The sequence below is a fragment of the Apodemus sylvaticus genome, chromosome 15, assembly GCF_947179515.1.
Source record: "Apodemus sylvaticus chromosome 15, mApoSyl1.1, whole genome shotgun sequence".
In the NCBI taxonomy this organism is placed as follows: Eukaryota; Metazoa; Chordata; class Mammalia; order Rodentia; family Muridae; genus Apodemus; species Apodemus sylvaticus.
In genome coordinates, this window is record NC_067486.1 from 55,428,442 (window position 1) to 55,500,210 (window position 71,769).

Consider the following 71,769-nt stretch of genomic DNA (forward strand, 5'->3'; position numbering starts at 1 on the left):
GATCACGAATTGAAAAAATGCATTACAGCTGAATCTCATGGAAGCATTTCCTCAACTGAGGCTCCTTTTTCTGTTATGACTCTAGCATGTGTCAAGTTGAAACACAAAACCTGCCAGTGCAACTGAACCCTTGTCTTGACACACACACAAAAAAGCCCCACACACACACACACACAAAACAAAGTCACAACCCTTACTTTCTTATTCATCCCTAAGATTTAAATAGCTTTTAAAGTCCCACAGTCTTTACAAACTCAAACACACTAAAATTTCAGGCCCTTTAACTATCCAAACTCTTTTAAAATCCTAAAGTCTTTTACAATTCAAAGTTTCTTAACTGTGGGTTCAAGGAAAATACTTCCTTACTTCCAGAGGGGAAAATCAGGACAGTCACAATTAAATCAAAGTAAAATTAAACTCCAACCACCCAATTTTTGGAATCCATTCAGGATCTTCTGAACTCCTCCAAAGGGCTTGGGTCACTTCTCCAGCTCTGCCCTCTGTAGCACACAGCTTGTCTTCTAGATTCCAGGCACCTCTACTTCACTGTTCTTGCTGTTCTTGGTGGTCATCCAATGGTACTGGCATCTCCAAAATGCAGAGACCTTCTGTTGCCCCTGTGCTGCACTTTCACCAATAGCTTCTCATAGTATCTCTTCATGGTGACAAGCCTCCACTTCTCTACATGACCTTTGGAGTCCTAGGCCTTCAACTGCCACTGAGGCTGCACCTCCATCAATGCCTCTCATGGCCTCTCAGAATGTCAAGCCTCAACTGCTCTTCATGACCCCTTCATGTCCTCAAAACCAGTGCCATCTGGGTGACTCTTACACAGTACCAAGTCCGGCTGCTAACATGAGGTACAACCTTGACTGTCTCCAGAATACAGCTTCTTTGTGCTCTCAGAAAATACTTCCTAGAAGATTCCACCTAAGATGATGCTGGTCTTTTCTTAATCACCACAATTTCTTAGCTCCAGCTAACCATCGTCAATTGTTCCAATAATCTAAAAGTTTCACTTCAGGGGTTCTGGTATCTTGTTTATCACAGCTGATTGTTCAGCCCCAGAAAATAAGAACCACAGAATCTTAGATCAAAATAGCAACGATCCTAAAAGAGTCTTCAATCTTACCTCTGAAATTTCACAAGCCAGGCCTCCATCTTCTGCACTGTTCTCAACATTTTAATCTTCTAAACTCCTACAGAACATCCCACAGAGCCTTTAATACTCAATGGTTCTTCTAGTCCAATGTTTCAAAGTTGCAAAAATTGCACAATTATTTTTTTCAAAAGAAAGAAAGGAAAGGAGAGTCTTGAGATGATATTATGAGAAAAAGAACCTCCAATGAGTTCATTTTCCATTGGTCAACTACTGCTGGGCATGTAGCCTACCATACCCTGAAGGGTAGTTTGTTGCCCCAATGAAAAATCCCTTGGAGAAAACTAAATTTTCACTTGCAAGGGGTTATCGATTGGAGACAGCTTCTAGAATTGGAGTGGAGCTGAGTGTCCATTCTCTTTCAAGTCTAGGATCCCATACAAGCCCAGTGCGTGCTGCTCGGTGTCTGAATTCATATGTGCATCCATCATGTTGATTTAGATTTAGAGAGCCTTGGTGGTTTTGGTTTCTTTCATCATGCCCGGCTCTTACATTTTTTCCACCACCTCCTTTGCAGGGTTCCCTGAACCCTGAAGTGAGGGATTTGATGGAGCCCTCCCACTTACAACCGAGTGCTCCAAGGTCTCTCACTCTCGACACACCGTCTGCCGTGGGTCTTTGTGTTTCTTCCTGAGAGCTGAGCAAGGTGCTGATCTACGAGTGAGGCAGAATGTGTACGAGTCATTTTATTGCGACATTTTGGTTTTGGTTTTTTTTTTCTTTTAGAAAAGTAGTATTTGGTTTTATCCTAGGACCCTGGGCTATCTAGTCTCAGTTATTGGTCATTCAAGCAGTGTCAAATATGGGTTCCATCTCATGGAGAGGTCCTTATGTCAAATCTGATATTGGTCGGTTGCTCCCACAGCTTTCTGCCATTGTTACACCAGCGTATCTTGCAAGCAGGATAGATTGTAGATCAAAGAGTTTGTGGCTAGATTGGTGCTTATGCTTCTCTTTTGATAGAATGCAGAGTACCTTCCTGCACCAACAATGCTAGCAGGTACTGGTGTAGGCTTTATGTAAGCACTAGCTCAACTCCTTGTTCCAAGAACCATGTGGGTACCTTCAGCCATGGGCCCTTGCTATCAGTTTGTAGAGAGAAATCTACAGTCTTGGCAACAGCTTTGTTTGTTTGGAGTTCCCATGGGGCCCCTTAGACCAACAACTTAATTAAATGTAACCCGATCCTGGTACTGAAACTTCATTTGGTGAAGAGAGTTGTCCAGCTGGGGCTGTCTCCACTGTAATTTGGCAATTTCATTTGGTTCATTTTCATATGTGTATATATTTTAGGAAACTTCTACTGTATTAGGTTTCTATACTGCTCCTTAATTTCAGCCGTCTCTCCCAGGATTCCCACCTCATCCTCCTCTTCCATCCCCTCCTCCTCATTCAACACTACTGTTCCAACCCCCACCCCCATCCACAACTATCTATTCTATTGTCATTTCCTAGGGAGATCTGTCAGTCCCCTCCAAGTCCCTTACTCTATACCTAACCTATGATTCTGTAGATTGTCACTTTCTTTATTTTTAAGATTATTTATTTTATGTATATGAGCACACTGTAGCTGTATGGTGGTTGTGAGCCATCATGTGGTTGCTGGGAATTGAACTCAGGATCTCTGCTCACTCCGGCCTGAAGATTTATTTATTGTTATATGTGAGTACAGGGCAGCTGTCTTCACACACACCAGAAGAGGGTGTCAGATCTCATTACAAATAGTTGTGAGCCACCATGTGTTTTCTGGGATTTGAACTCAGGACCTTCAGAAGAGTAGTCAGTGCTCTTAACCACTGAGCCATCTCTCCAACCCAGTTTGTCACTTTCTTAATACTAGCATCGCCTGGCATATCCATCCTGTGCATAGAATGCCATGGTAAATACTTTTGGAAGAAGAAATATGGATTTAACTTACAGTTCTCAAGCACTGCACTCAATACACGGCACTGGATTAGCTTTTGTGGAGAGCCTCAGAGCCAGAAGCATACAAGAGAGACAGGTCTTGTGGCCTGAAAGGTGGAAAGAAAGAGATCAGTTTTTAAAAGCTGAGCTTTCTTTATGACAGCTCATTCTGTGGTAACCAGTCTAGTACCCCAGAACCTAACTTATTCCTGAGACCTGTTAACTTTTTCCAAGGGTCACTGTAATTAACTCTCACTAATTACTATGTAGTAGCATTTACATACTAATGTGTATATGCTTCTCCCATATTCTTTTCATTATCTCTCTGTCCTTACCAGGCCCAGGCTTTATACTAAGACTCTAGTGAGACTGTAGATGCATGCCCACATATAACATATCTAAATGTTTTAAAGTTACGAAAAAGAATAATAATTTGCTAAATAAAATTTGTTTCGGACTCAAGATTTCTCTGACATTGAAGATGCCTGTTGTAAGCTAACTCTTACAAACCAAATTCAATCCCCTCAACCCTTGTGGTGGAAGAATTGACTCCTGAAAGGTGTCCTCGACCCTCCAGATGTGGGCCAAGGTGCGGGCATATATACACATGCACACGCCAAACACACATCATAAACAAATAATTCAAAATGTTTAAATATGCCACACCCTCTGTATCATGTCTAATTTTCATTTCTTAAGCAAATCTGTTATGAGGTTATGTGTTAGAATAAATATCAAAGATGTTGCTATTAAATGTCCGGGTGCTGTCTTGATTGCTTCTCTATGTCTGGAAGAAACCTAAAGTATGTGTCTCATGAGCCTTCAAACAAGATTATGCTACACACTATGGGTTCTGAATACGTCAGTTACTTTGACTACTGGTTTTTCCTAAGCTTGTCTCCGATCTTTGTGTACATGTTGGCTGATTTTGCATGACAGTTTGACTGGGCTGGGGATGCCCAGATGACAGTAAAAATATTAGTTATTGGTGTGTATGCAAGAATGTTCCTGGAAGTAGTTAGTCTAAGAGGTGGTAGAGTGAATGAGGCAAACCATACCGTTGTGGTTACATATGCTATCCTATTATCAGGAAATCCCCTAGGATCCCTATCATATGCATTATGTCTTCTACAGAGGAAGCATATTCCCTGCTCACTCACTCCCTCACTCTCTCCATTTAGTAACTGATGGTCCAGCTCACAGAAGAGGGTAAGAAAATCAAAGGAAACAGAAATGCTGCACAATCTAGCAGCATTCAATTCCTGCTCAAGACTTCAGCCTCATTTCATCAGGCAAGGATCTGCTGGGGAAGTGGGGGACAGGATAGGAGTGAGAACAGAACCCAGAGCCATCTGAGTTGTAAGGCAGGCACTCTGCCACTGTACCACTTCCTAGTCTGAGACAGAGACTTTAATTAGGATTTCCTAAACAAGTGGAACTCTGGATTTCACACATTTTATTAAAATGATAGGGCAAGTCTGTCCCATTTTTTTCTCATACATTTCCAAAGAAAGTATTTGCATTTAAAGCAGAACCTATATTGTCAGCATAAAATATGTAAATATGTTATGTATATTGCAATAATGCAAAATTATATAGAATAAAAAAAATTTTTAAAAAAAGAAAATCAAAAAAAATAAATGCAAATGAGAAAATTCTCACTTTGCAATGTTTTTCTTGTAGGTTTGTGTGTAGAAAGAAGTGTAATGAAACCAATCAGTAACATCCAACAAAATCACACCGTGCTGCAGGTGTCACGGGGGATGATTATTAAGAGGGAGAGGACAAGGAAGTTCAGAGGCTGCCTCTGAGTGGAGGAAGGGGGAAAAAAAGGAGAGTGAGAAGCAAAACATTTGTGACACATGTGCAGGAGGACATGAGACAGGCAGCAATAGGAATGTGTTGCCTCTGGGCAGCTAGTGACCCGGTCCCTTGGGGCTGACCAAAGAGTTGTCCGTTGGTCCCATTGTTGCCAAGTCCCTAGAGCTGGTCACAGGGATGCCTGGAGACCAACAGAGTCAACTAGTAGGTCCGAGGCCAGAGGCCAGCTTATTGTAAGATTGGTCCTGAATTGGTTCTGAAAGCTGCACTGGAGAACACATCCCTCACTGACTTTCCGTACCTGCTCTGTTTGTACAGTGTTGCTTCTAGTTGACTATAGAAAGCTTTCCGTAATCATGGCAGATACTAGCAATGACCAGCTTATACCAAGAAAATATCTGCTTTGAATGATAGTTTTGGAACCTTCAGTTAGTCCGATTGTGTTTGGGCCTGTGGTGAGACAGCATGTCTCTGGCAGGAGGGATTGCCTCATGGGAAACTAAAGAGACAGAGGATGAGATTAGACTCCCAACATCCCTTCAAAGGATATATATACCCAATGATCTAGACCAGTGGCTCTCAGCCTTCCATTTGCTGAAACCCCTTAATATAGTTTCTTGTGTTATGTTGATCCCAACTATAAAATATCTCATTGCCACTTCATAACTATGATTTGCTACTGTTATGAACTGGCATATAAATATCTGCATTTTCTGATGGTCTTAGGTGACCCCTGTGAAAGGGTCATTTGAATCTCAAATGCGTCGTGATGAACAGGTCGAAAACCTCTAAGAAACTTCCCACAAGGCCCTGCCTCTTAATGTTTTCGGAGCCTGTTAAGAGTACCTCTTTAGAGATTGACCAAGCCCGTAACACCTGGGCCTTTTGGGAGCCATTAAGATAAAAACTATAGCAACACTTGAGTGGGGGCATGTTGGTGTGTGCCTTAAGTCCTAACATTTGGGAGGCAGAGACAGGTATATCTCTGTTTGAGGCCAACGTAGTCTACATAGTGAGTTCCAGGACAACCAGGACTACATAGTAGTGACACCCAGTCTCAAAAAAAAAAAAAAAACAATGGTAAATCTGAATGCCTGACTACCTTCTGAGGATCTGCAATTTCAGAGAGTACAGCACGCTGCACAACTAGAAGGTAGTTACACGGGCAGCCCTTGAGTGCTGGGCTGCTGTGAGCTCTCCATGTGAGCAGCATTCCCATATTACAACTCATTGCAGGCAGACGTGAATGTAGCCTGTGCTATGGGAGAGAGTGCTGGGAAGCCTGAGCCTACTTTCTCAAGACTTCAACCTGTATCTGTTCCTTCAATTTGCATCCTCTGACTTTGATATATTCCAGCCACAGAGACAACTCTATACTGAGTTTTTGTGAATCTTCCCATTATATCGGCAAATATGGAAACTAGGCTTAGAGATACCTGACAAAAGTCTGTGAATGAGTTTAAAACTGAAGCATGCATGTCTGCCTGTGGCTTCTGCTCCGTTTCTTCAGTGAGTCAAAAATTGTGCTGTTCACATCAGTAAAGCAATGAGATGTGGTTTAGAGATTCTGTTACTTGCTTTTTCTGTTGCTATGCTAAGACATCATGGCTAAAGCAACTTATAGAAGAAAAAAAATGTATTGCAGACTTCTAGTTTCAGAATTTGGAGTTTATAATCATCACAGCAGAGAGCATGGTAGCAGACAGACAGATTTGGCACTGGAGCAATACCTTGACACACAGAGAGATAACTGGGAGTTGCCTTGGCTTTTCAAAGGTCCTAGCCCATCCACTGTGGCACACCTCCAACAAGGCCATGCCTCCTAATGGCCTTACTTCCCAAACAGTTCCACCAACTGGGGTCCAAGTATTCAAATATCTGAGCCTGTGGTGGCCATTTTCATTCAAACCTCTACAGAAGTCTACTGCCAAGTATTGCCCACCAAAAAACAAACAAACAAACAAACAAAAACAACGTTGCATAATAAGTAATACAGTTTAGAATGCTAATGAAGTCATCACTTGGAACAGGAAAACTCATGATTTTTTTTCAACCACTACAGCACACACACACACGCACACACACACACACACACAGTCCTTTTACAAATGCAAAGACTATATATGGTTAAGAGTTCCAAGATAGTAACATTGGTATGATTAGAATGAACATACACAACAATGGAGAAAATATTATCTAAAGCAACTTGTCCTCTATTGATTGAAAAAAAAATCTTGATGGAAACAAATTTTTTTTCCAGAACACAAATCATTCTAAGAACTCACCTCCTACACACCTATTATTTGATATTTAATCTCCAGATCTCTTTAGAGAAATTTGTCAGTATGGCAGATACAATCTTAAAGGAAGCTCAAAAAGACTTTGTAGAGAGAAAAAAAGAACAACAAAAACAACACACAGTTCTTTGGAGTCATTCTCTAAAGGAACACTAATGAGATATATGAAATTAATATAGATAGATATAAATGAAACTCAATAATTTGATAAACTACCCAAGATGATCATGGGAAATATGTATAGTATTTCTAAAGATGATAATATAGTGACTCTTATATACAATAACCTGTACCCATAGAATAACTTAGTAGAAAAGTAATGCAACATGTTGCACGTATTAGAGTCACAAACCTGTGTCAATATGAGTTACAGTTTACATAATGGTTTAATAGGAAAGCGGCAAAAAGAATTCAAAATGCAATTAAAGAAAAAATTTAATTGCCCTGGAGAGATAGCCCAGTGGTTAAAGAGCACTTGCTGGCCGTCCGAAGGACCTGGATTTGGCTCCTAGAACCCATGTTGAGACATTCACAAGTTCCTGGAACTCCAATTCCAGAGGACTCAACACTCTCTTCTGATTTCTGTTGAAATCCATATGTACATGGTACACACACACATGAAAATAAAAATACATTTAAAACTTGAATAATTTATTCTGACACTTGTCGTTACAATTCAGGCAATTTCTGTATGGGAGTTTCTCCATGTCACTGTCCATATAATACCCCCCTCAACCCTGCTATAACCTTCCCAATGCAAGCTATCTTAATTTTAATATGACCATGCCTTTGTCATAAGTGATCTTTGGTACTCAGATCAACTCCTTTTCTAGAAAGCATTCAATAATGTTTTTGAGACAGACTCTGTATAGTCCAGCCTGACCTCAAATTTTGTAGGAAGCTAAAAAATGGCCTTTAAGTTCTGGCCCTCCTCCCTCTACCTCTCAAATGCTACCAGTCCAGATTCCAGCCCCATGCTTAGTGTTTTCACAAGTATATTGTAATTATTGTTGTAAAGAAGAGGAGAGTAAAGGTAAGAAAGGATCTTTTGTACAAAAACAAACATTGAATACTGGTCCATTACCTCCCCCAATATCCAAAAGCAAGTTTTCCCAGTGTCTCTAATCTTAACTTCTATCCAGACATTCAAAGTGTGCTTAGGTCTTAACTAGACAAGAATTGATCTCTGTGCGCTCTTGCTCTTGCCTTCTTGCTCCTGCTCTGTCCTCTCCCCTCCCCCATCTCTCCCCATTCCCCTCCCCCTCCCCCCTCTCTCTCTCCACAAGTTCATAGCTGACCTCTTCTCTCTCTCTCTCTCTCTCTCTCTCTCTCTCTCTCTCTCTCCTCTCTTCTCTTCTCTCTCTCTCTGCCTTTCTCTGGGTCTACTACCCTCTCAACTCCCCTCACCATTCCCCATGCCCTAAGTAAACTCTATTCTATATTAAAAACAAAAAAAACAAAAAAACAAAAAACAGTTGATCTCTGTGAGCTCTGAACTTGCTGACTCTCTGGTATCCATGATTCCGTCTACCTGCCTCAGTCTTACAATGCTTACCTTCTTCTTGGATTAGATGGAATCCCTAAACTTGATACCTACTGGATTTACATGCTCAAGATCATTTGGAAGCAAACAGCCATTAGTTTCAGAGACAGACAACAATGGAAAAATAACTGTGATGATCTGTACAAATGGCAAAATCTCTTCACTGATCTACCAACCTTCTTCCTGTTCTTAACAGCTAAGCCTGGCAGAGTATAGTCACAGCACTTCAGGCACTTTAATTTTAGTGAAAAATCTTAGCTCTAAATCTGGGTGTGGCATTACATCACTCAGAAGGCTGAGACAGAATGATCACAAATTTGAGGCCAGTCTGATCTATGTAATAGACTCTGTCTCAAAAGCAAACCAACCCAAACAAATGCCTAGAAGGATTATTTGCAAAGTGTGCAATACCTGCCTATACCATACTAAATTTTCTTATGTGTTAACCCTGTGGTGAACTACTTCAGTTCTCAAAAATCAAAGCCACTTTTTCTGAAGGATGACCACAAACAGTCGACTAGCAAAGAAACAAGGATGTGATAATATCTGAAAGGAAGCATGCCAGTCAGGCATATGTGGCAACACAGGGGTATATATGCTTCTTACAGCAGGAAGAACTTTGAGACTAGGAGATACTGGAGATTTCCCCTTACATTTTAACAGGATTGTGTTTGCTATTATGTTGGGAATATACCTAAAGGAGAAACAAGCAACCATACACAACCAGATTTTGGAAGCTATACCAATTATCTAGGTGAGAGGCAATGGGAACTGGGAACACAATGCTAATGTTAGGGTCTGAGGATCACGAAAGGAAGATGCCCCAGACTTAAATAATATGCAACAGCAAGGAGCGTTTATTCAGCAGAATTCAGCATGCAGGGGTCTCTCCATTTAGGAAACTCCATTTAGGAGCACCCCAGTATGTGCTCTGCAGAGTCAATTTAAAGCCCATTGGAGTGGAAGCAGGTGTCTTTTATCTCTTGTTTTTTCTTGATTAGTTGGCTCTATCTCCAGGGATATGAGTCCTTTATGATTGGTTAAGGCTCTGGGGACTTTCCACCGTGATAAGGCATCCTTGGGTTGGTTGTCTGCAGCTGCGATTGGCTGACCACGGGTTCCTAGATCTGGATTCTCATTTCTGGGAAACAGAAACAGGCCTAGTCTCCCAGATTGCCAGTGTACAGCCTGTCATGAAGTCAGCCTGGCTCTGGCTAACTGAGTCCTATCACTAATAGTGGATATGCTAAAGTCTCAAATTTAGGATGTGTTGAAGATTTAAATAAGCAAGATAGCTAACAGATTAAGTGTGGAATATAAAGGGGAAAAAATCAAGATTTTTCCTCAAGAAAGTCTTGAAAGTTTGACTGTATCAATTGAAAAGGTACAGTTGTTATTTACTGTGATGGGAATGAACACAAAAGCAACAGAACAGGGGAGAAGCAGAGAACTTTAGGAACTCCATTTTGGATGTGGATTTGTCTTTCTAATTTATATTGAATTTCTCACTAGGGCTAAATTCTCATTCTTAGCCCAGACAAACCTCTAATGTAGAAAGCTAGATTCTGACTCCTAGTATCTCCTTCATAGGGACAAAACATCAGGAACCAAGATGGTGTCAACCAGGTTTAGAGTTATTACTGGAACCCTGCTGCAAGATCCCATTTACCAGATGTCATCTTCTCCAATGCTGATTTTGGCTTGATGTTCCTGAATTTTCACAATTATCTGTACTCTTTATAACTCCTGTGGCAATTCTAATGGGGTTAGTTCTCATAACCCCCTCCCCCATTCTGGTTTTATACCCTCTCACTTAGTAGGTCCGTTATGCATCTCTAATCTTTGATCTTCTGCCTACACTAGAGATTAGGGAAGAGATTGATCACAAGTGTCCATGGAAAACACAGCATATGTTGACTCTAAAGTTTATGTGCCTGGTATATGCAGATGCTTTAAAAAATAATGGAGTGACAGAGCACGGAATGAGCTCATGGTGGTTTAAATGAGAATGGCCCCCATGATCTCACATGTTTGAATACTTTGGGGAACTGTTTGGAATGGATTGGAAGATGGAGCCTTGTAGGATTAGAAAGTGTGGCTGTGTTGGAGGTGGGGGATGTGTATTTTGGGGCTTCAAAGGCCTCCTGTTGTTCCCAATTCTGTTTCTGGTTTAGGGATCTTTGTCAGTTCTCAACTGCAGCGCCAATGCTGTGCCTGCCAGAGAGCTACAGTCCCTTCTCTGAAAACAAGTTGCAATTCCAACCACATTTCTCACCTGCTCATCTAATTTTGCAAACGTGTTTTTCTCAGTGATGTGAACTTATGATAAATGTCAGTCGACTATAAAACAACCGGAAACAGAAGACAAAACGGGCTTGGAATCCACTAGAGTTTGTCACTATGGCTTCTTCCCTTGAGACTCAAAGATCACAGGACAAGGTAGTTTTTTCCACATCTGGAAACCGCCAAAGAACACACCAATCTGATATGTAGTTGGTAAAGCCAAGGTGTTAAAGAACATCAATGGGTTTTCCCCTTTCTGTCCCGAGGTGGTGAGAAGCTTGAGCAGGTGAGAAGGCCCTAGAAAACTACAATTCCCAGCAGGCGCCGCGGCAGGGAGCGCTCTCTCTTTTGCTTAGAATAAAATCCAGTCGCGAGGATTCTGGGAAAGAAAAATGGCAGCTGCTAGGCTGAGGCATAGAATGGGAAGGCTCCTGGAGAGAGCGCCAGCTCTGGGGCCTTGGCTCCGGGTTTACAGCACGTCCCCTGCCTTTGCTGAAGTGCTAAGGCTGCCGCAGAAACAACTAACGAAGGTATTGTACCCGCTGCGGGAACTGCAGCAGCGCCTTGTCGCGGACTCTGGACAGGGCCTTATCGAACAGAGACTCTTCGACCCGAGCCTGGAGGACATCGGGAGGGCGGAGAGCATCTTCGCGGCCACAGCCCGGAGCCGCATCGAGTACCTCAGCTCCGCGGTCCGCCTAGACCACGCCCCGAGTTTGCAGCAGCCGGAGGTGAGATTGGCCTCCCTGTCTACTGTAGGTGGGAGAGCTTGAGTTCCTGTCACCCAACGAGAAAGCGTTTAAAAGCAAAGGAAAACACTCAGTGTGGATGCCCCACATGTGTGCGGTGCCCGTCGAGGACCGCGGTGAGCCACAGTGTGGGTGCTGGGAATCGAACCCCGGTGTTGTGGATGAGCAGCCCGTGCTTTTTTATTGTTAGTTTATGTGTGTTTTGCCTGCATGTGTGTCTGTGTACCACAGGCTTGCCTGGTGCCTTCAGAGGCCAGAAGAGAACATCAGAGCACCCTGGAACAGGAGTTAAAGGCAGTTGCGAGCAGCCCTGTAGGCTGGGACTTGAACTACAGTCCGCTGGCAGCAAGTGCACCAAACCACTGAGCTATCTCTCCAACCCCGACAATACAACATTTAATAAATAAACCGCTGTTCAGTTTTGGGAATACTAAGTTCTCCATTCTCCCTTCTCCCTCTCATACTAGGTGTGTTTCATAGGCCGAAGCAATGTTGGAAAATCCTCTTTGATAAAGGCCTTATTTGCCCTGGCCTCTGATGTAGAAGTCAGGATCTCAAAGAAGCCGGTATGCTGGGTATCTCTTGAATTTATAAAATGAGACCTAAGTATTGGCAGGTGCAAGAGATCATAAATGCTAAGTTCCTAGAGAAGAGATTTTTTTTTAAAAAAGATGTAATAAGGTAAGACATCATTAGTGGCTGTGTATTTTCTAAAAAAAAAAAGGGGGGGGAGTGTAGCTGAATCGATTTATAGTGGCCTTTCCAATATGTAAAGGAAAGCATTGTCTAAACTTTTCCTTACTTGCCAAGTTAAGTATTTTGTTAGTGTTTTCTGTTTCCCTCTATAATAATGTCTAATTCTACTCTGCAGAGGATGAATGTCAGACTTCAGGGCTGGGTGTTAATAAGAATCTGTTCGACCAGCACTCTAAGACAATTCCTCTGTGTGCATTGTTCATCAGAGAATTGACTAATGGCACACACAGCCTAAATCTGGGTGGTTTTCATAGACAGCAAAATAGGAAAGATCCTAAAATATTTTGTCTGCGTATTTCTAATATGAAATATGAAGTTTTTAACTAAGCATATTTTTTGAAAACTGAAAAGATTTAGTTATGATTTAATTATTGGTGGCCACTTCTCTCCACCTTTTTTCTCTTTGTATTTACAGTACCGAATATATACTTCAGCTTTTAAAAAGTATTTGTTGTTGATTGAATACTTATGTTGATGAACATTTCTAGGCATGAAATATAGGATATATTTTAAGTCAGCTTTTTTTTTCATTTATTTTATCAGGGGCACACAAAGAAAATGAATTTTTTCAAAGTTGGAAAACATTTTACTTTGGTGGACATGCCAGGGTATGGCTATAGAGCACCCGAAGACTTTGTTGACATGGTAGAGGCTTATCTAAAAGAACGAAATAAGTAAGGAAATTTTTTTTCTTACAGTTGTTATACTGTTAGCCCCAACACACTTCGTAAAATCAAGGAGATTCTACACATGACACTTGAGATTTACCACACACCTGACTTGTAGGTGCGCTTCCTCCTTGTGTGACTCTAGAATATTGAGAGCCAGGGTGTGCACTGCCTGTGTCGCTTCTTTCTAGCACAGGGAAGTCTTAATTTCATTCATTTTATCAAGCTGAAACTATAAAGAATATTCCACAGCTAGTCCATCCATTAAATAAAAAAAAAACACAAGCTTTTAGCTGGCTAATTTTGAAAATGAAAACTGTTAGCTAATTAATTTAAATAAAATTCAGTAAACTCTGTCCACTCAATCATCACAGACTCTGAAAATGTTACATATATTCTTTGGTCTCCATACATAGTCAAGCAATAATGTATTTCAAGAATCACACAACCTAGAGGAGAATAATGGTAGACTTTTGGAGTGTAAAAAAGTAACATAAAAAAAGGACTAGAAAAAAAAAAGGATTAGGGATATAGCTCAGTAATAGTGTACTTGCCTAACTTGTTAAAAAGCTCTGGATTTGATTTCACATCACAAATTTGAAAAAATATATATGTGTATATATAAATTTATATATGTATGCATATGTGTATATCTGTATATATATATATATATTTAATTTCTTACAGCTTTTCATATAAATGATGCAAAATTAAACTAATATTAAAAATTACAGTAATTTGGGCTAGAAAGATGGCTCAGCTGTTAAGAGCACTGACTGCTCTTCCAGATGTTAGAGTTCAATTTCCAGTAACCACATGGTGGCTCACAAACATCTGTAATGGGCTCTGATGCCCTCTTCTGGTGTGTCTGAAGACAACTACAGTGGACACATATAAATAAAATAAACAAATCTTTAAGAAAAATTATAGTTTGACTTTTGTCTCCTTTTTCCATTAGACTTTGTAAGGTCTTACAGGAGGGGGTCTCATATTTGTGTCAAGTCTCAGCTTAATATGTTCATATTAAAATAAACTGGCATTTGACAGATTTAGTTATTGAAGTACAGTAACTGCATTAAATCCTATTAGACTACAGGTGAAGTTTCTAGAATAAGAGAGAGACAGATTAATGAGTATATCCTATATTGCCATTAACTTTCTTTCTATTCTTACAGTTTAAAGAGAACATTTTTATTAGTGGATAGTGCCGTTGGAATTACGAAGTTAGACAATATTGCCATAGAAATGTGTGAAGAATTTGCATTGCCTTATGTGGTAAGTGCTTTCTTAGATTCCTGGTGGCAGTTAGAAACCACAGTTTGGCACAGCTGATTCTGCAAATATGCTTGTTAATAATGAACAGGTATTTCCTCAGAAGGTAAAGGAGATGGGTCCATGGGTAAGAACGCTTGCTGCCCAGCATGAGGACGTAGGTTCTAATCCTTAGCACCCCATAAAGAGCTGTGTGACCACGTCCATGCCCGTAACCCCCAGTGCTGTCGAGGCTGGAGACGAGAAGACCACTCACTCGGCTTGCTGGCACCAACTTAGCTCCAAGTTCAGAGAGAGGCCCAGGCTCAAAGGAAAAGGCGACTGATGGAATGAATAGACACATGTCCTCCTCAGTCCTCCACAGGCTGACACACGTGCACGTGTACACACACACACACACACACACAACACACGCATACATCACACACACATACATCACACACACAGAAGTTCTGTGACGCTTTCCTATTTTTTTCTTTCAGTTTTAAGCTTTTAAATGTGTAGAGTGTGTGTACGTTCGTGTGCATATGCTCATGCCTCATGCCTCATGGACGGGGACACCTTTGAAGGCTAGAGGAAAGAACAGATTTCTCTGAAGCTGGAGTTGCAGGAGGTTGTGAGTCACCCACTGAGGGTGATGGAAACGGAACTCCTCAGACTCTGAAGGAGCACATGTTCGTCTCACGCTGGAGCCAGCCCTCCAGCCCGAGCTTTTAAAGTTACCGTCACGGTGTTTTAAGCTGCTCGTTAGTGCTCTGAGATGCCTTTGCATCCATGATGTTTTTATGGCAACACAAACATTTGTTCTCTTAACTCTGAACAGCGGTCCATGCAACCAGAATTTCTACAGCAGGAATTTTGCAAAACAAAAATGTTCAAAGACTGTAGACAATTCCAGCACAGCTACACAGTAGAATTTTTATGTTTTTAGGAAAAAAAAATTTCTTGGCTAGAGCAATGGCTTAGTAGTTAAGTGCAGTAGCTGTTCTTCTGGGGAACCCTGGTTCGATTCCAGCACCGACATGACAGCTCATACCTCCAGTTCCAGGCATCCCAACACTCTCACACAGACAGCCATGCAGGCAAAATACCAACGCACGTGAAATAAAAATAAAATTTAAAAATTATCTTTAAAATTTTATTTTAGGAATATCTCATTAGTTTGGGTTTCCCCCCCTACTAGCATAAAATTGTGCCACACTAAAATGCAGACTGGTAGGTTCGTATCCACATTCATTTTGCTTTGTAATACTTCCAGATAAACTAAGACTTAAAGGTCCTTTTTGTGAAAGTGAATAATCCAATTATAATTTATTTTTCAAAAAATGTCAGAAACCACTAAACTGAAACAGAAGTTTCACACCTACAAAACCATGTGCCTTGACAGCCACATTTGTCGATTTCTCGAAATTATGAAATTCTTGGGATTTGCAGGAGTCTGGTGAAGTATTAGGGACACTGCCGTAATGCATCAGGAGATTGGTGTAAAAATCGCTAGCTGATATCAAGCTGGCTATGAAGTAATAGTATTCCTGACTTAGTATCGTACACATCACTTTCTGCAATCATATATTTCCTTCAGTGTTAGCTGAAGTTAAACTGAAGGGAATATTATTTTCTTCTTTGGAAAACTACCCAAGACGGGGAAAAAAACAGTCCAAAGGATGACTTTATATTTTAGCCTAGTGGCGTTATAGTTGAGTGATATAACAATTACTCAGTATGGTGCCAGGCACCACTACCACAACCTTCAAGTAAGTGTGTGTGAGTTACATATTCTCCAGAAAAACTTGATAAATAGAAATTTCCCTTTTTCCTTGATGTGTAATTACTCATGCTTTGACCTTCTGCTACTATGTTGTTGAGTAGATAACATTCTGGATTTACTGAAAATACAACTATAGTAGATATACCCAGCAAATAACCCATTTCTAATTTTTCCTTTAGCGTATTACATGGAAAATTGAATTTTGTGGTTCCAAAATTGTTTTGTATTGGCAACTTTATGTGACTCAGCCAGGATATACTAACTTAAATGTCATAGACTATAAGAGGCAGTCACAGGAAACAGCTGTAATCAGTTATAAATGTTGCTCAGTGGTTCTCACTGATCTTTAGATAAAGTCCAAGACATGGTCAGGTGTAGTAAATGTACTGTTAAGTAGCAGACACAGTATACTCTTTACATGTGACATATATTAGCTCATTTCATCAAAGCTAATTATTTATGCCTTGTTTTTATTTTATAGATGAAAAGTAGATAGAAACTGAAAATTTTACTTGAATCAAATCAGCGTAACTGATAGATTGTAGTTAAAATGTGTAAGACTATTCTGTTAAATTTTATTTCTAATACTTAATTATTTTCCTATAGATGGTATTAACAAAAATTGACAAATCTTCCAAGGGGTATCTTTTAAAACAAGTGCTCCAGATTCAGAAGTTTGTTAACACGCAGACACAAGGCTGTTTCCCTCAGCTGTTTCCTATAAGGTGAGAGTCAGACCGCTCTAATAACATTGCGTTCTAAAAGGCTGTGCTGTGACATCAGTGCTCCTGGATGAGGTCCCACGTGGACAGCTGTTGTGTGAGTTTTCCGGAGTCTGCGAGTACTTGAGTCTGTTCTGTTTTCAAGCTGCCTCTTCCTTATAGGCGTTTCACCCTCTCTCCTCAGCCTAGCTCAACCCTAGTCTGGGAGAAATTACTTTACTTTTCAAACCAGTTTTTACTTACCTATTAACTGTGTCTGCAGGCACATGCGTGAGGTGCTGTGCCTGTGGAGGAGAGAGCACCCTTCTAGAGTCAGTTCTCTCCTGTCACCTTGTGGGATCTGAGACTGGACTGTGATCATCAGGCTTGCAAACAAGCCCATCTCCTTAGTTTCAAAGAAAACTACTTATCTCATTCAGGCCATAACAAATCAAAGTTTACCTGGAAACTTAATGGAACAATTTCCCTTCAAGACTAGAGCTGAGTTTAAGACTAGCCCTGACTACATAGTAGGACCCTCTCCCTCAAAAATAATAATGATAATAATGATAATAATTTATTTAAATTTTAAAATAATATCTTATATAAAGAAAAAATGTTTCAAGTTTGAATCAAGATAGATGGTATTTTCTGAGCTGGTAAATTTGGGGACTCTGATGTGGTTTCATAACAAACTTGGGTTTTTCCTTCTGCTGTGAATCGTGGGTACAATAAGTACCGTGTGCTGTGACAGCTGGAGAATCAATCTCTGGTTTCCTTACTTGGACTTGTTTGAGGAAGACATTGTGGTAATTTGTGAGAAAATAAGAAACCAAGTCACTGTTGTAGATGAAACTGTCCCCTTAGCAGCCATTTTAGTCAAATCAGTCTAGAGCTGCTGAAATTGAGATCACGAATGTGCCTTTCAGGATCCCCTACAAAACACTCTTCTCTGGTCCCCTCCGTTCAAGTCTGTCCTATTCCTTTGCCTTTATCCTACAAGTGCAATGGAAATCCTGGAGGTGTAAGTCAAGTCTGAATTCCCCCAGAGCCCTCAGCATTGTCATAGAAAACAGCCATTTATTTTAACTGTTAAGTATGAAATAAAATGGGTTTAAAAAGTACACAAAGTTAAAGTAGCAAATGACAGTTTATATGTACCTATGTTGAAACAATGTAAATTCTAGTTCTATAAGTTTTGTTTGCATTAACAGCATGGTGTGACCAGGAAAAGTTAGTAGTTTGGGGAGCTACAACAGTGGAATTACGGAGTTCCAGAAAGGGACTGATGACACAGTAACCTCACACTGCTGTGCACACAAACCATTCACCAAAGACATACACGTCAGAGCATACCTTGACAAGTAGAGCTGTATCTATGTGAATACAAATGATGGGGGAGGGGCTACTACACATACAGCATGGCTCATTGACCTTCACAGAAACATGCCTGTTTCTCATGGACAGTTTCAAGTGAGAAACAGAGTTACACAGAGGTATGTGAGGGAAAGAACATGGGCCTTAGTCTTGGTTTGGTGTAACATCTGTAGGCTTCTATTAAAGAGGCTACATGTTTTAAAGCAACTTGTTTCATTTTCTCACTGGGAAATGTCACTAGAAGGATCATGTATTGTGGTTGACATAGACATTTTAAGTACAGAATTTCTTTTCTTGTTAGAAGTGGCAGGCTTAGGCTTAAGATCTACATTATTGGATTCTTGATATTTTTTAAAGGGCATTTATTTGCCTTTTTACATGTGTCCTTGGAATTACTGCTGTCATACATATTTACCACATGTGGCCAAGGCCCTGCAGAAGGTCACCCAACACTTAGAATCTATGAATTGAGACATGGAAGCCTGTTCTCCTGAAAGAATTATAACAAAACAGTCATTAATAGGAATATGCCCATAGAAAAGTTTAGTCTGGAAAGGTTTGACTTTGAACCTATAGATAATAACTAAGTGACAGTTTCCATGCACAAACTCTGGCCCAACAGATAGAAAGGTATAACTGTGAAGTCTCCATACAGATTGATATTATGATTGGCATATTTTACAGGTGATATGGGGAAGATAAATAAGGCACAGTCGAGTTGCTTCTTTGTGAGTAAATTTGCAAACAGATGAGAACTGACTCTGGGGACAGAAGTGTTCGAGTTAACAGAACCCGTGCACATGAGTACAGAGTGCCAGTTAGCGTATGAACCATCAAGCTGCTATCTTCCCTCCAAGTTGTATCTGCTTAGTCCTGTCATAAAAGGCATCATAAGGCTGTTGTCAGCAAGATAGTTTTGGCCAGAAAACCTACAGTGCTGCACTGGCTAGCAGAGCTGGTGCCCTCCAGGGCAGATGCCACCTTTCTAAGTCAGGTGTATTCACACCTGAGGAACCTAGGTGACCCACTTCTGTATGGATAGAACCAGACACATACAAGTCAGCATGTGACAATTTCTTTAACCTAAAAATATTTCAAGGTGGTTGAACTTTGCACTAATGATCTCAAGGCCCTCTCTGGAGAACAGATGAAAGATGTGATACAACACTTAGGATCCCTAAAGGAGTGAGTCACATGGTGTAGAATATGCGTGACACTGACAGAAGAGAGGGCAGATAGCAGACTGAAAGCATTGCCCTCCTACATGAGATCGGAACAGTTTGTACAAAAAAAACCAAAACTTGCCCTCTGTGTTACTTGAATTGAGATCTGTTGTAACCTTTGAGGTAAGGAAGAAAATCAAGTTTTCTTTTCTTTTCACAGTGCAGTAACCTATTCTGGAGTCCATCTGTTGAAATGCTTTATAGCAGAAATAACAGGAAGCCTTAAGTAGATGTTCCCAGAGCAGATGACATTACAAAGTTCATGTCAACTGGAGCTAAATACCTAGAAGAATGCCAATATTGTTTTAAATATTGTGCATCTCAACTTGAAGGAGATTCAGCTTTAAGACCTACATTACCCTGAAGCAAGAGCAAATGTGTTGGGAGTAAGGGTTACAAATAATTAAATCATACTGTTCATATGGACAGATACTAGCTGGCTTTTTCTGTTTTAATTGACAAGTCCAAGAGCAAATACAAATCCGTGAAGTGAACATCCAAGGATCTAGCAGTTGCTCAGTCCAACAAGGCAAACAGGCAAAGAAGAGTGACTCTTCCTTCTTCCAATGGCCTTATGTACGTCTCCAGCAGCAGGTGTGGCCCAGGTTAAAGGTGTATGCCACCACACCTGGATCTGGGACTTCCTTTGTCCCAGATGATCTTGATCTCAGAGATCTCCCTGTCTTAGTTTTCTGGGATTCAGAGCCACTGAGCCTCAAGATCTCCATGCCAAGATCCAGGTCAGAAACTTGTATCTCCCAACCTCCAGATTAGGATCACAGGTGAGCCTTCAAATTCTGGATTGGAGTTCATTCCAGATATAGTCAAGGTGACAACCAGGAATAGCCACTACGACTGGTGACAGCTGCACGTTTACAAACCCTGACCAACCACAGAACACAGCAAAAGCCATAGACCTTTATCACAGAAGATACCCCACCTTGAAAGAAGTAGCAAAATAAACAGGAACTCCATGTAAGTGAAGAAATTAGTTCACACATTAGTGCAGTAATTTAGAGTCATCATGCTAGAGATTCTCAATGGGAAGATTAGTTGTGACTTGCAGCTCACAGGAGCAAACTTTACAAAGTCATCAAATCTTCATGGAGTTTCTTAGCATTTCAAAGTGAGACTGCTGTTAGAGGTTATAGCTGTGGTAAGGCTCCACAACTCTGGCTTTGTAAAAACCACACTGAAGTGTTTCCATTGTTCTACAGTTGATAGAATTAGTCTATTTTACCCTAACTAGCAGAAAAAGGTTTAATTTTTTTTTTCCTGGCACAGCAGTTAAGAGCACTGACTGCTCTTCCAGAGGTCCTGGGTTCAATTCCCAGCAACCACAAGGTGGCTCACAACCATCTGTAATGGTATCTGACACCCTTTTCTGGTGTATGAAGACAGCTGCAATGTACTCACATACATAAAATAAAGAAATCTTGAAAAAAAAAAAAGAATCTGGTTTTAATTTTTTTTCACAAAGCAAAACATAGATATCAAAATAATTACATTCAAAGCCATCCTTCTGCCAAAAGCAGAACTGTCTGTCAACGTTTCCCACAGTGGCAGACATGAGGTGATCAGAAAAGGGGGCAGTGAAGTGGAAAGACTGCTTGCCCAGCATGCCACGCCACACAGGCAGGCATGGGGCTTGGTCTTGAGGGACTTTCTGAGCATTCTCAAGACATGGCCCTCCAGTGCAAGGGAACGTCAATCAGTAGTAAAGCCATGCCTGGCATACGAGGCACTAAATTCCATTCCCAGAGACCAGAGGATGAGGCAGGTACACACCTCTTCCCAGTTGTACATGCCCAAGCACCCAGAGATTCATACACTCATACATGTATACAGACATATACTACACACGCATATCACACATTCTAAAAAGCCTAGAAACCAGGACAGGTCCCAGAGCAGAAGGCAAGGTCCAGCCCTACTTAACAGGGGTTTGACACAGTGGTGTCGAGGACTTCAAAGGTCACAAATTCTCATACACTGTACATATAACTGGATCACCTAAAGCTCCTTTCAGCCCTCATCTGTGAAGTTAGGACCCAGAAGTGGTTCAGATTATAGAATTTGATACAAGATGGATCTATTGGCAGACTTTAATAGAATACCCAAAGTCCAAGACTCCCCCAATCAGAAATTCTCCAACTTGTAGCTTTCTTGAGCCCCATGAGTATAGTCAGTTTCATAGCAGAAATCAGCTGTGTCCTAGCTGAAGTGAGTGTGCAATGTCGATTCACACCTTACCATCCCCACCCTCGGGCTTTTGAAGCAAGTGTCCAGTTGTGCCTAAGGTTTCAGGCTGCAGGCCTTAGGCTATGCTGTCACTGGACAGCTGGTCTCTACAGAGGGCAGGGGGAGGGCTCACTGTATTTTCTCCTAAGCTTACCCCTCTTGCCCCTCTGACCTGCAGGGCCCAGCAGATTTCCCATGACTACATTACCTTTTCTCATGGGTAGAGCAGCTCATTTTGTAACTAGCAGTACAGGAGTGTACAAAAACTCAGGTGATGGTGTTGATACCAGGTTTCAAGTTCATGATTGGCCTTATTCCTGGCATACACTTAGCCACTTTTTTGCAGTGTTTCATAGGAACAATAAATAGGAAAACACCAAGTCTTTTTATATACCCCCTTAGGAGTTACAGTGACAAAATGAAGATTAAGTAATTGTTTTAAGCATTTGAGTAATGGAGAATCTTTCGATAATTCATTAATAACATAGCATACACTCACATGTTATTCAAAAGGAAGACCTGGGCAGGTGGATGGCTAAGCCCATGGGTAAACACATGATGCTCTTCCTGACAAGCTGAATTCCACCTGTGGTGGTTTGACTATGCCTGGCCCAGGAATTGGCACTATTAAGAAGTGTGGCCTTGTTGGAGTAGGTGTGTCACTGTGGCTGTGAGCTTTAAGCCCTTCCTCCTAGGTGCCTGGAAGCCAGTCTTCTGTTTGCCTTCAGAACAAGATGTAGAACTCTCAGCTCCTCCTGCACCATGCCTACCAGAATGCTGCCATGCTCCTACCTTGATGATAACGGACTGAACCTCTGAACCTGTAAGGCAGCCTCAATTAAATGGTGTCCTTATAAGAGTTACCCTGTCATGGTGTCTGTTCAGAGCAGTAAAACCCTAACTAGGACACCACCCCTGGGACCCATAAATGAAGGACAGAACCAACTCTCACAAATCACCCTCTGATATCCACATATACACACACCCTCACACAAAATGTGCAAACCTTACAAAGGGAACGGGGTCAGTGAGGCCAGGCGACTCTTTATGGTTTGCTTCTCTACTTCTCCAGCCTTGTTCTCTTTACCTTCAGATACTCAAGATTTTGTGAAATTATTCAGATTTTAACTCCACAGTAGATCATAAAATCATCTAACATTCAGAATCCTACTTGTTTCAGTCATGAAGGGCGTGCTCCTCAGACTGTTCATCATATTTAACACCTTGCAGTCAAAGGCAAACACTCACCATCTGATAAACACACACGCTGCTATGACTGTTTATTGAACTGAATGCTCCCCGGTGGAGTACTGCACAGAAGCAGCTCTGGGCCTGAGCAGTGTTTCCAGATCTTAAAGGAGCAGAACGCTGGGCCAGCTTGTTAACTGCTCAGAAGTTTCACACAAGTACATCTAAACTCCCATCAAAGCAAAAATATCATCAATGTCATCTTTAGCAGTGTTGGGCACATCGTGTGTGCGCATCTGTCTCCTCGAACGAAAGCCTGATTCGTTTCCACTGCCCCTTGGAAGAGTCCCAAGGGTCCCCATCTTCTTGGTTTTTAGGTCAGGCTTTGCAAGTTTTCTCAAGACCTGCTTCCCATTAGGACAGACATCTGACCTCTGAATTGTCCCAAAGCATCTCCTCTCAGCACTGCTGTCCCTAGTGTTCTTCAGAGTCCCTTCAGGGACCTGCTGGGTTTCCTTTAAAAGAGTTGACTGTAACTTTCTCTGCGGTTTCCTTTGTCTTGATGAAACTTTAAACTTTGATCTTCTTTGTCTGGGACGATGCTTTGAAGTGCTGGTACTAGAGCCTCCTCGGAGAAGGCAGTTACAAAGAGATGTTTTCATGCACTGTAGCTTCTTTGGCAAACTAAAGGACAAAAGGGAAAAATCTCAACTTATTATACCAAAAAGTTCTCAAGCACTTTCAACTGCCTCCACCAATTTCCAACAGAAAAGTACAAAATTTATTACAAGTCCTAGGCCTGTCTATATGTATAACGCCAAACATACAAAAGTAAGCAAATGAGAGTTTCAACCTAGGTTTTTTTTCAGAGCCTGGGTCCCTCTCTGATTCAGGATGCAGGCAGATGTGCCTCCATTTTGCCCCAAAGTAACTCCCATTAACTGCCTAACAAGGTCACAAATGGTGTGTGACCTTGCTCACACTTAAGAACCATAGCCTTGTCCTCATGCTGGTAATCTGTTCCTAGGTAAACAACAGTGGAAATGGCAAAATATCACAAATGAAAAGCTCTGTGGTGTGTCAGAATCCGCCTCTGGATAAGCTCATGTTATAGCAGGAAATGGACAAAGGGAAGGAATGAGGAGAGGTCCTCTGGCGAAGACAACTGACCCCTGTGAGGTGCTCTGTAAGCTGATCCGCAAGTCCCTCAAGCCTGCAGTCAGAACTCACCTGATCTGTCCGGGCATTTGCCTCATTACCTCACTTCTCTCACACCCGACCCCCACCCCACCCCCCAGGACTAAGGCTGCCTATGCTGTTGCCCCAGGCTTTGAACACCACAGGCCATCTTACTGCTTTCTGAAAAGAACCAGTGGGAATGGCGTGGTGGAAGGAAGCCCAGACAACTGACAGTTTACTTTCTTCTGACACACCAGCCTAGACAGCGTTAGCCACACATGAAACTGTACTTTGATAGGTCTTGTTCTAGCAACCTAAGGGCTATCAGATTTTAAAGAGAGGAGGTAATGCACATGCGTACACTTTCTTACTGAAAAGGGAAAGGAATCTTTCTAACATAATTACCTATAACCTTGAGACTCCACATGTCTAAGTCTATTACTCTTAAGAAGTTTGTTGCCCAGATAGGTGGCCTGAGCCTTGAGCTTTTGGCTTCGAGACCACACAATTGCCATTTTGATTTCTTCAGAAAGTTGGGTGAATGTCATGGTCCTTCCGATTCTTTGCACAGTATTGTTAGCCCAGTGAGAGTGGAGTTTCTGAGAGGAAATTTTGGTTGTCTTCAGTTTGGACTGTAAATATTTAAACTCGCTGTTGGTCTCCTGAAGTGTAAAAAGGTAAGAAAAAAAGATATTGAAAATAGTAGTGACTTCTAAATAAAGAAAGAAGAGTTTTGAAAATATTCTCAAACCCAACAGGAACCTAAAGAAATAATTATGAAATTAAAGACTCCAGTCTTATTTTATGATCAATAAGTTGCTCTAAATAGGTGAGAATGCCAATTATTAACAATATGGGAGCAATTACTCTTGAACAAGAAGAATCCAACCTAGCTTCCCTGCAGACCAACTCTGCAAAAGTGGAAGGCCCACAGATACCACAGTTGTTGAGACCAGAACTGAAAGATTCTCCTAGGACTGCTGTAATAAGGGATCACATGGCCTGCACTCAGACCCAAAGCCTATCCCTTCACTAGGGAGCATGGGTAACTCTGGAGACTTTCTATGCCTCAGTTTCACCCCTTGAGATATGAAAACAGAAACATAAAAGAGTTTCTCTCACAGAGCTTTTCGGAGAATTATGGCGTTAATGTACATAGAGCATTTAAGATACTGCCAGGTGCTTGAGGGATCTGCTATGATCTTTCCTCCTTCTGAACTCATTAGGCAAGATAAAAATTCAAACTGCCATCTGTGTTAAAAAGTCCAATAAAGAACTGTGGGTTCTTAGAAATAAGAGTTTTAAACAAAATGGGAGAAATAACCCATGAAGGAAACCAGTCAAGCGATTACTGGATGACAGGTGACACTAACGTACTTAGTCATGAAGTCAGGAACCATTTTCTGACACTAATAAAAGGTATCATGTTAAAGCCTGAACCCCCAAAGGACTGATGCCTCATGACAAATGAGGAAGACAAAACTGATGACTGCTACTAACAACATCTGCCGTCGGTTAAATGCTTACCACACACGAGACCCCACATACCACAGGTACTGGCCCAAACTCAGACGTGCATGGACGGGAGAGGGAGGTACAGAGAGGTCAGGCAGCACACAGCTAACAGGGGTGGAGCCAGCGATCGAGCAAGTACAGAGCCCATGCCTTAAACTGCTCACCATCCATGCTTAGGGAGATTCCAGAGACAAGCCTGTTAAAGCTCTTCTGAATACATTCCACTAGCTGGAGTAACTAGGCCATCAGAAAGCCAGCTCCCCCATTCAGCAGCGCACACCGACAGCTAAGAGTGCAGTCAAGCCTATTAGAGCGAACACCACTCCCTCCTTTCTGAGGAGCTTCCTCTAAACTTGGCAGAAGTGAAAAGCTATGAGGTTAAAGCAGACAGACCTGAGTAGCTTTGTTTCGAAGTCTTGTGCAGAAAACCCGCACGTCAAATCCCAATGGCTTTTCTGTGGAATTTAAAAAAAAAAAGACAAGACAGAAAAATTCAGTCATATTACTTTCAGATCTCTAAAAGATACTTAACTATGTGACATTTCCTGTCAAGTGACTACAAAAGAAATGAAGAGGATAAAGCAAAGCACCAGGAAGGAACTGGAAGAAAGCTGTGGACAGCTAACACTCACCCCTAAACATAATCAGTGTGAGGTTCTCAATTTCTTTCTCCACAATGCATGACTGTATCATGCTTTCAAAGGCTTACTTTATAAGTAGGCACTTAAGGAAGAACGGACAGAACTAGATAAACACATTGTAAAGGGAATTAGAAAGTGTGTGCTTCTCTACACAGCTCACCGTTTTTGGTCCTTTTACAGGCTTTCACAGGCTGTCCCAGGTCCACACTGCTTTGTGGACCATGTTTTGTTTGTTCAGATGGCTTGGAAAGTCTATCTAGGGTGTCTCCATTGATCTTTGGTAGTTGTTCTCTCATTAAAAATAGTTTATTTAGCAACTTTGTTACTCCTTTAGTAGCAAAAGCTGCAGGTGTTTTCCCCTTAAAGACTTCAAGGTAAGAGGGCCCTAGAAAGTCAGTGATGTCAGAGGGAAAGGCAAAATCTTTGAAGTAAGGCATGGGCTGAATCCTGGAGATCTCCTGATGCAATCTAAGCAATGGCTCATAGAGGGAAATCAGCCTTCTCAGAAGTCCTTTATGGAGAACCCTAGAAAGAAACAGAAGCTCTTTATACATATATATGTATGTAAAAATATCAGTAATTCAAATGCTTTTTACTTCTGATTAAGAATAAGCAGAATAAACTAATGGGAGCAGATATAGAAGAAAAACTATAGGAGCCAAGAGGGGTCAAGGGCACTACACGAAAACCCACAAAACCAACTAACCTGACTCACAGGGCTCCCAGAGACTGAGCTGCCACCCAGGAGCCTACATGGGACCTAGGCCCTCTGCACAGTGGAAACAGGACTGTCTCCGACTCTGCTGCCTGCTCTCGGGACCCTTTCTTCCTACTGGGTTGCCTGGTCCCGCCTTAACAGGAGAGGAGGCGCCTGGGCTTACTGCAGCTTCATCTGCCATTGCTGGCTGATACCCACGGATGGAGGCCTGCCCTTTCCTGAGGAGTGGATGGGGGCTCAGAGTGGGAAGGAAGCGAGGACTGAAGTGAACCTCAGTCCGGATGTTTAAAAAAAATTAATTAATTTATTAATTATAAGAAAATAAGCAGATCAAAAGATGACTGAAAATACAAATAAGATGTCCAGGCTAAATCTTCTGGGTCTCTCTGTTGTTTTGACAGTTTCACGATACTCAGATCAGAACTAATGATCCGGTTCTGTGCCTAGTTATCCAGTAAACCACCCTATGCACACACACAAGGAAATGCCTTTTTTTTTAGTTTATAAATACTACAAGTATTATCCCTATCAACCAAATATGGCTCAAAAGTAGCAGTCAGGCAGAGAAGTCTAGAGCATATAAGGAAGGTCAAATTATATTTCTAATTTCTATTAAAATTAATAACCAGTTGTCAGAAAGAACCAAGATATGGCCAGCCCAGGAAATGCAGCTTTTTCAAAAGCCTACTGCAATATTACTACTGCCAACAATTTTTTATTTTGGAGGGGGGGGGTGTTTTTCGAGACAGGGTTTCTCTGTGTAGCCCTGGCTGTCCTGGAACTCACTCTGTAGACCAGGCTGGACTCAAACTCAGAAATCCGCCTGCCTCTGCCTCCGAAGTGCTGGGATTACAGGCATGCGCCACCACACCCGGCTCTATTATTATTATTATAGTTCCTAGGTCCTAGAAAATCACTTTCTGAGCTACTCAGTGTCAGGGTGAAGGTTTCAGAAGAAAAGTCCTCTGACATGACTACCCACCTAACAATGTACAAATCAACTGTCATGGGAGGAAAGGGAAGCCCGCACCCTCGGATCCCAGGGCAACGTGGGAAGTGGACCTGTGTGAACACTAACAAGAAACTTGGGTCAGGTAAAGATGAAACGCAAATGCAGAAATGTGAACATACCATAACCTGCTCACCAGCCCAACCATCACAAGGTTCAAAATAATGAATTCCCGTAGCCCTAGGTGCTTCACGCACAACCTGAAGAATCAGTTTAAGGTGAAAAACTAAAACCAAGGGAATTTAAGATTTGTAAGTTACAATTATGAAAAACATTATAAGAAAGCTTCAAAGATATTAAAGCCCTAATATGGCAATAAAATCACATTACACTAAAAGCAAAGTCATCCATTCTACTAGAGCTCCTGCTGTTACAGTTAGTGTCTGAGAGTAAGAATTCCTAAAGATCAGGCTCTTAGAATACAGGCTAGGGAGAGACACAGAGTCCAGTCACGCCGGGAACTGCTGGAAGAGGAGCCGAAAGAAAAGCTTTGACAGTTCCCACAGGTTCCAGGGCTTCTTAGCACAGCACCTCAACAGAAGCCCGAGACACCCAAACAGCTTCCATTCAAGAGAAGGCGTTCCCGTAGTCAAGGATACAGAAATGTCTTGCAGCAGCAGTCCAGCAAGCGCAGTAACAACTTGCAACCTCCCAGAACCTTCATCAGCACCACCTCCACCACCGGCTGGCTGGGCACCACGCGGTTTTCCGTAGCTCCCGGCTGAGTTGCACTTGACATACACAGAGAAGGACATGACTGTCATTTTCTGAACACAGCATTTCAACAGCAGTTCTCAAGTGAAGACTTGCTTTAAGCTCAGCCTGAGGTGGTTACACCCACTGGCACTCCACTGCTTTCACTGTAACCTGTGAGCGCCATCTCAGTGTCCCACCTGTCCCTCCCATCAGTCCCCTCATTAAAACTCGACATGTACATCTTGGCATAGCTGATTATACCTCAACACCAAGCAGAATACCAAAGGGTGCTCCCGACGGAGCAATGGACCACCTACTTGGCAGACAACTGTGAGAGGTCTTCAATTGAGCCTTCCAAATTCATGTGTTTCAAACGCTTTAAGCACTGTTCTACCTGAAGGAGAAAGAGCAGCTCAGATTAGAATGTGTGCATATACAACAGTGTCACAGATATGACAAGAATGTGTAGAAACCACAGCATGTCATGGTACGGAAATACGCCACAGAAGGCCTGCCTATTTAAGGCCAAGGAAACCCAAATCCCAAAACAAGCTCACCAGCCCAACAAATTTCTCAATTCAAGAAAATTACTACATGCCAAGTATTCTCGATGCTGTAAAGTGACCAAAATGAATGTAAGTCTCAACATTATAATTTGCTGAGGGGGCATACTTACAGCAGTGAGCATAGTAAAACGAGAGAGCAAATTCTTAACTCCGTTTCAACAGTCTATAAGCACCAGAAATGAAGAAAGTGACTCAGTCACAGAACAACTCTACTGAACACCTACTATGTGCAAGATATGCTAGGCAATATCGTGGGATATCATACATTCCAATTTCTATTAGTGAAGACAGATAACATACACATCAAGTGCATATTAAGTACATATCAAGTACTTACATAAATGCTAAAATGGATGTGCTTTATTAAAAAACACTGCAATCTCCCCTTGTCTGCTTTTCCTTATAGCACTTCTTACCAGTCGGTATACGAGTTATTGAATGACTGACTGACTGACTGCCCTTTTCACCAAACTATACTATAAATGAAGAGAACTTGTCCGTTTTGTTCCCGAGTGTAATCCAGTTATTAGAACAGTAGGTTCTCATGGGGGAAGGGGAGAAAAAGCCATGTAGAATACAAAATGCTGTAGAAATCTCTAGCTGTATGAACATCCACCAAGGGCACTCCCTGGACAAAGGATGATGGAAACTGATACTGGTTAGTGCTGGTATCTTGCTACTAAAACCAAATCAGACTTATGGGTTCTACATCAGCATAGGTCATGATTCTTAAATTCACTGGGGCTGGCTTCTGGATTTCTAAGTCTGGACACCATCTTTTTAGATAGTTATTGACTGCCCAAGCTAGCAATACACTTGGAAAATAGTGAGTGAAATATGGTTCAGGGGAGGAAAAGAGAGGAAGGGAAAGATCAGCAAGGAAGTTAGTAAACAAGTTTCATCTTGGATTAGAAGACCTGGGTAAAGCTGCCCTAGAAAAGAAACTTTAGGGAAAGACCACGATCCTCTTTGAGAAGGGAATCCTCATCTCTTGGGTCTTAAGCAGTAGGAGTATAGCCAACCAGAAAGTGTACGTCTGTATGGAGAGAAACTGTCTTTTTCAAAGCTGTAGATCCAACACCGTCGACAGAGAACTTTGTGAAAAATAAGTAAATACTGTTACCATGGCTGGTCACACGGTGCCCAGCACACTGGACTTTTAAAGGTTCTTGCAGCGTTACCAAAGTGGCTACATGAATGGTACATGAGAACCCAGCTTCAGCCACGTCACAGTCCTGGAGCTCAACATCACAGTGTTTGCTTCAGCTCTAAGAGTACACGAAACCATTCTATACCACAACTTACCATAAACCCACTTACACCAACACACTGCTGATTAGATTAGGACTCCAAAGAAGTAAACCACAACCCTAAACCACAACTGTTTTCTTTTTTAAGATTTTAGGGTTTAAATTAGTTTTCTTTTGAACTAGACAAAGGCACTATTCAACTGTACAGAGAAAATTAAACTGGAAAAAAAAATCAAAAAATTTTTTGTGTGTTTGCATGCTTGTTTTGAGAGGTCTCAATATAAATCAATAGCCCTAGCTGTCCTGGAACTCACTACATAGACTAGGCTGGTCTCAAACTCACAGAGATCCACCTGCCTCTGTCTCTAAGTGCTGGGGCTAAAGGCGTGAACCACCACACCCAGCTTTGAAATATGCTTGATTATAAATTACTTTTTGAAATGATTTTGGAAAACTCAAAGACCAAAAAAGTTAAAATGTAACTGAACCCAAATAATATATGAACTTTCCATAAATAACAAAACAGTAGGTGGCAGTGTGAGCCTCATGTTCGTCAGTACCAGGCTACGTGAGAAACTTACCTGTTTGAGGGCCAAATGGGACCTGTGGCGGCCCAGTCTGTTGTGATTGCTGTAGAGAACTGAGCATAACACATCGACTTCTGCATCCAAGGTCTGGCTCTTGAGTGACTGTGTGACAAGGTGGCACCCTTTAATGACAGCTGCAATGCAGACATCTAAAGCAGAGACAGTTAAAATGAGACTCGGTAAGCAATCCTGCATTTACTGCCCCAGATGAGAAACATGCTAAAACATTCTATCTTATTTGCTTTACAGAACTCAAAACACAAACCGGCCTCAACTATAAAAATGAAGGATTCTAAGAAAGACATTGGAAAAGGAGGGCAGGTGATCAATAAGGGAACATTTGTTAAACGTGTCTGTCTTTCTATCACTTCTTACCATGACTCTGAGTAATATGACTACTTTACAATTATCATTTGGTGTACACTTACACCCTAAATATAAAAAACCTGGGCCACGTTCCATCTGTCTCTAAACCCCTCACTTTGTTCTGCAGCTGAGCAAGACAGAATGCATTCAATTACAGCCTTCAAAGGCAAGGAACTGTATTTAGATATGACTCTTTACACTGTTTAAGATTTATTTTATGAGTACACTGTAGCTCTCTTCAGACACACCAGAAGAGGGCATCCAGTCCCATTACAGATGACTGTGAGTGACCATGTGGTTGCTGGGAATTGAACTCAGGACCTCTGGAAGAACAGTCTGCTCTTAACCACAGAGCCATCTTTCCTACCCCATGGATACCACTTTTTGATAAGAATATATAATACATTCAGCCCTCTGCCTGTGAGCACCATCTGTGTATTCAACCAACCTCACACTGAATATAGTCCCCCCAAAATTCCACCTGTAATAGCAGTTACATTGTATAGGATTTCATAAGCAATGTAGAGACCGTATAAATGTATATAGAAGACGTATGTAGGACCTAGTGCAAATACTATCTACCATGTTATACAGACTTGAGCATGGACACATTTCTTTATATGGAAGGATTCCTAAAACCAATCCCCCATGGATATCAATGAGAAACTACATTCAGAAAACATTCAGAAAAGAGAAACCACCAGGGCCACTGGAAATTATTATTATGTAACTGAATGTGTACACAAATGTTTCCTAATCAGAGCATGAGCAGCTGGGAAGCAGGTGTCACGTGCCATCTGGTGGCTCAGAGAGGAAACGCAAACATTCTAAGTGAAAATCTTCTCTGCTCCTCCTATCTGGAGAAATTAAATTAGATACTGGGTGATGAGCTGGTGAATTTCCCATAGTAGTATTTTAAAATTCTGACCACAGAGTAATTAGAAAGAACTTTAACTGTGTAAGAAAAATAGATGGGAAGAAGGATGAAAATACTCACTAGGTTATTACCGGTACTTAACAATTACCGAATGTAGGATTCCCCAGAATGTAATAAGGACACATGCTCCACTATGTTCATAGCAGCCCTATTTATAATAGCCAGAAGCTGGAAAGAACCCAGATGCCTCTCAACGGAGGAATGGATACAGAAAATGTGGTATAGTTACACAATGGAGTACTATTCAGCCATTAGAAACAACGAGTTCATGAAAACTCTTAGACAAATGGATGGAGCTGGAGAACATCATACTAAGTGAGGTAACCCAATCTCAAAAGATCAATCATGGTAAGCACTCACTAATAAGCGGATATTAGCCTAGAAACTTGGAATACCCAAGATATAATCCACACATCAAATGATGTCCAATTAGAACGGAGGAGTGGTCCCTGGTTCTGGAAAGGCTCAGTGCAGCAGTATAGGGCAATACCGGAACAGGGAAGTGGGAAGGGGTGGATGGGGGAACAGGGGGAGGGAAGAGGGCTTATGGGACTTTCGGGGAGTTGGGAGACAGGAAAGGGGAAATCATTTGAAATGTAAATAAAAAAATGTATCGAATTTAAAAAAGACAATTACCGAATGTGCCTATTTAATAATGACAATTACTGTCATTTGACTGTCAAACCAGGTACTGTTACAAATGCTTTGTGGTATCAACCTTTCCATTCCCCGAAATATGACCAAGAAGCTGGTACTATTTTTTATTCTCATTTTTGAGTGGGATAAAACCTGTTTTAGAAATAGAAAAGAGCCAGGCGGGCGGGCGGGCGGTAGTGACGCACGCCTTTAATCCCAGCACTTGGGAGGCAGAGGCAGGCGGATTTCTGAGGTCTAAGCCAGTCTGGTCTACACAGTGAGTTCCAGGACAGCCAAGGCTACACAGGGAAACCCTGTCTCAAAAAAAAAAAACAAACAAACAAACAAACAAAAAAAAAAAAAAACCCCACCAACTTCCATGTCTAACAGAGGTGGCCGGAGCGATTTGGGAGCGGGTAAATCAAATCTCCTGATCCCATATGACAACACCTCTACATCACATATACTAATATAAACTAAAGTAAAACTCACAACACAGACCCCACGGAGCTACCACCACCCCCATCTCTTTGCGAGTCCTTGTTTTCTAAACAAATTGCAGAAACTGTCTCCGGTTTTTGGGAAGGGAAAATGCTAGCTCCATCTGTTAGAGACAAGCCCGAGGTCCGAGGCCGCGGTGCAGGGTACTTGGTGACAGCCCCGATCCTTGGGGACAGCACAGGGTTCAGGCAGCGTTTGGGGGTTGCGGGCTACACATGCCAGGCCGGGACGAGCCGTGCTTTCACGTCCCAGCTAAGGCACGCAGGAGCCAGGAGCTCCCCGGTTATCCTCCCGCCACACTACCTGTGCCGGACGGACCTTCCGCCAGGCGCACCCCTTCCCGGCGTGCCCCGCGCTCAGGAAGTCCCGCCCCGTCCCACGTGAGCCGGCCCACCGCCCCGCCGGCTCCGGGAGACACGCCGAGCCACTTTGCCGGCCTCACTCACCCAGGGTGGCGCTGGGGTCCTGCACCGTCAGTGTGCTGCAGTTCCCTGCCTGGGGGATCCTAACGCGGTTCCACGGCTCCGCGCCCGGCCGCACCGCAGCGGCCATGTTGAGCAGCGCGGGAGGGCCTGGGAAGGCCGAGCGGAGCGAAAGCGAGTGGAGCAGCCTAGGCGGGAGGGAGGGAGGGAGGGAGGGAGGAAATGAGGGCGGGGCGGAGGTGTGCAGCCCTGGGCGTGGCCACGGCGGGTTAGAACCCTGGGGAAGGAGAAATGAGTTCATTTTAAGTTCCTTGCAGAGTATTCTGAGGCCCTTATAAGTGTGGAACAACTTCGGAGCTATGTATTTTACAGATGAGTCCGAGCGAGGCCCAGCCTTTAACTCTTATTCGGATATTTTGAAAAGAACTTGAATCATATCAAATGTGGCATTCGTCCCGCAGTTAGTAACGATTTGTTTTGAGTAGTCAAGGAAGACTTGACTTGGATATAGCTTGGATATAGCCCAACTTTGATAATTACAAAGAAACCCATTATCACCGTCATTTTCTCGGACAAAATAGTCCAGGCTCTACTGGTTCTTATCACTGATAACTGATGGTTTTTCATTTTAAGCCGTTGGTGCCTTCTCACCTATGTTCATAAGGTTTCTTTCACAATGTAGAGAGTGAAGGATTAATGAGGTTAGGTGAGTGTGGCTAGGCGGCGTGGGGGAAGGTGTCCAGGCGGGCCCTTGCCTGGGCACCTCTGCCCCTGAGGGACCACACACACACAGACATGGTATAGAATAGAGTTTATTTAGAATAGGGGATGGGAGTTAGTGGTAGAGAGAGAGAGGGAGTGGAGAGAGAGAGGGAGTGGAGAGAGAGAGGGAGTGGAGAGAGAGAGAGAGTGGAGGCCGGCCATGACCATGTGGATGGGGGGGGAAGAGCCCCAGGGGCAGAGAGGTGAGAGTATGTGGGAGAGCAGAGAGCAAAGAGGGAGAGGAGGAGCAAGTAGCCCCTCTTATAGTGGGCCAGATCTCTGGGGCGGGGCATACCTGGCCATTGCCAGGTAGGTGTGGGGTGGAGCTTAGACAAAACCCCAACATTCCCCAATGTTTGGTTAATTAATAAAAGAAAAAAGAAAAGAAGTGACGGCGAATACAGCGAAGCAGGAGTAGGATCGTTGTTGTGATCTGGCTGCTTCATGCTGACATTGGGGCGGCGTGTCTCTGAAGAACCTAGAGAAAGGGGTATGGGGGGTGATTGTCCAGTCTCATGAGGATTCAAAGGAATCCCACCCTTTGGAAAGGTAGTAAAGTGGGAACTTGGGCAGATGTACTTATCTGGATGGAGCCTACTTGGTCCATGAGCAGTAGATCTGGGTAGGTTTCCTGTAGCTAACAAGTTTATTAAAGAGATAACAACATGAGTTAACCACATGAACAGTCTTTAAGATGAGCCTTTGTGGATCAGAAGGAATAGAATTGAGATTCCTCTGGGTTTCAATTGTACATCTTAAGAAAATTTTCCTTTCTCCCAAATGTACTTAGTCTTATTCCCTAACTATACTAATGTGTTACAACATCTTGTTAAGTCCAGGCCCTTGCCATATCCAGGACAGCTCCAGAGAAGCAACCTTCAGATGCTCCAATCTCCTCTCAGCTTCTCCAGACACAGACAGCTTCTACTGGACCTGTTCTCCTGACCTATCTTCAAATGGCTCTACAAACCCTGGACAGCAAAGAAGCAGCCAGTCCTCCTGAGACTGGACAATCACCCCCCATACCCCTTTCTCTAGGTTCTCCAGAGACACGCCGCCCCAATGTCAGCATGAAGCAGCCAGATCACAACAACGACCCTACTCCTGCTTCGCCGTATTCGCCGTCACTTCTTTTCTTTTTTCTTTTTCTTTTATTAATTAACCAAACATTGGGGAATGTTGGGGTTTTGTCTAAGCTCCACCCCACACCTACCTGGCAATGGCCAGGTATGCCCCGCCCCAGAGATCTGGCCCACTATAAGAGGGGCTACTTGCTCCTCCTCTCCCTCTTTGCTCTCTGCTCTCCCACATACTCTCACCTCTCTGCCCCTGGAGCTCTTCCCCCCCCCCCCCACGTGGTCATGGCCGGCCTCCACTCTCTCTCTCTCTCTCCACTCCCCCCTCCTCTCTCTCTCTCTCTCTCTCTCTCTCTCTCCCTCTCTCTCTCTACCACTAACTCCCATCCCCTATTCTGAATGAACTCTATTTTATACCATGTCTGTGTGTGTGTGGTCCCTCAGGGGCAGAGGTGCCCAGGCAAGGGCCCGCCTGGACACCTTCCCCCACGCCGCGTAGCCACACTCACCTAACCCCCTATACTCCCCCCCCTTTAAGCCTCATCATCCTGCTGCCAAAAGTCTCCAATGGTAACCCCAAAGTCCTTCAGAGAGGAGCAGCTGGTGGACATTAGAGACTGCTAAGTTACTTTGTTATGTCTGCGGATTACCATATACTAGTTGTTACCCCAAAAAGTTAATTTCCAGACCTCAGTATGCTTGTGAGTAAAAACTTCTTAGAACTTTGCCTGCTATACAGATCTTTATTGTTACTAGACTTGTATTTAATGCAAGAAATCTTGCCCTACTGAGATGCTTTCTGTCCTGTGTGTTCCTTGCAGATAATTGCTCTTTCGTTTAGACCATCTTGAAACAATCTCACTTCCTCAGTCATCTCTGGGACCACTATCTTTGATCATTCTTCCTAAACAACTATCCTCACTCGATAACAACTAAATGCCCCTTTAATGCACTACCACATGGCCTGTATGTTAGTTTCCTATTTAGGCTGTAACAAATTACCACAAACTGAACAGAATCAACACAAAGTTTCTGGACTTGTGGAAGACTGAAATTATTTTAGTTGGAGATGTATGGTGGGTGCATGTTGGAGGCTAAGGGTAGAGGTTAGACTCTTCCTCTACCACTGTCTACCTTTGCTTTTGAGTCAGGTCCTCCCACTGATCCTGGAGTTCAGTATTTGGTGGATCAGTCCCCCGAGGGGACTCTTTCTCCATCCCAAACAGTAGGGGAATGAGGATCTGAACTCAGTTCTTATATTGGCACAGCAAATACTTTACTCTGGAACATCTCCCTAGCCCTAGTTCAATCTTATTGAACTAAAATTAGCTGTTTAACGGGCTGTTTCCTTCTGAAGGCTTTAAAGAAGAATTTCCTTGACTTTTTCCAACTTTTAGTGGTTGCCTCATTCTTTAGATCATGTCCACATCGTCCATGTTCAAAGTCACTGCCATAGCATCTTGCAATATCTTCCCCTGTTCAGAGGAGACAGGGAGAGATAGAATCAAGTGTTTAAGTAAAAGAATCCTCTTGAATATTAAAAAGCTGAATTATGAGCCAGAAAGAAAAGTTAAGATAACTATAGATAGGGATATATTTGTGATGCAATGATAGAGATAAGGTACCCAAAAATAAGAGGTTTTTGTTTTCATAAAGGAAGATCCAAGGTCATAATGAACAGAGACAAGGAAATGGTGTTCTGTGTTCTATGAGCAATATATATTGGAATCGAAGCTTCTAGGAACTGGGCACATGGAAGAAGCACAGGATAGTTTTTAAGTCATGCTTGGAAAACTTGTAGACTCTGGAGAAAGACTGTCACTGACACAGATGACCATCAAATATGTAAAACTTTAGTAATCCAAGAAATGTATATTAGAATAACTTGGAGGTACTATTATTAAATAGAAAAAATGATATCCTGTGTTACCATGGATTTGTCACAAATGTATGCATGTTCACATACAGACAACACACATACACATTCAGGCTGAAAAAGGCGATAGGCCTAGCTTGGATTCACACATGTAATCTTAGCACTCACAGACTGGGTCAAGTAGATTTCCTTGAGTTTGGGTTACAAACTGGACTACATAGCAAGAAAGCAGAAAATAGGAAATTATAGTGACTGTACTATAACCTTATAAGAAATCTGTTGTTTTCTAACAGTTTGATAGTAGAATTTTCTCCCCCTAAAAATCATATGCTGATCTCAAATGTTTAAAGCAAATATATAAAACAGAATTGTACTGGCTAAGGGTCCTGATAGGTCCTGCCATTAAGGCTGCTGCTCTAGTTCCCATGGATGGTTCCAAAGCCCATACTTGGGAAGGGTTAGAAATCCTATGGGGAGCCAGGCGGCGGTGGCACACGCCTGTAATCCCAGTGCTCTGGGAGGCAGAGGCAGGCGGATTTCTGAGTTCAAGGCCATCCTGGTCTACAGAGTGAGTCCCAGGACAGCCAGGGCTATACCTAGAAACCCTGTCTAAGAAAACAAATACAAACAAACAAAAGGCCCCAGGCAGTGTTGTCACACGCCTTTAATCCCAGCACTTGGGAGGCAGAGGCAGGCAGATTTCTGAGTTGGAGGCCAGCCTGGTCTATAAAGTGAGTTCCAGGACAGCCAGGGCTACACAGAGAAACCCTGTCTCGAAAAACAAACAAACAAAAATAGAAATCCTATGGGGTAAATAATATGAGCAATATTTATTATAAATAATATTAAAATAGATAATAAGTAATGTTATATGTTATATTATGGTGGGTTTTTTTAAGATTTTTTTAATTCTATCCAATGTCTACTAATGCCTGGAGATAGATAGATAGATAGATAGATAGATAGATAGATAGATAGATAGATAGATAGATAGATAGATAGATTAGATAGATAGATAGATAGATAGATAGATAGATAGATTGATTGATTAGATAGATTAGATAGATAGATAGATAGATAGATAGATAGATAGATTAGATAGATTAGATAGATAGATGGATGGATTACATGCTGCCTGATGCCCATGGCAGTAAGAAGAGGGCCTTGGATCCTGTGGAACTGGAGCTGCAGATAGTTGTGAGCCACCATGTGTGTGCTGGCAACTGTACCCAGGCCCTCTGCAAAAGTAGCAAGTATTCCCAACTACTGACTCCTCCCTCCAGTCTCCTGAGATATTTTCAAAAGCAGTTTTAAAAATTGTAATCTGTTGAGGTTATACATTTATACATGTGGAATGCTCTGGAAAATCCTAAAGATCAGTTTTCATCAGTAAGACGGACTTTTTTTCTTCACTCACTTTTTATTTTCTATTTAACAACTGAGAAATTATACAGTGTTGAAGGAAAAATGCTTTAGTACTAAAAAAAACCTAAAGAGTGTATGTGTGTGTGTGTGTGTGAGAGAGAGAGAGAGAGAGAAGAGAGAGAGAGAGAGAGAGAGAGAGAGAGAAGGAGAGGAGAGAGAGGAGCTGTTATCATGAGGCAGTATATTCAGAGGCACACACTACATACTTTAGAACTCTTCATTAAGGCCTTTCCGCTCTAATCCCGTGCCTCTAAGGTGAATGTTACCATTATCACTTTGGCCCACTAGAGTGAGGATAACTTCAAAGGAGACTGCCCTCTGCTCCCTTATTTGTAGTTAACAACCTTGTTCTTCATTGTACTGGCAGTTGGTCCCTGACTCTTACAGATCCCAGAAGCACCCATAGTAGTCCCAGCAGTGCCTCCTTGGTGACCGGTGTCCCAGTTCTGGAGGTGACTTCCTCTGAAAGTCTACCTTCTCATAGCCCAAATTCCTGGTCCTCTTCCCCCAGCTCCAAGAATAGTAACTGAAAGTCGCTTGTGCTATTGCACTTCTGTAGTTTTGCACCTCAGCTCTCATACGTTGATTTAACCCACAATCTTTTAAAGTGTGTTCCTTTTTACTCGAGGGTTCTAATGAAGAAGATATTTGGAATCAGAGGTGGTCCCAGGGAGCAGCCCCCTCAATATTGGATTCCGTGATATGATCATATTACCTTATAACACAATACCAGTCTTTCTCATTAAGGCAATGGATTATAAGTCTGTGACATGCTGTGTCATCATGCTTAATCACATAAGGTTGACTGGGATGAAGAACTTGTGAAGTTCACTGGGAACCAAAAACAAGTAGCAGCAATGCTCCTGAATCAACTGGAGAACCTAAGAAAATGGCAAGACTGGGTCTCTTACTCCTAGCTCAAGTCAAAACAGAGCTTCTGCAGTAACTACAAATGCTTCACTAGTTTGCTAGAATTTCCAGCAGACATGGACTCAAAACACAACATTGTTGGTTGCAGAATTGTAACTTAAATAGCATTGGTGTGCTCATAAGCCTCATATGCAAATATGATTAGTTACAAGAAAGACTTTGCACCTTGGTGAGGGGACCAAGTACTAGGACTCAGGAAAAGCTGAGATCTTTGGACTACATTTCTGCCTGTGTCTGAAGAGACTGACATGAAGACCTACAATAAGCTCAAGGCCCACCCCAGCTGCTTCTCATTACCTCTGGGACTCTATCTAGATGCAAGTTTGGATTTGTTCTGAGGAACTAGGTACAAAGTCTGGAACAAAAAGAAATAGCTTATACTCCAAAGTAATTACAGAATGATGCTCATTTTTAGTGACAGAAACTCAAGTAACACTGAGATTTAATAGACCAGAGAAAATAGATGTAAGGCAGTGAACTAGATAAAATGTGCTGAATATGGAAGGATCTGGAAGCCAAAAGTTGTCTAACTATGCTCTTTGCTGATTGAAGTGAACCAACTGGAACCTATATTCAGTCAGGCTAACTGCCAGAATTGGAATAATACACAGGATACGATCCAAAGGCTTAGGGAATTGGAATGTGGTCTGAGTATTCAACCCCAATGGGTTCAAGAGAGTTCAGACACAACTCCCTATACTGAGGCACTAAGAAATGTGTCAACGAGTGGGTGAGTGTCTTCTGTGTTGACTGTCTTCAATAGGTCAAGTGGTAGTTAACAGGTACTGCTATAGAATTGAGCTCCCAAGTTTCACTGGGAATTGTAGGGTCCTAAAGAGACAAAGGTCAGTAGGCAATGGTTGACTATAAGAAACAATCTTGCTACATTATTTTGACCACTGGTAGCTGATTGATCAAGGTGTCTGGAGGAACTAAATAGATCACAGCCTATTAAAGCATTATTTTGTCTATGTTATAGGGACTAGGAAACTGGTTTTAGCACCAAAATAGAGAACTAGTCTTTATTTCCAGATTTAAGTTGAACAAGATAGAATCTTTGATGAAGTGAACAAAGGACAATGTTTGTCTCTGTCATGTGAAGAAGAAATTGAAGATGTGTAAACTTAGTTGGGTTCTGGTACTTGCCACTCCCAAATATGGCACCATGGTAATTGAGAAAACAGTGGAAGCAAGAGGTCCAGTCTCTGTGTGGTCTTTCTCTCCACACAATCTCTCCAGTAGGGTTACCCAGACTCTTCCCTGGGATCTGGAATTCATTATCAGCAAAAGCCAGTGTTGCAAGTCCTCTTGGGGCTCAGACATGGGTGGAACTTCCATCATGCTGTACTGGACAAGTTGTACGGCAAATTGTAGGAATGAGGAAATGTTTAACTCGATTGTGTGGTTCTCAAGTGTGAACCTTGTAGGTAACAACTTTTGTCTCAGAGGAAGATGATGGAAGAGAAGTCAGGGATCCAGGTCTGAGGCCGGAGTTCCCACAGTCCCTGATCACATGATTTTTCCTGATTCTAAGGGATATTTAGCGAAGGGATTTTAGAGTAATATAGAAGATGGTAGGGAAGAGGTAATTACTCCATTCACTTTATCATAGGAGTCCCTCTCCAGTTCATGTCATCTGTCACCCCAGTGCACCTGCTAATGCACTTCTGTCTCAAACACTGACAGCTCACAGCACAAATGACTCTGGAGTTGTTAATCCAGACAGCTTCCTTTCCCACAACGCCTCCTACTCTTCATCTTCTCAGTGTCTCCCTTATAGAGCTGACCACTGTCCCTACTCCTGGGTACAAAGCTGTGCTCCTGTCTCTGCCTTGTCTTGGATTGAACATGATCAAACCACAAAGTTGTCTATTTCAAAACAAGGTTTTGGGTTTTGTTTGTTTTTAATTTTATGTATATGAGCATGCTGTCTTCAGACCCCAGAAGAGGGCGGGGCCTCCGATCCCATTACGGATGGTGTGGAGTAGACATATTGAAAATGCTTGCTTCTATTTCAGTGTAGTTTTTGAAAATGTCATAGAAAGCATTTTCAGAACTCTTTTAAAAAAAACATTTTTAGAAACATTTCTTTAAAATGTAAGTTGCATTCAACAACACTAAGGGGACAGCTTCTTTCTTGAGTAGAGGGACTCTTAGTTGTATAATATTAATAGGTTTCATTGAATGCTTGAAGTGAATTTTGGTTTAGAATTTGACCCAAAGTATAGTGCCAAGGATATAGCTCGGTGGTAGGGTGCTTTCAAGCATGCTCTGACTGGAACTCCTGGACTATTTCCTGAATCAAATGAGTTTCACTTTAGGAATGGAAGACAATATTTTTTTTAAAGATTTATTTATTGTATGTATATGAGTACACTGTAGTTATTTTCAGACACAACAGGAAAGGGCACTAGCTCCCATTAGAGATAGATGGTTCCCCATTAGAGAGGAGGGGGAAGAGAGGAAGAAGGGAGGGAAGACAGAGAAACAGGGTGAAAGCGACAGATACCCCAGGGCTCTGAAGACACAAGGCACACTACACACACATACACACACACAGAGAGAGAGAGAGAGAGAGAGAGAGGGGGGGGGGAGGGGGAAGAGAGGAAGAAGGGAGGGAAGACAGAGAAACAGGGTGAAAGCGAAGCAGAAACAGAAATGAGAAGCAATGCTGAGACATTAGGCCCTTGTAGCATAACCAACTGTTCAAACTCCAGGAATTTAACTTAACTTTCTTTCATAATATTTAGATTCTCATCTTAGTGTAACAGAATAGCTTTAAGGGTGGTTATCTCCTACAAACCTTTTTTTTTAATATTTTTATTTTCTATATTCTTTGTTTACATTCCAAATGATTTCCCCTTTCCCAGATCCCCCTCCCCATATGTCCCATAAACCTTCTTCTCTCCATCCATTCTCCAATCACCTCCCTCCTTTTTCTCTGTCCTTATATTCCCCTCCAAAGCTAGATCAATCTTTTCCAGGATCAAGACCCTCTCCATACTTCTTCATGGGAGTCATTTGTTATGCGATTTGTGCCTTGGGTATTCAGGGCTTCTGGGCTAATTAATATCCACTTATCAGAGATCGCATTCCATGTGTATTCTTTTGTGATTGGGTTACCTCACTTAGGATGATATTTTCCAGATCAAACCATTTGCCTAAAAATTTTGTGAATTCATTGTTTCTAATTGCTGAGTAGTATTCCATTGTATAAATATACCACATTTTCTGTATCCATTCCTCCTTTGAGGGACATCTGGGTTCTTTCCAGCTTCTGGCTATTATAAATAAGGCTGCTATGAACATAATGGAGCATGTGTCTTTATTGCATGCCAGGGAATCCTTTGGGTATATGCCCAGGAGAGGTATATAGCAGGGTCTTCCGGAAGTGTCATGTCCAGTTTTCTGAGGAACCGCCAGACTGATTTCCAAAGTGGTTGTACCATCTTACAGCCCCACCAGCAGTGGAGGAATGTTCCTCTTTCTCCACATCCTCCCCAACACCTGCAGTCTCCTGAGTTTTTGACCTTAGCCATTCTGACTGGTGTAAGGTGAAATCTCAGGGTTGTTTTGATCTGCATTTCCCTAATGACTAATGATGTTGAGCACTTCTTAAGGTGCCTCTCGGCCATCCGAATTTCTTCAGGTAAAAATTCTTTGTTTAGAATTGTACCCCATTTTTAATAGGGTTATTTGGTTCCCCGGGGTCTAACTTCTTGAGTTCTTTGTATATATTGGATATTAGCCCTCTATCAGATGTAGGGTTGGTAAATATCCTTTCCCAATTTGATGGTTGCCGTTTTGTCCTTTTAACAGTGTCCTTTGCCTTACAGAAACTTTGTAATTTTATAAGGTCCCATTTGTCAATTCTTGATCTTAGAGCATAAGCTATTGGTGATCTGTTCAGGAACTTTTCCCCTGTGCCCATGTCCTCAAGGGTCTTCCCCAGTTTCTTTTCTATTAGTTTCAGTGTGTCTGGTTTTACATGGAGGTCCTTGATCCACTTGGAGTGGAGTTTAGTACATGGAGATAAGAATGGATCAATTCGCATTCTTCTGCATGCTGACCTCCAATTGAACCAGCACCATTTGTTGAAAAGGCTCTTTTTTTCCACTGGATTTAACTTAAGCTCAGTTCTCAATTCTGCCTTACTCAGGACCTGTCTTTTCCTCTAGAGGGCAGCATAAGGCTGTGACTGGTTTACCTTCTAAATTGGGTCACTGTGGCCTCAGAAGCCATAAAGAGGAACTTAATAATTCTCACTTGGAGACCTGAGACAGAATAAAGAAAAGTCCATTTACCCCTGCCAGAGAAGAGTCAGGTAGTCAAAGGATCAACCCACAGGCAAATTAGATTTTGAGACTTGCCCTGGAAGAGGAAGAGGTCTTGAGACCAAAGGTCTAGTTTCAAATAGGAGTGACTTAATCTAAATGTGTTCTCAAGGAGCAGAACTACCTGATCTGATGAAAATCACTAGATGTGTGTGTGTGAGGGGTTAGGAGAAGAGTAATAATCAGATAATTGGTTGTATTTTCTCAACATTAAAGTCTAAATGCCCAGAAATTAGACCTGGAGAAAATGCAATCATTACTTCCACTCTTTCACAGCCTTGAGGCAGAATTTCCAAGTCAAATTTCCAAGGTGCAAAGGCATTGGGTGCCTTGTTTTGCTTTCTTCTCCACTGCCAGTTTCCTCCCAAGAGCTGGGCATGCATCAGTAAGATCCCTCCACTGAGGCTGCCAGCAAGTCTGTGCCTGATTTGGCAGGTTTCTGAGAGGTACCAAGACTTCCTCTCACCAGGGCCTCTAATGGAACATAACACCCTAGAACCAAGCCAGAGACAGAGCCAAGCCACGTTTTCCATATCTGATGCTGAGCCCAGAAACCGTCTTTTCTGCCCAAAAAGCTGGGGCTGGAATCTTTAAAGTGCTTGTCTGAGGATTTAAGTTGGTCAAGAAAGACATGACTGTACTTTCATTCCCAAGAGACCATCTGTACACACACACACACACACCAGAAAACAGATTTCAGTAGAATCATGTTACTAAAATCTTTCTCTTACAATGTCAGTATTCATGACTGATAATTCTCATGAAATCTATTGTGGGGGGGGGGGGGGAAAACACCTTAGCAAAAGTTTTTCTTTGGGAGTAATCAGGACAGTAGACACACATATTCAAACAATGACAAGGTGTTATCATGTGATAAAACCAACACATGGAGTTTACACCTAGCTAGGGTCAGCTCTGGCATTACAAAAAAAAAAATCAAAAACATTAAAACTAGCATTGAAAATCTAGTTTAGTCAAGCAAGAACTGGGAAAGAAAGAATGCTTCATTTCTGGTTCTGTTCCCCAATAGCTAGACCACATCACATGGTCAGTTAATATCTGATAAATGAAGAAAATAGTTGAGAAATGTACACCAGGAGCTGAAGAAGTGGCTCAGAGATTCAGAGCACGTGTTGCCCTTGCAGAGCACTTGGGCTCACTTTCCAGCACCCATGTCAGTGATCACAATTACCTGTTAACTCCAGCTTCAGAGGATCTGATGCCCTCTTCTGGCCTCCAGGGGCACTGCATGCATGTAGTATGTATACATACGAAACACCCATACGCATAAAATATAAACAAACCCTTTTAAAAAAAGAAATGTGGTATAGCAGGATCGTCCGGAAGTGACGTGCCCAGTTTTCTGAGGAACTGCCAGATTGATTTCCAGAGTGGTTGTACCAATTTGCAACCTCACCAGCAGTGGAGGAGTGTTCCTCTTTCTCCACATCCTCGCCAACACCTTCTATCTCCTGAATTTTTAATCTTACCCATTCTGACTGGTGTAAGGTGAAATCTCAGGGTTGTTTTGATTTGCATTTCCCTAATGACTAATGAAGTCGAGCATTTTTTAAGATGCTTCTCAGCCATCAGAAGTTCTTCAGGTGAAAATTCTTTGTTTAGCTCTGTATCCCATTTTTTTAATAGGGTTATTTGGTTTTCTGGGGTCTAACTTCTTGAGTTCTTTGTATATATTGGATATTGGCCCTCTATCTGATGTAGGGTTGGTGAATATCTTTTCCCAAGTTGTTGGTTGCCGATTTGTCCTTCTGATGGTGTCCTTTGCCTTACAGAAACTTTGTAATTTTATGAGGTCCCATTTGTTAATTCTTGATCTTAGAGCATACACTATTGGTGTTCTGTTCAGGAACTTTCCCCCCTGTACCGATGTCCTCAAGGGTCTGTCACAGTTTCTTTTCTATTCGCTTCAGAGTGTCTGGCTTTATGTGTAGGTCCTTGATCCATTTGGAGTTGAGCTTAGTACGAGGAGATAAGGATGGATCAATTTGCATTCTTCTGCATGCTGACCTCCAGTTGAACCAGTACCTTTTGTTGAAAAGGCTATCTTTCTTCCATTGGATGTTTTCAGCTCCTTTGTCAAGGATCAAGTGGCCATAGGTGTATGTGTTCATTTCTGGATCTTCAATCCTGTTCCATTGATCTGCCTGCCTGTCACTGTACCAATACCATTTAGTTTTTAACACTATTGCTTGGTAGTATTGCTTGAAGTCAGGGATACTGATTCCCCCAGAATTTCTTTTGTTGTTGAGAATAGTTTTAGCTATCCTGGGTTTTTTGTTGTTCCAGATGAATTTGAGAATTTCTCTTTCCATGTAATAAGGATATGTGCTCCACTATGTTCATAGCAGCCCTATTTATAATAGCCAGAAGCTGGAAAGAACCCAGGTATCCCTCAATGGAAGAATGGATGCAAAAAAAAAATGTGGTATATTTATACAATGGAGTACTATTCAGCCATTAGAACCAGTGGCCCCTGGTTCTGGAAAGATTCAGTGTAGCAGTATAGGACAAAACCAGAACAAGGAAGTAGGAAGGAGTAGATGGGAGAACAGGGGGAGGGAAGGGGGGCTATGTGACTTTCAGGGAGTGGGGGGGGGCAGAAAAGGAGAAATCATTTGAAATGTAAATAAAAAATATATCAAAAAAATTGAGAAAAAAAGAAATGTGTTGTATCAGACTCTTAGTGTGCTTCTTATCTAATATCTAATTCCTCTCTCCCTCTCCCTCTCCCCCTCTCCCTCCCTCTCCCTCCCCCTCTCCCTCTCCCTCTCTCTCTCTCTCTCTCTCTCTCTCTCTCTCTCTCTGGCTTCTTCAGATGAGAACCAGCTAAGTGAGCAACATGGATGTGAGACACACTGTATACAGCTCCACAGTCACCACAGCAGGAGGGGCAAGACACGCCCTAGGGGAGCACGTGCACCCGACTGACTGAAAACGCCAACGCCCACCTTACAGTCTTTCTGGGATTAAAAACCATACTCAACAAAACGATGGGGTATTCAGTTAAACTCGAATTTCAAACAATTGAAAGTAGCCTGAAATAAATTATACTATTAAAATATTATTTTTCTGAAATTCAGAATTGAACTGCATCAGCCAGCTTACTCTGGAATATATACTTTCTAAGCAGAAGGGTGGGAGGATTTTCTGACTTTTCATAGTCTCTCTTCTGCTGTGTCTCTGAGGTTGCATCGTTTCAACCTCAGAGTCTCCATGGCTCTCTAGTATAAGAGTGACTTGCATTACATCCCTTTAATTGTGCCACGAAGAACACCAATAACTGAAAAGGTTTCCCACATTCAACGTTTGTGGTTTAGCTTTTCTTTTCTTTCCAAGAGTGTGCGTTGAAAACTGGTGTGTCTATGTTATCCATTTGCTTTGGTGCATGGAGGAGGATCTCTGCCAGGCTAACCCCCAGCTCACAAAGACCCTGTCTCAGCCCATGTGCTGGGTGCCATCACACCCAGCTTAAAATGTTTGCTTTAAAAACTCAGCTGATGTCAATGGCAAGTCCTGGTGCTTTCAATGGGCCCTGGGACTCAGGCTCTCCAGAGCAGGCTGATCCCAGGGCTCCTGGCTAAAAGGGCAACATCTGTGTTGAATATCCTGGTACCGACTGTGTATATCATTGGTGCTCTGGGTCAGGTCCTCTTTCTCTACTTGTGTACACATGATTACCTAGCTTTGGCTAGGAAATTCACAAAAAGGATGCTCGCTGGGGAATCCTGGAGGATGTGCAGGAACACTGGGTTAGAGATGGGTTCCTGGGGTTGGATGGTATTGTAGCTACCCAAATCTAGAGTTTAGCCGGCTCAGCCGCCATGTTGGCTTTCAGTTTGGGGATGCCCTGTCTGGACTGCCTTATATGGCATTTTTAGGACGATACACTTGGCCTCCTAGAAGCTGAGGTGGTAGAGCTGTTGAAGGCAAGCCCCAAAGGGCCAGGATAAAGTGCTGTTGGTGCTATGGGGGTAGAGGGGCTGTGGATCCAGACCCATCCGGATGGTGAGGAACTGGTAACTGCATCAAAGTTAGAGAGTTCCTGACTCTTTTCTGGGGACACAGGAACTTTCCAATCTTAGAAACCCCAGTATGATGCCTGTCTGTGGGGTATGGGCCACAAGATTCAGCTCCTGGAAATCCTGGCCAAAAATTTATTCTCTTTCCCACCGTCTCTGGCTCCTCTGGGGGACATTGGTAGATTGATTCTTGCCCATTGCTGGGTTGGGTGTCATGTCCTAAGTTCACATTTTTGTGGCCACAAGTGACAACATTTAATAGTAATTTCTTTTTGTTGTTTTGTTTTGTCTTTTGTTTTTAATTTGAACATAGTGTACTCTCTCCTACACTTTCGGAAATAGTTGCTAAGTAAATATCATTGTTTAAAAGGTTAAACAATTAGCTTAGGAGGCTTTGTGTTCCCTAGGTAACTTCTAGTCAACCTACCATCTTTTATCACTGAGTGGCTCTAATACCAAGAGAGAGGGCAGCTGTGCCCTGGGCAGGCAGGGTTCATAATGGAAGAGATGATGAGGACTCAGCTTCTCCTACATAAATGTGACTCAGCAACCATGACCCACACAGCCTTCTGTTCACAAATATCCAGGCTCAGTCCTTCCTAGGCCCCAGGAAGCTGGGGCTCAACACGAGTAATCCCCATTACAGTCCCTTATTGAGCTCAGCCCTTTCCCCCAGTCAGCTTTGCCAGAGCCTTTGTGAACAGACACCCTGGTGCCTTGGGAGGAGAGTAGAGGTGGAGGAGATTGAGCGCAGAGAGAGCTAGCTAGGAGCCAGGAGGAGATGCAGATAGAAGGCACCTTTCTATCAGACAAGTTTTGTCCCATTGATCTCAATGCTTAAATTGTTTTGTTAAGAGGTATTTTATCTGTGTATGTGTGTAGCATGTATTTGCAGATACCCATTGAGGCCAGAAGAGGGTGTCATATCATCTAAAGCTACAGTTAAGGTAGGTTGTGAACTGTCTAACATGGGTGCTGGGAACTGAATCCAGGTCCTCTCTGCAAGGTGTAAGTGATCTTAATCACTAGGTCATCTCTCTGCCCCCATAATGCTTGAGCTATAAGAATATACAGTCACCAAACCCCAACACTATTATGGATGACAAGAAATGCTAGCTGAAAGGAGCCTGATATGGCTGTCTCCTGAGAGGCCCTGCTGGAGCCTGACAAATATAGAGACGGATGTTCACAGCCAACCATTGGACTGAGCGCGGGGTCCCCAATGGAGGAGTTGGAGAAAGGAATGAAGGAGTTGAAAGAGTTTGTAACCCCATAGGAAGAACAACAATATCAACCAACCAGATCCCCCAGAGCACCGAGGGACTAAACCACCAACCAGAGTACACATGGCTCCAGGTGCATAAGTAGCAGAGGACGGCCTTGTCAGGCATGAATGGGAGGAGAGGTCCTTGGTCCTATGAAGGCTTGATAGACGATTGAGGGCAGGGATGTGGGAGTGGGTGGGTGTGTGGAGGAACACATTCATAGAAGCAGGGGGAGGGAGGATGGGATGGGGGGTTTCTGGGAGGGGGTCGGAAACTGGGAAAGGGGATAACATTTGAAATGTAAATAAAAAATATCCAATAAAAAAAGAAATGTTCTTTTGCCATTTGCTAGAATTCTTATTTTTTATAAATTAATGAGACTAATTAAAATAGTTTTACTTTTCCAGAAAGCTCCCTTTTTATTTTTTCCTTCAATTTAACATCTATTTATCTATCTGTCTGTCTTCTTTCTTTCTTTCTTTCTTTCTTTCTTTCTTTCTTTCTTTCTTTCTTTCTTCTTTTTTCTGATTTCTCACTTTCCTTTTAGAGTTTCTGAAACCTGGTACCATTCACATTTTGATGGAAGTCTGTTTTGATGGATTGTCCTGTTCACTGAAGGACATACAACGTCTTTCTGGCTTTTACCCTAGCTGTGTCCACTTAAAAACATGTGGAGACACTGTCAAAAGCCCTCCCCCGCCCCCGCCCAAGACAAATCTGGCTTCCCATGAAGAGCCACAGCAGTGCAAACCTCCTCCACTGATAACCGCTTCCAGCTCCATGCAACGGCTCCTGCTGTGAACATATTTGCAGGTGCACCCCCTCCTGACACGCGTTTGCAGCTCCTTCTGCTCCCTTGCCCAGAGCACAGTGCTTTTCCCCTTTGCACTGACACACTCATGCTTACACCTTACATCCTAATCAAATGCTGGCCTATGCGTCTTCACTTGCATTCCCGCCAACTCAATTCCGCTCCCCTCAAGCTGCCACAGGCACTGTAACGACTTTACTTGTGTTAGTTGTGCTCATATATTATAATTTTCCAATTGAGAATGAATTCACCCTTCCTCCTCTAGAGCCTGTGCATTCCTACCCTGCCAAGAATGGACTCCTGCGTGTGTGTGTGTGTGTGTGTGTGTGTGTGTGTTTGTCTATGTGTGTCTGTGTGCCTCTGTGTTTGTCCTAACAAATATACACAGTACTCGTCTGAAGTAAATGTTTTTGTTGAAGCATAAGCCAAAGCCTTACTTTCTGCTACTGACTGTGTTTTCTATGGAATATGGGGATTTTAGCATTCATCAAGTAAACCAATTTTAGTTAGTTTAGACTATACTCTTTTTTTTTTCTCCAACAAATCTAGATTCTTTCCTATTTTTCCAAACATGCCTGGTGTAGCCCATTTTGGTACCACTGTGGAAATAGTCTCTCCCTATTCATATCCACCTCAAATGCTAACTCCATTCTTTACAACGCCACACACACACACACACACACACACACACACACACACAGGAACACACAATCTCTGTCTTCTGAAAGCATTTTGATTTTCTCCCTTTATCTCTGCCAAGTCCCTATTGCTTTTATCTTCACTTTGGACTCTTCTTTTTGCCTCAAAGACTTGTTCTCCATTCCCTGAGACCTACAGCTCCTTAGAATGTCTCAGGGCAGGTAGGCACTAACTGAGAATTGGCTGAGCTGCAGAAAGAGCAGAGGTTAAATGACTCAGTTAATACTCCAGGCAAGTGTAGGAAAGTACAGAAAGGCCTTTGGACATTTCTGTGAGTTCATGTAAGCCAGGAAAAATGAACATGTGCCATCAGGCATTTCTCAGTAGCCTTCAGGCAGGAGAAACCATTACTTGTATAACTGTAACCAAGCAGGAACCGTTATGTTAGGAAACCCAAGACAGGATTTGCAACATAATTGAGAAAAGGGCCAAAAGAGAGAGAAAGAGGAACAAGGAGTAAGGAATGACACTGGATCCTGAGTCTGAGGGCCAGAATGAAGTTTATCATCCATCAAAGCGGAAGGGTCTGCGGCAGAATATACTGCACCCTGCCTGTGAGAGGTCCGTGGAGCACCTCCCTGGAAGGTCACAGTAGCAGCTGCAGGTTGGATGCAGCGCTCAAAGAAGCTGAAGAAAGTAGAGAGTCTGGAGGACAGAACAGGATGACCTCGGGTAGCGTCCACAGTACAGGATGACCCAGGATAGCGTCACCTTGAGCAGAATAGGAGCTGATGAAGCCAGAGGAGCTGGAGCCACGCCCTGGGAGACACGGAAGAACCTCAGTTCTGTGAACTGTGAACTTTGAGGATTCAAATGACATGGACGGGGATGAAAGCGGAAGACGCCAGAGACTTGTTGATCCAGGGGTTCTTTGGGGAGTTGAGATTCCATGGGGTGCTGGAAGCCAAAGTGTTAGAAGATCAGGAGTTAAGGATCAAAGGAACTCCAATGGCTGCAAGAGAAGGGTTTCCTCGGAGTGTGGAAGGAAGCCATGGGCACCTCTGTAGCTCCAGGGGAGGGCAGGGATGGGAAGCTTCTGTTTGTTTTGAGTTTGTGCAAGACTGGAAGTTGTTTGTTGACACAAAGAAAGGAGTAGGAAAGCCAAAGAGCTTGAAGCTATGGGACAGAAACCGTAATAAGGGAAGCTTCTAGAAGGTGAGCTGGGATGGGGCTCCCTGAGGAAGGGCTGCTTTTAGAAGGAGTACAGGCATCTTTCCCTGTGAGAGAAGAGGAGAAAGAGATGGGTGTGAGGAACGGTATAACTAAAACAAAGATGGGGTGTCTCACCTCTAAATATGATCACACCCTTGAACAAGAGCTTAGGATGTGTCCTCTGTGTGTGCCGAAGCTGCAGTGTTGGCCAGGCTGGCTCTCCACCAAGCTGATCCTGGAGCAAATGACTCAGGGATCTGATCAGGGATGATTTAAAGGACCTGGGAACAACAGTGAGACTCTTGGATTCCCTTCAGGTGACTTGTCCCCCCACCTCCAAGACAAAGAAACAAAACCAAACAAAACAAAATACACCAAATCATCCTTTCACACTAGACTCAAATATCCCTTCCCCTGACTCCGGGCAAAAGCCGTAGGATCATCCCCCATCATCCCCTGCACACACACCTTTATAACATTTTAAAAGGTGGACGTGGTTTTCTGACTGCCGATTCTTCCACTGCTCCTGGTTTTCTCCAATTTCCCAGGTGTGGCTCCACAGCTAACACACTTTTAGCTGCTCAAGTAGTTAGTGAGTGGATGAAAAAATAAACTCCTGAGTGAATGGTATTTCCCTGCTGGCGGAAGCTGCTTTCTGCTTATGGAGCTATTCACTGGAGCAGAGAGAGTCTGGGAGGGAGAGAGGCTGAGCCTCTTCTCTGTCAGCACTAAACAGAGAGAAAAGCAGCACACACAGGCCAAGAGGTGTGTACAGATGAGAGCAAGCTGTGTCCATCCTGAGACACGGACGGACGGCTTTCTCCAGAGCTGGGAGCTGTTCTAAGGAGCTGCAGAATGGATGGGAGACCAGGGCTGAAAGGAAAAAGTAACCGGCCTAAAGACAATTTTAAATTGGGCCTGCACTGATTTCCTAAATCAGAGAGTGTGTGGTCCGGCAGGCAGCGCCCTGCAAATGCACTTATTATAAAAGAATCTTCATGACTTTTTTTTTAAAGAATGTCTGTTTTGATTCTGTCTTTCTAGCATAGCCTTGCCTTAAAAAAACAACAACAAAACAAACAAAACAACAACAAAACAAACAAACAAACAAACAAAAAACCCACAGTTCTGTGAAGTCCTGTTTCAGGTGAAAGTCAGTGAACTTACCATAAGCAAGTAATAGCAGCAACACCAGGGATCTAGTTTAGTAACCCTCCACTCAGTTCTCTGAGTGCCTGCTCTTCCTTCTCAACTCCCCAGGGATGGGTAGAGTTATTCCTGCTCAACAGACAAGGAAACTGAGGCAAGGGGTTCAGAAGGGAGTACCCAAGATTACTGTACTGGGTCAAGATCTGGTTTCATTTGAAAGTCAGGGTCTCATGTAGTCCAGGTTCACTTCAAACTTAATACACAGACACGGGTGACCTTGGCTTTGCTCATGCTAGCATACTTCAGGCAAGTGCTCTACCCATGACGGTGTATCCCCAGCCCACCATGGCTGTCTTAGTTAGGGCTTCCATTGCTGTGAAGAGACGCCATGACCACAGCAACTCTTATAGAGGAAACATTTCTTCGGGGGTGCCTTACAGTTTCCAAGGTTTAGCCCATTATCGTCATGGCAGGAAGCATGGCGGCGTGCAGGCAGACGGGGCAGCTCTAGACTGCAAAGACTCAGTGAAGATGGGAAATAAGCAGAAATGAGATTAAGGGGTGGGGGCAGGGTATGAGTTCGATAACTAACCCAGACTGCGTTGCCACCTGTGACAGTAAAAGCCATGCTGTCAAAAGTGAGGGGAAGTTAAAAATCAACAGCTTCTTGGGCTCTGGGAGAGAAGTTTGAAGAAATTACAGCTGAAGACAGTCACGATCTGCACCTTTCTAGACTGTGTGGGTGCAGCATCAGGAGTGGACTGGAAAGAAACACGTTACCAGAAGAGCTGAAAGGTGAGAAATTAGCAATAGCTCCTGCGAACTATGTCACCTGTTCTCAGCGCTATACAAAAGGGGAATAACGCTTCCACCATTAATTTCATTTATCTAATGGTGTGTGTGTGTGTGAGAGAGAGAGAGACAGACAGACAGACAGACAGGCAAGCCCGTGGAAGACAGAGGACAACTCACAGGGGTTCATTTTTCCCTTCTACCATGTGACTCCTACGGCCGCCATGCTTGACCTGTGTGCTTACCTGTTGAACCACTTCACCAGTCTTTGTGTAGGAATTACCTGTGAAAGTGAACAAACTCGAGTCAATAAGCAAAGTCCCAGATGGCTGCCGCTGCTGTTTTTCAGTTTCCTTATCACAAAACATTGTATGCCACGGTCTCAAAGGCCGGTGTAAGCAGAAGCATCCCTTCGATCGTAAATAATGCATTTGTGTTAATAATGGATATGTCCGTGCCTGAAGGATGGTTCAACGGCTAAAGGTGTTTGCCACTAAGCCTGACAAGCTAGGTTGGATCTCCAGGAGCCAGACGGTGGAAGGGGAGAACCGGCTCTTACCAGCTAGGTGTCCTCTGAACTATGGAAGAGTGCTGTGTGTGGCACACGTTCTACTGCCCCCAATGCATACAGAAAATAAATGTGAAAACCGTTTTAATTTACAAAGATAAATATCTCCGTAGAGTCAAACATTGCTTAACTGTAGGAATCCCAGGAAATGCTTCAGCAGTGGTTTGTGTGGGACAATCATAAGCATCTCCTGAACTTTCATCCAGTATTTTCACTATTTTGACGATTGTTTTTGGCCCTCCATTTGGCCAGTGAGAGCTCCTCTGACTGATTTCTATTTTCTTTGAAGGTGGGCCTATTTTTCTTTGAAGACTTCCTTATTTTCTGTCACAAAATAGTTCAGGTATCTTGTTCTTCCCCCACCCTTGCCCTGCAGACAGTTGTGAGGGAACTCCAGCTCCTTGAATGAAGGACAAATCAAAAACCTAACATCTGGGGCCTGGACACGTTTAGTGTTGTATCGATCTATAGTGATTTCTGTGCCTAGCATTGCTCGTGCCTTAATTCCCACCCTCGCTGCAAACTTTCATGTGTTCTCTTGTCATCTTTGTAAATGTCATCTATGTAAATATCATTTCAAACGGTGAAAATCATTGACTTTCTGGTCCCCACTACATCTACCGATTTCCTCAGTTGACTGACTTATTTTTAAATATAACCAATCCCCAAGGGTAAATGTCACTTTTATTTCCTCAGATGAAGTGATGAGATGATAACTGTACCCAAGCTGTGTGAATACACACCTTAGGCTAAGCCCAGAGCATTTACTTCTCTGTTCTAACTATCCCCAGATCTAGGCCTGGAAGCCTCTAGCTTCCTAACAATCTAATCTTCCAAGCTGACTGATTCAAATCATCTTCTCTTAGCTTCTGACTGAATTGCTCTGCTTAGCGTCATACTAACTTTAGCAGTCTGTTCTAATCTTACGGCTCCTTCTCATTCTCTGGCTCATTCTGTCTTCACTTGTGTCTAGCTTGTTCTGTCTGCAACCTGTCTCTGTAAAACTGCCCCTGTAAAAATGCCATATACACATCACATGCCACATACCACACACCACCACCACGTCTCCCTCTCCCTCCCCCCTCCCTGCTCTTTAGTAGCCTATGTTTCCTGTGCTGTTCTTGTGTGAGTTGGGCATATCCTATTTTTGATCATTCTGTCAAATCTTTTCTCTTTCACTTTGTCTGCCTCTCGATTAGACACTACTTTCAAACATGGCTGCTTCCTTCTACAAACTAACCTTAACTTCATTATTTGGAATTTAAAATGTGTACTAAGGGTGTATCTGTATTCCAGTCAGATCATACTATTACCCATGGCATGTCTACATTCTGGCTGGATCATATAGACCTAGAAGGCCTTTGGATGTGGATTAAAATTCCTCTACACCCAGATCTAGTTGCTTCTCCTCCTTGATACCCCTATGTAACCTTGGAGTTTTCTTATTTGTGCCCCTGTTCCCAAATAATGACTCTGAGACATAATTATTTATGAATAAATGCCTAGGCCATAAACTTGGGCTTGTTCCCCAACTAGTTAGTAACTTATTTAACCCATTTATTCTCTCTCTCTCTCTCTCTCTCTCTCTCTCTCTCTCTTTTAAAGATTTATTTATTTCATTTATTTGAGTATACTGTAGCTGTCTTCAGGCACACTAGAAGAGGGCATTGGATCCCATTTCAGATGGTTGTAGGCTGCTGTGTGGTTACTGGGAATGGAACTCAGGACCTTTGGAAGAGCAGTCAGTGCTCTTAACCACTGAGCCATCGCTCCAGGCCTTACCCATTTATTCTATTCTCTGTGTGCCACATGGCTGGTTACCTCTCCTCAGTTTCAGATGTTCATCTCCTCAGAGTCCAGGTGGCAAATCTCCCAGCACCTGACTAACTCCCACAGTTCTAATCTCTCTACCAGAACTCCTGTCTTCTATTTCCTGCCTTTTGTTAATAGGTGAACAGCTTTTTATTGACAGGTGTGCTTCCACATAGTACACAAGAGATTCTTTCTACACTCCTGTATCTTCCCCGTGCTTCTGCCTCTCATCTGTTATCATTGCAGCATTTCGTGTGCCACAAAGCCCTGCTCCCATGCATGAGAGGGAAAGGAAAGGACCTGTACTTGGAAACTTTCCCCAAGTGGCTCTATGTATGCAAGTAAATTTAAACATGGCTAGACTAGATGCTATCTACAGGTAAGCCTGAGGTCCAAACCATCAAAGTCATTATGGAACATTCTCTTGAAGCATCTTTTGTTGTTATTTCAAAGATCCTATGGTTGGAAGACTCTTGGAAATGGTAGAGTCATATTCTTCAGAAAAAAAAAATAAATGTATTGGTTAATTACTGTATGTTAAGGGTGTTTAGAGAACATTACTTTAGTTTTCACAATTTTGAATACTAGAATCCCAGAACATGGTGCTGGCACATCCAATGTCTGCTGAGGACTAGATTCCTGGTTTTTAGACGATCATCCTTTTTTTGTATATTAACTTTTTATTTTCTAGATTGATTATGCATAGCAATGGGTTTTATCATGATATTTTCCACACATGTATATCCCCTTCTACTTTGATGTGTGTGTATGTGTGTGTACGCACACACACACACACACACATATTTGTGACCTAGAGAGTTTACAGAAACTCGAATAGGAGGTTATTACAGGAACATGATCAGTGTAATAGTGGCTATACCACCTTGTCTCTCCTTCCCCCAGCAGCCGCCAACTGCTTATCAATGCTTAGAAACAGATGAGACCACATGAATCCCCAGCCTTTGTGCAGATGTAGCACAAGTAGTCACAGCTACAGAATTAAAGAGCACACCTGGCATGTCATGTCTGGAAGGCATGTGTCCCACAAACTCCATTCCTCCCTCCTATTCTTCCATATTCTTTTCACTTCCTTTTCTACAATGACTCTTAAGCCTTAGGAGGAAATAGGTGCCTTATTTGGGGCTGAGCATTCAATGGCCACTAATTCTCGGGACTTTGATGAGTTAAAATCACTTTCAGTGGAAATAAAGAAGTTTCTCCATCCAAGGTTAATAGCACCACTAGAATATGAGTATAAATATAAATATAAATATAAATATAAATATAAATATAAATATTTTGAAGACAATTTGACAGATCAACATCATCACCATTTAGCAACACAGCAGGAATAGTTTCCCCTCTTGGGCCTATTACATAACCAGATTTACAATAGCAGATGTGAATTCCTTCCTGTGGATCAAATGGAAAATGCAATTAGGAGCAGTTGGTCCCCAAAATAGTCTTGCCACTAGTTGTATCAGTGAGCACACCTTGCATGGCAGATGGTTTTGTTGCACACAGGGCCCATGGCTTAGGTAGATATTTCTCTCTCAGGTGCCTGCATGGCATCTTCCAGCACTATGAGAGTCAGTAGAAACAGAAAAAGCTTCTAGCTCGATCTCCCTGTGTCTTGCCACCAAAGCGTGTGAGAGATTGTCTTCATGTTGCTTCCTCACATGACAGAGACCAGAGAGGGAGAAGAGAGAGAGGGAGATGACTAGAGAGGAAAACGTTCTAGAGTCTTTTCTCCTAATCTCATTCATAGGAATGCACATTTATGACCTCATTGGTTTCCAAAGGCTTCACTTCATATATCATTGAATCAGGGCTTAAAACTCTAAACATTCAAACTTAAGGAGGACATACATAAACATTCACTCCACAGTAAATGGCAAAAGAGCAGAAACAGAGGATGCTGAGAAAGATTGCATAATTTTGCTTCAGGCTGGCCCTGGCTATGCCTTTTCAACAACGAGTGTCCCCTTTGAAGCATGTATGTGAGTTACTGTTCCCCAACCAAACCCACAGCCAGCTTTATTAGACTCCCAGTCTATGAAGAACACAATTACTTTACTACTTTATTGAAGGCTTCCCTCCAAATCTAATGGTATTCTTGTACTTTTTCCATTTTGGAGAAAGAACTGCATTCCGGGGATTAGCAGGCCCAGCAGATTCAGTTTTGTCTCAACCCCACCCTTGGTCAATAATCTGCTCTTGGACACTTACTTAGTAACCTTATGACTGTCTTTATTTAGTCTCTACCACAGGGCTAGGTAAGAATCATAAACCCAACACTAAAGTCCACAGAACAAACCTGGCAGGCAGAGCCACGTTCTTCCACCTGAGCCAAAGTTATTATATTTCCTCCAGCTCCACATGAATAAGGAAACCTGTGAAATATTTATTCTGGAAGCAAAATTAAAATCAAGCTAATAGGAAAGGAGAGGGGATGATTGAATTCTGTTATTGCTCCCCCTGGCTCCTTCTGCTGCTTGGAGACAGCCGTAAGACTTTATTTGTGCTGGTCATTTTCATATGTCCATGCTTACATTAAAGCCAAAAGAAAAGCCCAGGCTGGCTCCAGATGAAACATCTCTCTGCCTGGAAAAGGAGTGCTTTGTTCCAGAGCCATAACCGGCCCAGCCCCGCAGAGCAAACTTACACAATAAAGGAAGGCTAAAAGTTAAACACTGAGAACCGGGTGAAGAAAGAGCCCAGCAGAGGTGGGCTCTATAAGTTGGTCAAGTTTTGGAAAAGCTCCACAGAAGATCTAGTAGGGATTTAGTTCGTCAGTGGCAATAGGTTGGCCTTTGAGATTTCCCAACCTTTAAGTTCCACAACTTAGACTGAGTTGGCAATATATTATTAGAATTGCATTACTTAAGCTTATAAAAGTACAGAAGATTATACTAGTTAAGGTAAAAGAAACAGAAAAGGCCTGGATTTCCACTGTGGCTCTGCATTGTATGGACACCATGGTCTCAAGAAAAGAGGAGGAGGTGTAATTCCCACTTATAAATGATGCCCAGGTGGCAGTGTGCTGCAGTTGGCTCACACTGGTCCACAAGAGCAAACTGTTAAATGTTCGGGGAATTCTCAAGCAGACTACTAAACTGTTGTCAGCTAGAGGCTGGGTGTGGAAGGGGTGTGGAAGCTATGAAGATAGGTAAACATGACAAACTGGGACTTTGTTTTTCAGATCCTTGGTTCACCAGCATCTTACTTCCAGCATACAGAAACACTTCTCAAGGAGGAGATGATAGGCTCAGAAGGAATGTAATGAATAACAGGCGACAGGACAAGGGGCCGGCTGCAGTGGTGGTGCACACCTCCAATCCCAGCACTCTGAAGTGCACCGAGGAGGGGCAGGGGGAAGAATAAAAGAAGAAGAGGAGGAGAGTCGGAGGAGGAAGAGGAGGAAAAGGAAGAAGAGGAGAAAGAGGAAGAAGAAGAGGAAGAAGAAGAGGAGAGTCGGAGGAGGAAGAGGAGAAAGAGGAAGAAGAGGAGGAGGAGGAAGAAGAAGAGGAAGAAGAGGAAGAGGAAGAGGAAGAGGAAGAAGAAGAAGAAGAAGGAGGAGGAGGAGGAGGAGGAGGAGGTCAGACTCCCACTTGGTGTTATGAGAAGGCTCCGGCTGAGATCAGGACTTGAGGAAAGGGAAGAAAAGAAAAACTATCATTGGTGCCTCATCTAGCTCTCCACAGTTGCCATGCCCCTTTTCGCCAGCTAAGGCCACCCCGTCTCCCTGTTCACTTTCTCTGAAGAGGCAAAGGAAATGAGAAAAGTTCCTGACACAGAAGTCTAGCTTTCGGAGATGGAAAGGTCTAGAAGATTAGGCAACACCACCCCTTACTTCCAAAACATAAGATGACTCCAAAGTTATACCGCGAGTGTGACGGGGGCCAGTGTCTCGCCCATTTCCCCTACACTGTGGCACATGCTGTGTTTTTCTTGATCCTGGCCATTCCTCCTGTGCTACCTCCAGGGTGATTACAGAGACAGGAAGCAGGGAAGAACTGAAGCTGATTAATCCCCCTCTCCTATCCAGCGCGCACTATTTGTCCAAAATTGAGTTCCAAGCTCTGATATTTCACTCACAACCTTTCCTCCCCAGGAGACTACCGAAGAAATTAACTGGTGATTTCAATTCCTTCCAGATGGAAAAAACGTTGATGTCATCCCAAGCCCCGGCCTCTGTGAGAGTCATTTTATTCTGCCTCATATAAAGGGGCAGCCTAGTCGGAGGTGTCAGAGTTGGAATGAGTCCCTGAGACCAAACAGGCCCTTCTGGAGCTGTTCCCTCCATGACAGGGTTGCACCTCTCACACTGAGAAAAGAAACTTGTGCTGAGACTGCACCAGCTGGGTCTTCTCAGGGACTAGACGACTCGGTTTCATACAGGCCACCCAACCCTTGTCATCAACATTAAACTCACATTATGCTTTAAGATGAGGGATTCTTATTAAGCCAAAGTAAATAAAGCCTTGGTGAGAGAACAATTCCATGCTGGTCCCCGGAGGCAGGGCCGGAACGTACGGTTTATTGTCCCATTGCCTGTCTGAGTGCAGCTGTGATTGCTTCAAGAGTCACAGGGGAATTGAAAGCCTATCTGGCCAACAAGGCCTTTCCTTGGCAACAGAATTGCAGGTATTTCCTTGAAAGGGACATTTTGGAGGGACTAGTCAGTGGGAGAGAAGGATTCCAGGTCAATTCTCAAGATCTGGCTTTGTGTCTATTAGTTGTAAAACAGATTTCATGGACCAGTTTATCATGAATAGATATGTCTAGATGGTGCTTTTCCTATACTTGGAAAAAGGACAGGAACTGTAGAGACCTAGAAGAAATCAATACTGAAAACATTTCCCATGTAGTTAGCCTGTACTCTATCCCTGGACAGCAGCTCCTTCTTCAGGATTTGCAAGCTTCACAGCTCTGTTGGGTGGTTTTGTGAGGCAAGGTCTCTCTTTGTACAGCCTGAACTGTCCTGGAGACCAGGCTGGCCTCCAACTCAGAGATCCTCCTGCCTCTGCCTCCACCTCTGCCTCCGCCTCCCTTAGTGCTGGGATCAAAGGATTGTGTTACTATGCACAACTCACCATTTTAGTTTTAAAATCAGTATAATATTGACTGAACCTGAATTCCCTCTGCAACCCAACTTACTAAGAAACTGAAACCCCACAAAATTAAGAAATTGCTCAAAACCACATGCTATTTGATAGTAGAATTTGAATGTGTCCTCCAGCCTGACTTCAGGCATAGGAGTTTACTTTTAGTGACTGCATTAGTTATTTTTCTCATTGCTGTGACAAAATACCTGGCCAAAACAACTTAAAGGAAAAAAAACTTTTTTGTTTTGTTTTTGTTTTCCGTTTTGGTTTGGCTTGTTTTTTGGCTCACGGTTTTATAGGATAAAGTCCTTTATAGTAGCAAGGCATGGTGGTGGGAACAAGAAGCAGCTGATCACACTGCATCTATAGTCAAGAATCAAGCAGAGTTAAGTGCTAGTATTCCACTGGTCTCCTCCCCTTTCCCTTTTATCCAGTGAGAGCCCTAGTCCCTGGGATTGTACTAACTACAGTCAAGGAACATCTTCCTTCCCCAGTCAAATTTCTCAGGAAAGTCCCCTCCCCCAAGAGATATATCCAAACAAGGTTTGTTAGGTTATTCTAAATCTAGTCAACTGATAATGAAGATTAGCCATCTCAGTGGTTTCTAATGCAATCTTATGCACTGACAGAGGAAGATGTGACCGTGGTAGGCAGGCAGCTGTTTCTCTGTATTCTGCATTGAGAGCCTGTTTAACGAGGAAACAACGTGGGTTAGAAACCCCGTGGGTTAGAAAGATTTCCTACATTCCTTCAGGACTGTAAAGATGAGGTCACAAATAGGGAAAGTATGCATTTTTGTTCTCCAGTCCTACTTTCTGATTTGCTCTTCTGTGTATAACTGCATGTTCACTTTCATCCTCAAGAAGTTTTCTTGGCTGATTTAAAACCATCACAAGACTCAAGTCACTGTGGGATCAGAAACTAACCATACAGAGTTGGCACATGTATATAAAAAGGATCTGACAAATGTGTCCATGTTTACAGACAGAAAGCTTCAAAAATATACAAGAATGTGTACTGAAGGTGATGGAGCAGGACGGAAGATGGAGAATGCTGGGCAGGCTTGGGTAGGCACAGCGTTCAGAGAGTGATGCTGGCGTCAACTACACGCCTGAGCAACCGAGAGGGGCCGGCATGGCCTTGGTAATGGAAGCATCTCTATATCAATGCAATTATTGTTTTCTCTTTTATTATGTGTATGGGTGTTTTGCCTGCTTGTATGCCTGTACCCATGTGCATGCCTGATACCCTGAGTGGCCAGAAGAGGACGTCAGAGCCCCTAGAACTGGAGAGACAGACGGTTGGGCTTCCATGTGGGTCCTGGAAATTGAACCTATGTCCCTGGAAGAGCAGACTGAAAATGAGATTTGGAAAACACATATCCACCATCATAAGCTTTAACATTGTTATAATTTCTGATATTAGCAAATGTGACTTTTAACCTTGAATGAAATTCGTCGTTTTTAACAATGCTAGAAGTCAGCATTTCAGATATCTGCTTAACTCGGTGAACTAGCATTTTGCAAATGACTACCATATAATGTTACAAATAAATTCAAATCAATAAAACGGGCTTTCAACGTTCAAGGTTAACCAATGGATTTCAACAGAATGAAGAATCAATGTAGTATCTATTTCGTATTGTAATTAACCTTTCAAAAACTGTTACTGTGTTTGGCATTATATCAATAGACTGTTTATTGAAGCTCTCAGCTTTAACTTTTTAAAAATATATAAAGTAATTATAGATATAATCCAAATAAAAGCTCTTTAGAGTTCTCTGTAACTTTTAAAACTGCAAAGGAGTCTGAGACTGAAACACATGTGAGTTAGAATACTTAAGAGGAAGGTATATGAAGGTTTCATGAAATCTGAATGCAGATTTATCATGTAATCCTGTTCCCTCCTAGCTTGTCCCCCAAGAGGATTCCTAGGACATTCACATTACCTAGTTTATAAGAAAAACGTGCCTAAGAGGTGTCTTTATGAAACGCCTCGTCTTACGTGCCATCTAACTGACCCAAATAATTCCAGAGAAAGGCAGTGAGCTGAGCTGTGTTGATTCCTTATGAATTCAATGTGAATGATTGGATCTTGGAGTGGCAGAAATCAGAGGCAGACTCAATCACCAAAAGCAAAGGGATATAGTCTTAGTCACAGGCAATAGAACCAAGGTAGTAAGCATAATGGAACTTAAGAATCTGCTATTGTCGGGTAGTTCATTTTGGTGGCTTTATTAGTCACCTCTACCCTACAGCTTAAGAAATGGATAGTCTACTGGTGTCTCCACTTGTAAATTCAGAGGAGTTCCAGGTTTGTTCAACCAAACTGAGTGGAATCTGTGTGATAGAGATATGTGGCCATTCGATCAATTTCCCAGACTTGAGTAGTTCACAGATTCAGAACCTTAAAAGAAGAGGTGCGGTGACATCTCAAGGAAGTACCCAGAATGCAGGAGGCAATATAGATCGCATATCATGTCCCTAACCTTCCTTCCTGACAAATGTGTGCCCTATAACAAATAACACTTTTGCCACATATAATAAGAATATGCATTGTGTGTTATAGCTATCCTTCTGCCTTGTTAACCAAAACTGTCACCCAAAATTGACTATTATCTTGGGTACTAAATTATTAATACCTAATGTGGTTTAATATAAAAGTATAGCTCCTTAGGTGATTAGAAGTGTCTCGAAATTAATCAAGAGTAAGAGCTTAGGAGGTGGACAGATGGCTCAATGGTCAGTATCACTGGCTTTGCCAGAGGACCAGGGCTGGATTCCCAGTACTCACATGGTGGCTCACAACCATCTAGAACTCCATTTCCAAGGGATCCTAAGCTTCTCTCTGGCTTGCAGAGGTAACACACACACACACACACACACACACACAAACACACACAGGCATACATGCAGACAAAACACTACTAATAGAACATAAAAATAAAGTAAAAGATAGGGGAAGGGGTGTACCTCAAATACTAATTCCAAAACTAGGCACTGGGATGAGCTAAAAGTTCATTCTTTATGTTTTGAGCCATAGATTAAGAGATATGTCGGTGAAAGAACTCCTTCCTGTCAGGCACTGGGCCAAGGTACAGAAGAAGGATAAGCAGTGAGAGCTTTTGGTCCTCATGAAAATTCCTTTTAAAGGCAGGAAGGAAAGCTGCCCTTGGGAGCCCTTCCATCCACAGTTTGTCCTCCACCTCATCCAAATTGAACTGCAACCAAGGATCTCATCCAAGGCTCTTTTTCACTGCTCTGTTTTTCCTGGAGAAACCAGTTTTGTCTCAGCTGCAGCGGGCGGCGGCAGCAGCAGCAGCTCTGAATGTGCTGAGTGCTTGTGCTAATCAGGAATCTGGCACCCGTTTACTGAGCCTTTGCTCTGATTATTTATTATTTATACAGTGTGGTAAGCGCAGATGGCAGTTTGCAAAGCGTGGACCCAGGAGAACGGAACCTCGGCCTTGAGGCGGTGACTGTCTGATTTAGACATAAACAAAGCACTGAGTGAATGTGAGATGTCGCCGCCTCCCGTTGATGTGGAGGAGCAGGGGAAAAATTGGAAGGCCAAGAAAAAGAAGTTTTACAAAGGGATTTGAAGGAGGTAAAAGGAACATGAGATATTCCAAGAAATATACAGGAGAGGATTCCAACCCAGGGTGTTAAGAAGGAAATAAAGGGCACAGTGAGGGGAAAGTTACAGGGAAAAGAAAAACAGAGATTTTCATTTTATATATATTGCAGATGGCTCAGTGGTGAAGAGCACTGACTACTCTTCCAGAGGTCCCGAGTTCAAGTCCCAGCAACCACATGATGGCTCATAGCCATCTGAAATGGGATCAGATTTTCTCTTCTAGTGTGTCCGAAGACGGTTCCTGTTTGTGCATATGTATGCACATGCATACACCACAGCAGGGCTCTGGGGTCAGAGGACAACATGAGGAGTCGGTTCTCTTCTTCCACCTATGTAGGTGCCAGGGGTCACATGTGGGCTGTCCAGCTTGGTGCCTGGGTGGTGGTCAGCAGGTGTCCTTCCCTACTGACCATTTCATTGACCCTGCTTTTGTCTTTAGATTGGCGAGAGGCAAGACAAGGATGTCCGAAAAAATACTAAAGGTCATGAGTGAAGGTGACAAGGTCAAAGACTAGTGTTGACTTCTAGATAAGAAAGAAAAGATGCTGATTAAAGTGAGAAGACTCACTAAGGGGGAAATGGGAAGCTCAGGAGACAAGAGTTTATTAAGATATGTGTGTGTGTGTATAAGTATATATATATATATATATCCTTAAAAAGCCAGAAAAGGGTATTGGATTCTCTAGAGCTAGTGTTTCTGGGAGATGCCCAATGTGAGTACTGAGCTCATGTCCTCTGGGAGAGCAGCAAAGGCTGTTAACCACCAAGTCCCACTCTCTTGTCCCACATCTCTCTTGTCCCACAGTGATGAGTTAAGGTCCTGGCCACTTCTATCGGGCTCTGCACATGACCTTGACATTTTAGGTTAGAAATGTCATCTTACTGATTTACTCAGAAGCCCATACTTTCTTTTTCTTTTCTTCTTTCTCTCTCTCTCTCTCTCTCTCTCTCTCTCTCTCTCTCTCTCTCTCTCTTTGGTTTTTTGGATTTGGTTTTTTTTGAGACAGGGTTTTTCTGTGTAGCCCTGGCTATCCTGGAACTCACTCTGTAGACCAGGCTGGCCTCGAACTCAGAAATCCCCCTGCCTCTGCCTCCCAGAGTACTGGGATTACAGGCGTACACCACTGCCACCCAGCAGCCATACTTTCAAATCTCTTTCTCAAATGAATAAATTTCACAAAACGCTGAGTAGGAACAGGGATTTCGATGTACTGCTCCAGCGTGGTTGGGAGGCCAGGCATAATGCCCACACCTGTAATGGCCACACAGAGGAAATGGAGGTAGGAGAATAATCAGTTCAGGACCAGATGCAGCTGTATAGCACGTTTGAGGTCAGCCTGGGCTACATGAGACTGTGCTTAAAGAAAAAACACCAATAACAACAACAAATGAAGGAAATAAAGAGGGGGTTATTTAAGCGCTGAGCCCTACGAGGTAGAACAGTTGTTTTAGTGTGATACAGCATAGGCTCCAGACAGAGATAAAGATCTTTCAGTAAGATAACGATGCTTTATCAGTAAGATAAAGTGTCAGGAAGAGAAAGTGATGAGTTAGTAGTTTCTAAAGGCAGAACTTCAGAGTACACAAAGCAAAAGTGGACAGGAATAAAAGGAGAAATGGGTAAATCCATGATTAAAGCCGGAGATTTTAACTTTTCTCAGCAACTGGTGAAACTTGCCAAAATATTAGGAGAAAGAGGTTTGAAAATATATCAAGCACACTCACCAAATTAATACACTATTTATCCGGCCTCTGCAGAATACATGTTCTTTTAGAGAATGGGTAACACTCTAGCCCTAAATCATGGACTTGTTGCCTGAATAGAGGTTGTGAGTGAAGTGTTCCTCCTGCCTCAGGTCCTCGTGTCAAGATCACATTACGGCTCCCCTTACTTCTGCAGCCGTTGCTCTGGTTTTAAGTAGCATCTAGGTCTTCTTTACAAGGCTTGGGAAATGCTCCCTTCTATTGAGCCTACAGATTTTCCTTGTGACTGAATTGTACTGAAGTTCGGTGCTGCTAATGTTACAGGCATTGCTGGAAACAGAGAAAGAAAATTCATCGCCCAATGACTTCCTCCACACGACCACCAGACATTCTGTACCTGAGACCTGAAGACTTGGCCTTGACTTCTTGTCCTGTAACCCCACTTTCCTGATCTGTCTCAATGGGTCACTTTCCTTATCCGGACACCCCCCAGGGTTACAGTATGTGAAAAATTCTCATAACAACTATGAAGCACTATTGAGAAAATTTTAATTTAACTGTTTTTTTAATTTGCAAGTGTTAGCACTGTAACCCTAACAAAAAGCATTTGGGACCAGGACCCGGCTTCTGGCTACAAATACAAGCCAGCCAAACGGTTTGTGAGTTGAAACTATATAATAGGACAATACAAGTTGGAAACTTTATTGTTAAATAAAACCGGTAAGATTCTTTGATCTCATGTGCCAGGGCAGATTATAAAAGGGATAACTGCCACAATTTAAAGTTTACCCAAGGAGGGAACACAGGGAAATCTTGGGGATAAGCTTTGGAAATGTGGAATACGATGTTGGATGACATTGATCCTACCGGACGTTGTGGTTAGCTGCCTAGGAGTCTTCTACCATGCCATCAAACCTTGATCTAGAGATACAATTTCTCTAAACCTGTTTCTCCATCTGAGAGCCTAAGGTTATGATAAAAAAAAAAAAAAAAAAAAAAAAAAAAAAAAAAAAAAACACCCGCCACTGTCCAGAGGCTGAATTAATGCTTACAAACGCTCAGGGCAATTTGGAAGGTCAAGGGTTTATAACTCCAGCAAGCTACTTAGAAAAGCCAAGAAACCATTGGAGAAGAACTGGCATCTCCTCTAGCCTTCTGTGAGATGTCTCTTCTGTCTTATAAAGGAAGAAAACCAAGGCAGAAGATTGCTCTCCAGTCTTTTAACTCCTCTCTTCATGGTCACTCTTCCAAAGGAGAGAGCTGGAATTTGATGTCTCAGGTCCCTTCCTCAGGACACACCCTTCTGTAGAAACATGGCTGAGGAAGAAGAGAAGCTGTGGTTTGGGGTTTAGGGAGCTGGCTGCAGGCCTGGCAGGCAGATGCTCTTACATCTCTTGTCCTACCTTGGACTTCGTGCAAATCACAGATTCATTCCGCTTCCTCCCCAGCACAACCCGGAGGGAACCGCAGCTCTCTGGGAGGTCAAGTGAAAATTAATGAGCTGTGCTTTCTCAGAGTTCTCCATTGGTACTTCAGAGCTTCTGCGGCGATTGGCTGGACATTTCTGGACCTTACGTCTTTCTATCCCATGACCTTAACATCCCCCAACGGAAATGAATACAAAAAGATCTCAAAAGTTTACAGATCACTAAGGTTTGGAGATTCTGGGAGCATTGTACTTTAAACACACACACACACACACACACGCGCACACACACGCACATGCTTATGCGCACGCGAACACACACACACACACACTTTCCACCTGCTTTTGCTCTGAGAGTCTCTGGTTCTGTGGCCTTTTCTGGTTCTCTGCCTCATTCCCTCAGGCATCCTGAACTTGTGAAAATGAAGTTTAACAGAGATGTAATAAAGTTAGTCACCTTGCACCCTCTCTGGGGAAAGAAAAAATCTTTAAATAAAGGTCCCATGAGGCTCAATAGCCGCCCCCCACAGTCCCCCCACCGACTTCAAACTCATTAGCCCCGCCCCCATCTCCCCTGCGTCCTTCTCATTGGGTCACTAACAAGTTACACTGTTTTTCTCTAGCCTCCTGTTCCCCCTTGTTTAGGGGTTTTGTTCTCCCCCATTGCTTCTGTCTCTTGCCCCATCTCAGAAACATGAGTTGCCCCCCAGTCCCCAGCCCCCACCCCCTACAAGCACCACTGCCAGCCACCCCCTCACGCCATCCCCACCCCCATCCCCAGCAGACTGAAGCAAAGCAGGCTGCCTGCTACAAAAGCACACGAAAGCGGATAAATATGATAGGGGCGCGATTCTAACAGTGCACACTTGTTAACCAGGAAAATCCAGCAGGAGGTGGGGGGCAGGGAGAGAGGGAAACTTGAGAATAAAGGCTGCCTGGGTAGGAGCCCCTGGGGGGAACACAGAAGGGGGGCCCTCCAGCAGCCACCATCAATTATATGGGCTGGTTTTGTTTTGTTTTGTGAGGTCTGAACTGAGGCTCAGCTGATGGGGCAGGGGTGGCTAGGGGGTGAATAAGGGATTTTAACCAAACCAGTGACTCTGAATGGAGGCCTTGGGCTCAGTTGAGGGGGCCTCAGCAGAGAGAGCTTGAAAAGAGAGCCTTCGGACTGTGAGAAGGAGAGGGGGGGTGGAACTGGGTGGAGGCTCGGGGGAGGAGTTTGAAGTGGGAGGGGTAGGGGAAGGAGGAGCGGAGTACAATGATGGGGAGGCCAGCTCGCAGCGCCCGGCGCTCACAATGTGTCCCCATGTGGTTCTCTTTATCTCAGCCTTTCTGGAGTCAATACAGGGGCCTTTTTCATTTTCAACTCTTAAGTATATAGCTACCCCACCTCCCCATTTCAACAGCACAACCACACGCATGCACGTAAGCACGCACGCACGTAAGCACGCACACACACAAACCTAGAAGTATGAGATAGTTACTGATGTATTAAAAACATCCGAAAAGTTGTTTCTATAGGACAGCGTTGCTGGATTTTTCATCTGCCCCAAGTTTCAGAAGCATGCTTTTCACACGATTCGACACTTCGCTCCTCTCTTCCAGCCTGTCTAATCCTCCAGGATACATCCTTCCATCTCCCACCTTCATAGATACCTCAAAAAAGTCAAGAGACGCTGAAGGGCTTGTTTATTTGGAACAGAATCTCAATATGTAGCTAAGGCTATGCTCAAGCTCACAATCCTCCTGCCTCAGCCTCTTGAATGAGGTATAAGCATACATCATCATGCCCTGCTATAAGAAGGTTCTTGAATCTTTGGAAAGTAAAATTATCATAATAAAATGATTTGCAATCAATAAGATCAAAAATGAAAGATGAGAACCAACCCACACTTGAACATTAGACTGTTACTATATATAAACAAATATATATTTGATTTTCTAGTTTTATGTGTGTAGGTGTTTTGCCTGTATGGAAGCATATCTACTATATGCATGCCTGTGCCTGTAGGGGTCAGAAGGGAGCATCAGAACCCCTGTAACTAGAGTTTGGTGGTTCTGAGCCACCATGTAGATACTGGAAACTGAATCTGGTCCTCTGCAAGAGCAGCAAGTTGTCTTAACCACTGCGCATCTCTCCAGCCTTCAAACAAATGTTTGGCGGTGGGCTTCTGTAAAATATTTCATCTTCAAAGGAGCAAATTGCTTTTCCCTGTGTTCTTGTGATTGAAGCAGCCATAGGCTCTGACCCTACACAGTTTACCAGATATCTAATTTTCCTATTTTCCCAACAACATTATTCCATGGATTCTCATTGGGTACTTGCATCTAAAGGAGTAAAACATTCTTAAACAAAGGGTAAAGGTTTTTAAAACTTTGTGCAGAGTCTCATCGCACCAAGATTTGGAATGGGGCTCAGTGTGTGTGTGTGTGTGTGTGTGTGTGTGTGTGTGTGTGTGTGTGTGTAAGAGAGAGAGAGAGAGAGAGACTCAGCCAAATTAGATTACAAATTGCCCCTTCTGTTAGATTAAAGTGACATTAGTCAAAAGAAAAAATCATTATCCGGAGCAAATGGGTTATCAGTAGATCCATTTCTGATACCCAGGCTGTGGCTGAAAGAAAGACAAATCTCATCCTTTTGTTACCAAGAAATGAAGAAGAAGAAGGTGAGCAAAAGTGAAATCTCACCCTGCAGTTGCTTATCCCAGTTGCCTTTCCTATGAGCGCCTTTGCCCCCCTGTGTGAAATAAGACTAGGGTGTCTCAAGCGCCTTGGTCCAGCCGCACACCTAGAGAACGGCAGAGTCAGCGCTTCTCCCGAGGTTGAGTGGCCCGAGATGGCATCGAATCTTGAGTGTGAGGATGGAAGGGAGAGATCATTCCAGAATCAGAGCCTCCTTGCCAGGCACGGAGCAGGCGCTCCTCGGGCTTCTTCCTGCACTGGAGGTCGGTGAGCTTCCGGGCTTCCCGTTGGTTGCTTCCTCCTTGAGGGCTGTAACTTTCCTCTCTCACAGAGCATCTTGCGCCTGCCTCCTACCTAGCCTGGCTTGCCACACCAAGCAGAGTGTTCGACTGCTGGCCCAGAAGGTAGATGGGTAGTGCCTTCCTATCTCGTTCTGGGCAGGGTAATGAGTGTAGCTTTCAAGTCTTACACGTGTGAGAAAATCAGCTCAACTTTTCTCTGTTCCACGTCTCCATGTCCAAGGTGCAGCTTCTGTGACCTTCCTGAGA

At 42.9% G+C, this 71,769-nt stretch overlaps 2 protein-coding genes across 3 annotated transcripts; one reads left to right on the forward strand and one right to left on the reverse strand.

Moving 5' to 3' along the window:
• Positions 1 to 11,393: 11,393 nt before the first annotated feature.
• Positions 11,394 to 19,954, forward strand: Gtpbp8 (GTP binding protein 8 (putative)). 2 transcript variants are annotated; one of them, XM_052158101.1, is made up of 6 exons: positions 11,394 to 11,739; positions 12,225 to 12,323; positions 13,057 to 13,187; positions 14,357 to 14,456; positions 16,828 to 16,946; positions 19,683 to 19,954. In XM_052158101.1, exons 1-6 carry the CDS (start codon positions 11,401 to 11,403, stop codon positions 19,750 to 19,752), a joined length of 858 nt encoding a protein of 285 aa, XP_052014061.1. In that variant the 5' UTR covers positions 11,394 to 11,400; the 3' UTR covers positions 19,753 to 19,954. The 2 variants fall into 2 exon arrangements, with proteins under 2 accessions (XP_052014061.1, XP_052014062.1); XM_052158102.1 differs by lacking the exon at positions 16,828 to 16,946.
• Positions 19,955 to 20,958: 1,004 nt separating this feature from the next.
• On the reverse strand, positions 20,959 to 34,181 carry Nepro (nucleolus and neural progenitor protein). Its single transcript, XM_052158100.1, has 9 exons — positions 33,999 to 34,181; positions 31,107 to 31,261; positions 29,027 to 29,103; positions 28,613 to 28,744; positions 28,136 to 28,213; positions 26,447 to 26,811; positions 26,039 to 26,100; positions 24,536 to 24,792; positions 20,959 to 23,635 (listed from the first exon to the last, which is right to left on the reverse strand). The coding sequence occupies exons 1-9, from the start codon at positions 34,102 to 34,104 to the stop codon at positions 23,176 to 23,178; spliced, it is 1,692 nt and encodes a 563-aa protein (XP_052014060.1). The 5' UTR covers positions 34,105 to 34,181; the 3' UTR covers positions 20,959 to 23,175.
• Between the last annotated feature and the right edge of the window lie 37,588 nt (positions 34,182 to 71,769).

What these genes read in the sequence shown, in the direction of transcription:
- Gtpbp8 (XM_052158101.1), top strand. Translation starts at nt 11,401, where the DNA reads ATGGCAGCTGCTAGGCTGAGGCATAGAATGGGAAGGCTCCTGGAGAGA. An exon ending in TCAGGATCTCAAAGAAGCCG is followed by an intron (nt 12,324 to 13,056) that starts GTATGCTGGGTA and finishes TTATTTTATCAG; the next exon opens with GGGCACACAAAGAAAATGAA. An exon ending in TATCTAAAAGAACGAAATAA is followed by an intron (nt 13,188 to 14,356) that starts GTAAGGAAATTT and finishes CTATTCTTACAG; the next exon opens with TTTAAAGAGAACATTTTTAT.
- Nepro (XM_052158100.1), bottom strand. Translation starts at nt 34,104, where the DNA reads ATGGCCGCTGCGGTGCGGCCGGGCGCGGAGCCGTGGAACCGCGTTAGG. An exon ending in CTCTCACAGTTGTCTGCCAA is followed by an intron (nt 28,745 to 29,026) that starts GTAGGTGGTCCA and finishes GTGTATGTCAAG; the next exon opens with TGCAACTCAGCCGGGAGCTA. An exon ending in TTCGAAACAAAGCTACTCAG is followed by an intron (nt 24,793 to 26,038) that starts GTCTGTCTGCTT and finishes TTTACACTTCAG; the next exon opens with GAGACCAACAGCGAGTTTAA.